The sequence below is a fragment of the Perognathus longimembris genome, chromosome 1 (assembly GCF_023159225.1).
Source record: "Perognathus longimembris pacificus isolate PPM17 chromosome 1, ASM2315922v1, whole genome shotgun sequence".
Classification (NCBI taxonomy): Eukaryota; Metazoa; Chordata; class Mammalia; order Rodentia; family Heteromyidae; genus Perognathus; species Perognathus longimembris.
Window position 1 is genome coordinate 70,459,754 of NC_063161.1, and position 71,864 is coordinate 70,531,617.

A 71,864-nucleotide genomic window follows, 5' to 3' on the forward strand; every position below is an offset into this window, starting at 1 on the left:
AGATGAGGCCTTTGTCCGTTGAATGGCCGGTAAAGATCATCTCCCAGTCTGTGGGCTTTCTGTTTATCTTGCGAGCTATGTCCTTTGCCGTGCAGAAGCTCTGCAGTTTGATGCAGTCCCATTTGTCCAACCTTTCTTTGATTTGTAGCCTTTCTGGGTCTTTGTTAAGAAAGTTCCGTCCTGCGCCAAGGAGCCCAAGTATTTCTCCTACTCCTTCCTTTAGTGTTTTCAGGGTGTCTGTTTTGATTTTGAGGTCTTTAATCCACTAAATGGAGTCATTTTAACTCAGCTTTCAAAATTAATCAGAGCCAGGGATCAAGAGAAATAGCTGCTTGCCTATCTAATGTCCATACCTGTCTACCTTCCAACTGGACAGGTACTTACATTCTTGCCTTTGTTTTATATATATATTTACATATAATATATATGTTTTATATACACACATATATACATATATACACATATATACACTATATATATATATATGTACAGTAGCCTCTGACTGGTTACTACCAACCAGTCCACTACCCAGTTGCCAAAAACCCTACATACTCCCTTCCTGCCCCCAGTCCTGCTAGTCCTCCTTCCTTGTAATGGGCCACAACCAGGTTTATGCCCCAAATGGAACTTTTCTACCTTGTGGGCAGGGTATGTTCTCCCATTGTCATTCATGTTAAGTGTTCCTGTCACTCTGTTGGCCATTTGCCTGACCTTTTCAAATGTTTCTATTTAACAGGATAACAGCCCTCACCCAGGACACCACCTGGGAGCATCCTGTTCAAGACCATCCTGTCACTACAGGTGACTGGAGGCTTCACTTACACTGCCCTGTCCAGTACAGATCTGGACCCTGAACACCCCAGCTCCAGTGACTCCTTGATGTGCCAAAGCCAGCAGAAAGTACCCAGAAGAGACCATGACATCCATTACCTCTGGTACCTTTAAATATTTCTGCTACCTCCTCCTCAGGTTCCTGTGATCCTAAGGTAAATCTGGAAAAGTCTTCCTCCTCCTCCCCTCAAGGATATGGGGAGTCAGGTTCCATGCTATTTCTCCAATCCAAGATGGAAAAGGCAATCTCAAGTTTTTGACAGCCCTTTCTAGGAATCAATCCCTCCCTGTTTGTTCCTCTCCTGGGCCCCCTAGCAACAACTTTTGCCTTTTACTAATTATGGCTTGCATTTTAGATAACTATTCTCATAGAAAAGATGAAGACCTTTACCAACCAAACTCAATAAATACTTCGTGGACGGTACTCGGTCCAATGACAAATCATGGACCCTTGACTACGTCGCCCCTTACACCAGAAAGAAGCTTACAGAAGAAAAAACCCTTCACCCATACACCTGACTGGTACCCCTAGTTAATATTATTAAACAAAAAAAGGGGAGAATGTTAGGATTTCCCCTACCTTTGGTACTCAGCCCCTCCCAGTACCCCCAACCCTACCCACACCTGGACTGCTCCCCACCCTACAGCTCCCACCAGGATATTGGGCACTCCTAATCTCCTCCTAGACCTACCTGCCTCTCCTCTAGCCCCATAGTTACAAGCAACCACCTGGATTAGGTACAGATGCCATATTGTTCTCTCTCCCATTGGAGATATGGCCCCACTAATAAGCCTTCTTATAAACCTTCTTCTCCTGTCCTCGACTGTCTCTGCATGATCCCCTGGGATGTCTGGGACAGATTCTTTCAGGGACAAATTCAGGTCTGGATGGAGGAAATTCCACTCATGCAGCTCATACCTACAAGCTTCCTGGGGAAAGGAAGGGGGAAGGGCTGAGAGCCTGATATGGAGAAAATAATAACAGGGTAAGTTCATGAAGTCATCAATAGCAACCATTAATGTAGTATTCCATTGTTGGAAGTATGGTAGCATAAGTCATCAGTAAGGTTTTTCATAGTCTACTCCTCTACTGTGGAAGGTGGAGATGGATGTCTTACATGCCAGTACCCTTTCTATTCATACAATTTAGATTCTCTATTCTTCCTGCTGTGAGTAAATGGTATCCTTCACTCTGAGAAACACATAGGAACTTTAGGAACATCCTACGGTGGAGGATCAGAATTTCAACTCAAGATGCAGCTAAAGACCTAAACCCACTATTTCTTCTACTGACATCCATTGAGGAATAACATCTACCAAACACTGGTATAATTGAGCAATTTACAATCTCCTTTCTTTATTAACTTCACAGACAACATTGCATCATCATCACTAGACAGCTTTCCACAAATCTCTTGGCATCACTGTTCCTTGGTTTCTACAAGTATAAGTGGGTATGCTAGCATGAGCTCTAGTTGACAGTGCCCAAAGAAGTGAATGCAAAATGGCAGGAATGTACTAGAATTTACTGGACTTTCAAACCTACTGTTCCTAGATAGCAGCTCCAGGTCTGAACTCTTGTTGATATCAGACTCACTGCCATTCTCTCCTTTGACTACCATTGTATAGGACTCCACTAATCCTCAAAATTCCACAGGTGTGACACACACATACGTCTTTAGCCAACACATTATGGCTATTTCTCACTCGGCTGCTGTGGAGAAATGGGGCTGTGTGCCATCTGCTCCATCCCTGGCACTGTTACCAGGGCATTCATTCCCTTGGCCCTGAATTAAGTATGAATAAAAAGCCCTGGGCTGAGTGGCTCACTTCTGTCAGCCCAGCTATTCTGGAGGCTGAGATCTGAGGACCACAGGTCAGCAGAAAAGTCCAGGAGCCTTTTCTCTCTAATGTACCATCAAAAAGCCAGAAGTGGAGCTGTGGCTCAAATGGTAGAGCACCAGCCTTGAGAAAGGGAAAAGGAGGATTCATGTTCTCCATCTGGCACTTCCTGGAGAATCCCCACAAAAGGTGACTGCCTGTCACCATAGAGACTTCAGGCTGTTGCACAAGCTCCCAGGGAAAGAAACTGAACCTGAGACCTGGTAGAGAATTGACACATTTTACCAAGTTACTTAATAACTATCCATTGCTGTGAAAAAAAAACAACACAGAGATAAACAATGTAGTAAAGGAAGAGATATTTTATTTGGAGCGAATCCATTCCCATAGCCTGAGGCAAGACTGAAACCTCATGGCAGGGACTGCTAGGTGGAACAGAGTGTTCAATTCATGGTGGTTGAGAAGGAAGGGGAAAAGAGACAGAGACACAGAGACAGACATAGGAGAGAGGTGAGAAATGAGAGAGACAGAGAGATGAAAGAGACCTGGGAAAGAGGGAGAGAGAAGGGAGAAAGATGACATACACCAGGAGAGATAGACATGTGAGAGGAGAGAGAAGGAAAGAGATGAGAAAAGAAGAAAGAGACAGAGAGAGAGAGAGAAGAACAGAGATGAGAGACAGAGGGAGTTAGGAATGTGGTGTTCTTGCAATGCTGCCCAGTGATTCTCTTCGCCCACACAGGCCCCATCTCCAGAACCCCATTCAGAGGAAACCTCACCACCGTTTGGGAGTCCCCACAATCAAGCCTTTCAGCAACCAGTGATGAAAACCAACCTTTTCATAACTTTTTGGGGAGCAACCTCACATCTAATCAGTAATTTCTGGGCAGTCTAGAAATGTCTAGGCTAAGAGATTCTAAAGGGCGAGTACCAGTTTCTGCCTAAGGGCAGACAATGAAAGGAAACAAGGAAATACATAAGTGTGTGTGTGTGTGTGTGTGTGTGCCAGTGTGTGTGTGGTATGTGTGTATGAGTGTGTGTGTGCCTGGATGAAATGTTTTCTATTTATTTTGAGTTTTAGGAATGTTGAAGTCTATCTGTCACTCTGTCACTCGACACTCGACCCTTCAATTAAGGTCATAGCCAATATAATTCATACACAACTCGTTGTGACATCCCTCCCATAAGTAACCTGCAGAGCAGAAATGAGTCACAAGTAATGATTGCTTATTCTAGCCTTTTCCTTTTTTTTTTTCCCCCCCAGTCCTGGGCCTTGGACCCAGTTGAGCCACAGCGCCACTTCAGGCTTTTTCTATATATGTGGAGCTGGGGAGTTGAACCCAGGGCTTCATGAATATGAGGCAAGCACTCTTGCCACTAGGCCATACTCCCAGCCCCCCATTCCTTTTCTGTCTGAGACCAAGACTCTAACTTAGTTTCTGACCCTTTTGTTCATTGGCTCACACTCTACCACCTGAGCCATGCATCTAAACCCAGCTCCTGGGGCTTGCTCTCAAGCCATGGAGAAATTACCCATTCTTGAAAGAGCAAGCTGTGTCAACAGAAGAAACAGCATCCATAAACACCTGTGGATATTCTTTATTTGGGTGCAGTTTCAAGTATTTTGGAATGAAAGCCATGTTGTAGATAAAAGCTTAGAGGAACCAATGGCTACACTTGACTTTTTGTGAGGCAATCTGTAACCTTTAGCTCTAATGATGACAGTGCTTGCATTTGTTTATTGGTATTTTTATAATGTGTGATTTCAAAGTTCAAACTACACACATCCACGATTTCTTGTCCACCACCAAAAGTTGGACAGGACTCACCTGTGAGGTGGGTGGACACAGGTAAGTTTTCTACTGGCTGAGCTATCAGCCCCACCCCCTCTCCCAGCCCATAAACTGCAGGAGCCTCATCTCCCTCATCAGAGCCGAGCACTGGGGGAGCTCAGCAGCCTCAGCTCTTCAGCCAGCACAACCCAGAGCTGAGGGGGAAAGTCAGAGGGTGGAGTTTTTGGACGAGAGTGACCATGGACTTGATCCCAAACTTTTCCATGGAAACCTGGGTCCTCCTGGCTACCAGCCTGGTGCTCCTCTACCTGTGAGTAATTGTCTAGACTCTGCTGGCCCCTCCCCATAACCTAGGATTCAGGATCACTGTGGTCTTTCAATTGGGAAGAACGAAGAGAAAAATGAGTGGGAAATAGCTCAAGAATCAGAATTGAGGGGCTGGGAGTATGACCTAGTGGCAAGAGTGCTTGCCTCACATTCATGAAGCCCTGGGTTCGATTCCCCAGCACCACATATATAGAAAATGGCCAGAAGTGGCACTGTAGCTCAAGTGGCAGAGTGTTAGTCTTGAGCAAAAAGAAGCCAGGGATAGTGCTCAGGCCCTGAGTTCAAGGCCCAGGACTGGCAAAAAAAAAAAAATCAGAATTGATTAAGAGGTTATTATTTACCCTGTAGAGATCCAAGAAGAGTTAATAAATGTTCCTCTTTCATGGACCTCTCAAAGTCTGTGGAGAACAGAGGGTCCTGGCATCATTTGGAAATGATCTCTGAGTTTATATTTTGGCATAAATCAATGCCTCAAATTCAGCAGAAGCAAAATATTAGCAACTTATTACCCTTGGAGTAATCTCAGGATACTTGGGGTGGGAGGTCTTTATGGTTTGCTTGTTCATTTGTTTATTTTGGTGCCATACCTGGGACTTGCACTTAGAGCCTGGGTGCTGTCCAAGAGCTAAAGACTAGCACTCTGCCAGTTGACCCAGCACTCCACTTCTGGATTTTTTGGTGCTTAATGGGATAGAAGAGTCACAGCCAGGCACTGGTGGCTCATGCTTGTAATGGTAGCTAGTCTGCAGGCTGAAATTTGAGCACATGGTTCAAAGCCAGCCTGGACAGGAAAGGCCAAGACACTTACCTCCAATTTACCACCAGAAAATTGGAAATGGCACTTTGGCTCAAAGTAGTAAGACATCAGCTTTGAGTAAAAGGAGATCAGGGACAATGCCCAGGCCCCGAGTTCAAGCATCTCATCAAAAAAGAAAAACAAAGAAGGAAAGAAAGAGAGAGAGAGGGAGAGAGGAAGAGAGAGAGAGAAGGAAAAAGTCTTATGAACTTTCCTGCCCAGGCTGGCTTGCAAGCACAATCTTCAGCTCTCAGCCTCCTGAGTAGCTAGGATTACTTCAAGAGACACTGGGTATCCAACTACATATATATTTTAAAACTAATCTGGGGCTGGGGATATAGCCTAGTGGCAAGAGTGCCTGCCTCGGATACACGAGGCCCTAGGTTCGATTCCCCAGCACCACATATACAGAAAACGGCCAGAAGCGGCGCTGTGGCTCAAGTGGCAGAGTGCTAGCCTTGAGCGGGAAGAAGCCAGGGACAGTGCTCAGGCCCTGAGTCCAAGGCCCAGGACTGGCCAAAAAAAAAAAAAAACTAATCTGATGAGCATATTGTTTTAATTCACTGGTTGTTTAAATTTACTTTTTTTTTGAATGAACATACATTAGTAATATATTTTTTTTCGTGATATTTTCATTCATGTAAGCAATAAACTGTGAACACATTCACTTCCTCCACCCTATCTTCCCTCTTCTCCCCACCCCTCTATCTTTTTAAACAGTGGTTAGTGTGTTATCTTTATAGAACATACACACACACGTGTAACACATTTTTTCAAAATTCTTCACTCTTCAGTATCCTTTACTTTCTTCCCTCTCTATTCCACAAATCCCCCTAGACAATCCTCCTTTTAGTTATGTGCTATTAATACCACTATCATCTTCATTATTATCAAGTTCATCACCACCACCACCATCATCATCACCTTCATCATTGTCATCATCGTCATCATCATCATCATCATCATCATCATCCCACAGAAGACTGAGAGCATGCAATATTTGACTTTTAGAACTCTAAATAGCTCACTCAATGGGATGTTTTCTGATTCTATTTTTGTACAACTATATCATCTCCACTTAGCACAGTATTATCCCATAGTGCCAATGGGTTTATGATTATCTATTTGATGGTTATTGTGCACTTGGCTGATTCTACAAGCTGGCTATTGTAAGTAGAGCTGCAATAAGCATGAGTAGGCAGGAATCTCCCTTGTATATTGATATTCTGCTCCAGGAAATTATCTTAATTGTCCTGTGGAGGTGAGAAGGAAGAAGGTAAGCCGATAATGAAATCCACAGCACCCAAATGGGAGTTAGGAGGAAGCAGGAGAAAATTACTCTCTTTTAAGGTCAGAGATCCTGGAGACATGTATGAGCCTGGCTGTTCGCATCAAATGGCACGTGTACATGAAATGACATGGAATTTCTGTTTTGAATCTCACAAGAGCACTCAAATCAAGGTTGTAGACTTTAATCAACTATCCACTCTAGGTTGGGGAGCCTAAACACTTCACCTACAATTACTCCATTTTTGTGACTTTTGGAGTTCTCTCAGAGGCTGTACAAAAGGAACTGAAGAGCAAGGGTCAGCATTGCCGTTTGAGTTTCTCGCATTATGATTGCCTTCATGTTACCATCCCAGTTTGACTGTCCTACTTCTTGAGTTAGTAACTGGCAAGCCTCCATATGTATACGAGGGTGTGTGTGTGTGTGTGTGTGTGTGTGTGTGTGTGTGTGTGTGTCTGTGATCTGGATTTTTTTTTAATATTTCTAGATATGGGACCTATCCACATACAGTTTTTCAGAAGTTGGGAATTCCTTGCCCGAAATCTCTGCCATTCATTGGAACTCTTCTTTGTTATCATAAGGTGAGTGTGGTCTGAGCTCTACATTTTGCTTTTTATGGGTGTAAAGTCCGGCTTCCTTCCATCGCTAAGCAATACTTGTTGGTGCAGAGAAGGGCTGACTTTCAGAAGCTGTGCATGGGCTCCCCCTGGAGCGTTACCACATGCACTGCAGGAGTCTGTGCCCAGTGGTCCAGACTATCCTTTGGGCATCAGTGGATCTGCTCCGATTTCCAGCCTCTTGGCACTCATGTTGAGGACTTGATAGACTGTGAGCATCAAAGATTTTTCCCTACCAGGGGCAATTCCAGGAAGGGGCACTCATAGCTCCAGGGACTTTGCTTTGCACAGTTTTTTTCAAAATTGAGAATTCCCACCAGCAAGCTTTCTTTTTGTTTTTTCCCTTTGCTTTTTTTGTTACCTTCAGAAATAGAAGGAAATAAAGATATAGGAGAATAAGGCAATAAAGGAAGTATGAGGAAGTGTTTAATTTGTGGTGTCCTATGGGTAGTGGTGGGATCACTCTTATCTTTTCATATTGAGCAAGTTCACTTTGCCTTGATGCTCCCTCTGATTTCTGCTGGAGGCTTATATTAATATTCTATGCCAAAAGAGATGAATTGAACATCCCAATTCCAAGAACCTCATTTAGTAAACAAGAAATTAGTTGTATGAGGAGATAAAAGATAAAAGATTGGACATTTCAGGTGGGTACTATGGCTCAAATGACCTGGGAACTGCAATTTGAAGACAGCCCCAGGTTGCAACCTCCAAAAACTGCTCATGATGATCTCTTTGAAAAGCCGTTTTGTCTTTAGGCATCTCTACTGTGCCACATTCACCCTCATTTTGTGGCCCTCTGTGGCGTCTATGCTCAGAATCCCTAGCTTGGACTAATATTGCTATGTGTTGAGGAGCTTGGGGTGTGATCATGGGCACAGAGCCTGGCTGGTTAGAGTTTCCACTCAGCTGTGTTTGGCACACACAGGTTGTACGATGGCCGGCGGCCAGTGCTGATGATTACAGATCGTGACATGATCAAAACAGTGCTGGTGAAAGAATGCTACACCATCTTCACAAACCGCAGGGTAGGCATGCCATTTGAAAACACACACACGCACATCCGAATATTTATCAACCATATTCACTTTTGAAGTTTTAATCATGAAATAATTGTAAGCTCTGGGGAACCTCGGAGGGACCGGAGGAGAATGATGAAAGGGGTGCTATTGATCAAGACACGTTGTACTAATGAATGCACATGTTGAATTGAAACTCTTTTGCTTATAAATTAATTATAAATAAGATAATTAATATATAAGATGATCACTATATAATGTAATGAATAAATCAATTTGTTGAAAGGGACATAAATAAATAAATAGGTCTAGAATATGAAATCCTGAAATCACATGAGGTGGCTGGGTGCCTCCTTTAGTCTCCCAAGGAACCAGGCATTTGGTATACATACTTATTGAGTTTCTTACAGAGGGCCAACTCTTCCTGTAGACAGTAGATTGTCAACTAAATGCTGCCAATTCACCAATTTTAAACAACTGTGCAAAATCTTCAAACAGCCAGGAAGACAAATTTGTTTTTCTTTGGACTCCAGGCTATGGGCCCAATGGGACTTATGAAAAAATCTGTTGCTATGTCTGAGAATGAAGACTGGAAGAGAATAAGAACGTTGCTTTCCCCTACCTTCACCAGTGGGAAACTGAAGGAGGTAATCAAACCTGAGAATATAGGGCTGGAAAATTACAGAATGAATCCGGGAACAAGCAGAGAGTCAGATCAGAGTCCATTTCCAAGAAGATGTCCTCTAAGGTTGAACTTCCAGAAAATATTGTTTGTCCTTATGTCCTACAAATCCATGGTTTCTCATAAATGAGATGTCCTGTTTCATCTTTTGGGGAGAGGCAGGTCCTGGCCTCTGGGGTTTAAATCTTCTCTTTTAACATCTCTTGTTTTGTGCATAGATGTTCCCTATCATTCATGAGTTTTGTGACAGGTTGTTGGAAATCCTGAGACCACAAACAGAGAAAAGCAAGCCTGTGGTGTTGAAAGAGTGAGTACTTGCTGGGCACTGGTAGTGCACACCTATAATCCTAGCTGCTCGGGAGACTGAGATCTGAAGACCGTGTCTTGATGCCAGTCTAAGAAAAAAAAACTCTTATCTCCAATGCCTACCCCAAGAAAAGTCAGAAGATCTGTGATTCAAATAATAGAGTGTTAGGCTTGAACAAAAGAAACTCATGAACAGTGACCAGTCCCTGAGTTCAAGCTCCAGGACATTGGCCAAAAAACAGACAGAGACAGAGACAGAGACCAAATTAATAACTCCCCTCTTTCCCTGCTGAAATCCCAATCTATTACAATCCATCACTGTTTACCAAAATCTATTTTCATCCACATAGTATTAGTACTGCTGTGATTTGTTGGCGGGGGGGGGGCAGTGTTTTCTGAGACTGAGTTTTTGGAATTCCCAGAGGAGGCTGACCCACTCAATTGTCCTGCCAACCTTAGTGCAATGGTTGTGGAACCATTAGTGCCTGGTAAAGACCATGGGCTGAGACTGGTTGGGGGTGTGGAGAAGGGTGAGGCTAGACAATTCTGATGACTCCTCAAGCACTTCTAACAGAGAACAGCTTGTGACTGTCCTGTCTTGACAGAGGAATTTGCTCCCACTTCTTGTTTATTTGTTTTGTTTTTGTTGCCAGTCCTGAGGTGTGGACTCAGGGCCTGAGCACTGTCCCTGGCTTCTTTTTGCTCAAGGCTAGCACTCTACCACTTGAGCCACAGCGCCACTTCCGGCTTTTTTCTATATATGTGGTGCTGAGGAATCGAACCCAGGGCTTCATGTATACGAGGCAAGAACTTTTACCACTAGGCCACTTTTTGCTGCCCATGTAGCAGAAAGGAGAGAGAGGGTAAAAAAGAAATGTGAGTTTTTGTTGTCTGTCTTTGTCTACTTCAGCATCTTTGGAGCCTACAGCATGGATGTGATCACTGGAACATCATTTGGGGTGAACATCAATTCTCTCAATAACCCACAGGACCCCTTTGTGCAAAAAGTCAAGAGGCTCATAAAATTTTATTTCTTTGACCCACTGGTTCTCTCAGTACGTTTGTGACTCTCTCTCTCTCTCTCTCTCTCTCTCTCTCTCTCTCTCTCTCTCTCTCTCTCTCCACATCTCTCTTCCTTTGTTAAAAAAAAAACAGGTCACTGAGATACAATCCATTCATACAAATAATTATCTCACTTAAACTGTATAACTCAATGGTTTTCCCCTACATTTGAAGATGTGAGTGGTCATATTCACTGTCAACCTCAAAGTGCTTTGTCCTGTACTTTAGTTGGGGACCATTAACTCATGCCTCTGATACCAGCTACTCATGAGTCTGAGATCTGAGAATCATGATTTGAAGCCATGCCAGAGCAGAAAAATCTTTGAGACTCTGATTTCCAAATGTAGCTATAGCTCAAGTGGTAGGGCACCCGCATTGAGAAAAAAACACAGCTAAAAGGGAATTCCCAGGCCCTGAACACAAGCCCCAATCCTTGCAAACGGAAGGAAGAATGGAAGGAAGGAAGGGGGAAGTAAGGGAGGAGGGAAAGAAGGAAGGAAGGGGGAAGAAAGGGAGGAGGGAAAGAAGGAAGGGAGGGAGGGAGGGAGGGAGGGAGGAAGGAAGGAAGGAAGGAAGGAAGGAAGGAAGGAAGGAAGGAAGGAAGGAAGGAAGGAAGGAAGGAAGGAAGGAAGGAAGGAACCGGGAGAAAGGGAGAGGGAGAAAGGGAGAGGGAGGGAAGATGGTAGAAAGGAGAGAAGGAAAGAAGAATGGATGGAAGGAAACAAAGGAGGGAGAGGGGAAAGAACAGTAGGAGGGAAAGAGGGAAGATGGGATTGAGGAAGGAAGGAACCCTGTACCTTTTAGACATCTACTCTTCTACTTCTCTCAGGCCTCAGTGATCACCTATGTTTTCTCACTGCCTATTTTGTATATATTCTATAAATGTGTTTAGCTTCTGAATGATGCTTTCAAGTTTTGTCCATCTTAAGGCTAAATAAAATTTTATGATGTAGACTGAACATTTTGTATTTTCTCCATGTTTTTATTTCTTCTTGGTTTCTCCTGTAGTACTCTTTCCATTCCTTACACCTGTGTTTGAGGCATCAAATATCAGCATGTTTCCAAAGGATGTTACAGATTTCTTAAGAACTTCTGTACAAAGGATGAAAGAAAGTCACCTAGAAGACAAAACAAAGGTAAAAGTTGGTTACTTAAAGTATGGTTACTTAAGGATGTTCCCAGTTCAAAGCTTAAGTGGCTCTAGATATGTGTTTTATTAACTCTCTGTCCTTTTGTAAAGATAGATTTAAAAATTCTATGTTGAGGTCATGAATTCTTAGATTCAAAAAAGAATGAAGAATTGAAATATATCAGAAAGAAGAAATTCAAAATTAAATGATAAATGCAAGACACCAGTGGCTCTTGCCTGTAGTGCTTTCTACTCAGGAGGCTGAGATCAGACTTAAAGATGGAAATTCCAAGCCAGCCTGGGCAGAAAAATCTGTGAGACTCTCCTCTCCAATTAGCCAGAACTGGCTCAACTGGTACAGTGCCAGCCTTGACCAAACAAGGAACAGAAACCAGATCCTGAATTCAACTGCTAGGACACACACAGAGAGAGACAGAGACAGAGAGAGAGACAGAGACAGACAGAGACAGAGAGACAGAGAGAGAGAATTATTTTACTTCCAAGCTTCATGTTGGCAACCTCTGGCCATCTATTGTAGTGTGTCTGATTTAAATTTGAAGCCCTAAGGCCTGTCTGAATATCTGACTCACACAGCTTAGACCTCAGAACAAGGATGTCTGCAGGGCAAGAAGACAGTACTGGTTTCCTCCAGGTGTCATCAAAAAATTTGTAACATTCCAGAATGGTGATCCATCTCCAGACACTTACTCTAAACCCATCTATTACATGTGGGGAATGGCAAGAGTGACCTCCTGCCTTTGAAATCTGTATGTCTTTTTTACAGCACCGGGTGGATTTACTTCAGCTAATGATTAACTCCCAGAATTCCAAAAACATGGAGTCCCACAAAGGTAATGGGAGTCTTTTGGGGTCTACTCACGAAAGAAATGTGAAGTTCTTTTTCCCGATAGTGGCACATTTCTGCAGAATTTCAGAAAAGTGTTCTATATGGCAGCCAATGGGAATTGCACTCTCATCACCATGATCTTATAGGTTATATTTATAGCCAGGGACCACTGGCTCAAGCCTGTCACCCTACATACTAAAGAAGGTGAGGTCTGATGATCACTGTTCAAAGCCTGTAACCATAACAACTACTCATGAAGCTGAGATCACATCTGAGGATCATGGTTCAAAGGAAGCCTGGATAGAAAAGACAGTGAGACTCATTTCAAATGAACCACCAGAAAACCAGAAGTGGTGCCATGGCTCAGAGTTGCAGAATGACAGCCTTGAGAAAAAAAAATGATAGGAGACCAGGCCAAAGAACAGAGATTTGTGGGCACCAGGCAACCGAAAGCAATTCCTGCTGTCAGATCCTGAATGTCATTAATAATTGCTTTTTTTTAAAGTTTAGTTCTGGGGGAGGGGAGAGAAGATACATTCAAAGTCTATGGTTACAATCATTAACATGAGACATAGTTTACATACAAGTCCATCATTGACTTCCTTATCTTAGGAAGCAGAGTGAAGCAATAAACATTTCAATATTAGCACAAAGTCTTATCATATTGCAAACAGCTCTAACTCTTTACCTCTGTCTGCCTCAACTGACATTTCCTCAGCGCAGCTCCCAGCCTTCCAAATGCTGTCAGAAATGGCATTCCAAACTCATAACCCTTTCCAGGTCTTGTAGTTCAGCTCCAGGGATTCTCACAGAATACTGTCTCTTAAATGACCCAGCTCTAAGTGGCAAACATGGAGAACTCAGACAAGATGGGCAATGGTAGTGTAAACCTATGGGAAACTGGATTAAACTTACTTTGTCCCTTTGGCTCCTGTCAGGCATGATGCTTTCATGCTTTTCTAGGTCTTATCCCTAGGTATTGGTGATGATTTAAACCATTATTGTGGTGTTCTATACTGACTTATTTACCTAATATATATGTTTCTCTCCCTGTAGGTCTCACCGACCTGGAGATAGCAGCCCAATCAATTAACTTTATCTTTGGTGGCTATTAGACCACCAGCACCACTCTTTGTTTCATTATGTATCTACTGGCCCTTCACCCTGATGTCCAAAAGAAGCTGCAAGAGGAAGTTGACAGGACTTTTCCCAATAAGGTGAGGGCATGGCAGCTGAGAAGGGCAGGAACTGATGAGGCATCAAAAGAGTGTCTCCTAATCACTTCCCGTGAGGAGTTCTGTACAAAGTTGTAAGCACAAAAGATTTCCTCAATTCTGTCTAGGAAGAATCTGAAGAGAGAAATTAAAGGGATGAGGGAAACTGAGGTATTAAATGCTACTCAAAAAAATATAGTATCTTTGTGAAAAGCTCAATTTGCCAATTGAATCCACGGTCTGTTATTAAATAACATGGCAAAGGCAGGCACTGTTGACTCACAGTGATCCTACTTACTTAGGAGGCTGAGATGTGAGGATCACAGTTCAAGGAAAGCCTGAAAAGGAAATTCAATGAGACTCTTATCTCCACTTAACCACAAGAAGCCAGAAGTTGAGCTGTGGCTCAAGTGAAAGAGCACCAGCCTTGGGCAAAAGAAGCTCAGGCCTAGCTCCCAGGCCTAGAGTTTAAGCACCAGGACTGCCAAACAAAGTCAAAAATCTCAGTGGCACAGAAGTGTAAGCACATATGAACTAAGTATTTAGGTGCTGATAGGTGCTAGCCGTGTTGTGCCTGAGCCAGGATGGACTTGGCTAGGCCGCACAGGGGGACTCTAGACTCAGTCTCCTGGGGCAGAGCTGGAGTTGAGGAAGCTAAGCTGTGACCCAGGGCATCTAGCATCTAAGCTGATCTTCTTTAGAGCACTGAGTGACATACACACATTGTCACCATGTGTTCACATCTCTGACCACACTGAGATGCTGTGGGCAGCTGGACTGGCAGTCAGGAGGGCACACGGCCACTTCTTCCCAGCCCACAGCCAAGCTCTAAAGGAACAACCCACAGAATGTTCCAGCAACTAAGGATGGCGCTGAGTCTGTGCTTTTCATCCTCTTTAGAACTTTTAGTAGAACTGAAAGGATGTGTCCTGATGGTGTCCTTGTTGTTGTTTTTTTCAACTGTATCATTATTTTTAAATCATATAAAGGACTAGTTTCTCTCTTCATTACTTATGGAGTTGTATATAAAACATGATTTTATATGTATATGTGTGTATGTGTATATATGCACTATAATGGATCCATGTGTCTGATATAATCATTAAAGTGGCTAGGTAGGCTATTTCAAGTAAATAGAGCCGGAATTCTCCTCTATAAATACCATAACCTCTGTTCTTTCTCTCTCTGATGAGATGGAGCACTGACTTAAGTGTATTTTCCTGGAGGGTCCTTGTCTTCCTCTATTGGTCACATTCCCTCACAGGAGGAAGAAAAGCAGTATACAATAACAACAATGAGCTCACACCTCATGGGGTAGAGTGGCATAGCCATCTCTCCTATTTCTGGTTTTCTGCATGCCATTAAGCAGGTCCTAGGAGTTGATCATTGTTTAAACACCTTGTGTAATGACGGAGTGAGAAAATCCATGGAGGCATGGTTAAAAGGGAAAAAGGAGGTTTCTTTCATGGGCCTGTGACTACCTTGTCCTGAGCTAACTACCCAGAACCCATAACCAGATCATTTTCAAGCTCCAAACCTCCAAGGGAACGAGCTTCTTTCTATTCCTCCTTCCTTCTTCCCACCTCTCCCCAGATCTCAGGTATCAGGCCTCTCCACAGGCCTCTCAGCAGTCCCAGGCACCTCTTGCCTCAGACACCTCTTGCAGCTTCCCTCTCTTCTCTCATGCCCCCCACAGCACCCCTCAGAACACAAAGCTTATATCTAGGACGCCCCATCCTGGCTCTAAACACCTCACCTGCCCCGACCCCTCCAGTGGCCTACCCCGTGTGACAGTGATGTCAGCAGGGGCCGGGACTTCTGGCTCCACTGGTTATCACATTCTCCATTGTTGGTTTTTTTCAATTGAGTTTGTTACTACATGTATTTCACAGAACACATTTTAACCTTAACAATGATAAAAATCATGATTCTACTCTACAAAGCTTATGAACTCCATGAACTTTAACAATAAAACCATTTCTTCCCATTCTGGTGATATGTATATTTCTTTCCTTTTGTTTCCTCTTTCCCTGTCATTCCACCTTCCCATCACCACCCATGAGTTGCTTAGTTCACTTTCATCAATGTCCAATATAGCTGATGGGCCCCTCTGCTCTATTATTTTTTCTCACCCACTTTCTACTCATTCTGTGCCCTCCTCCCAAGTTCCCTTGGATGTGCTCATGTATATCCCATATATGTGGTAGGGAATACAGAGTCATCTAAAAATAATGAGTCCATGGTTTCCTTATCTTTGGGGTTCTAAGAGGTACTTGGGTTTTGCTATTTGGTGCTTTTCGCCCATGGCCATCCTCTTTTGTTTTTTCTGTATTTTGGTATCTTGAGTCCTGTTTACTTTGTTATATTTCATTGTGGTTTGTTTTTTTTTTTTTGCCAGTCCTGGGGCTTGAACTCAGGGCCTGAGCACTGTCCCAGGCTTCTTTTTGCTCAAAGCTAGCACTCTACCACTTGAGCCACAGCGCCCACTTCTGGCTTTTTCTATATATGTGGTGCTGAGGAATCGAACCCAGGGCTTCATGTATATGAGGCGAGCACTGTTGCCACTAGGCCATATTCCCAGCCCTTCATTGTGTTTTAAATCTAACACCTACATGTCAGGAAGACCATATGCTATTTGTCTCTCTGTTCTTGGCTTATTCCTTTGTGTATAGGTACCACATTTTTTCAATCTGTTCACTTGAAGTGGGGCATCTGAGTTGTTTTTATATCTTGGCCATTGTGAACAGTGCAACAATGAACATGGAGGTACCGGTATCCTTGTCCTATCCCGGTTCCTATCACTTAGGGTATGTGCCTTGGAGTGGTATGGCTGGGTTGTAGGGTATATCTATGTTTAGTTTTTTGAGGAACCTCCAGACTGCTTTTCAGAGTGATTGTACTAATTTAAATTCCCACCAGCAGTGCAGTAGGGTTCCTCTTTCTCCTCATCCTCGCCGGCATTTGTTGTTGTCGTCTAAATTCAGAATATAAGCCATTCTGACAGGGATAAGGTGGTATCTCAGTGTTGTTTTATTTGCATTTCCTTTATGTCCAGGGAGGGTGAGCATTGCCTCATGTGTTTCTTTGCCATTTTTACTACTTCATCTGAGAAGTGTCCTTGCCAACTTAGTGATTGGTTTATTAGATTTGGAAGGGATTTGTTTCCTGAGCTCTCTGTAGATGGTGGATATTAGGCCTTTGTCTGTTGCATTGCTGGTGAAGATCTTTTCCCAGTTGGTTGACTATCTTTCTAGCTTATTAGCAATATCTCTAGCTGTGGAGAGTCTTTTTACTCTAATATAGTCCCATTTGTCGAGTCTTTCTCCTATCCATTGTGCTCCTGGGACTCTGTTCAGGAAGTTCCTGCCTGTGCCTATAAGGAAAGCAACAAAAATGACAGGAAATTGGGGCAGCGACCCAACAGTATGTAACTAAAACCAAACAATTACTCAACACATAAAGGTCAAAAATTGACCTCTCTGTGGAATACAATAGCTCAAAATCTATGTATGTACGTTCATATAAGACTACTGTCAACATATTACCAAATATCGACATTGCATTTAAAGCCCTAGGCGAATTTTCTTGGGCACGGCCACCTGGCTACTGTATATGTTCTTGATACATTGTATATTGTATATATGTCTACCTGACCTAGAGAAGGGAAAGAAAAACAGGGCATAAGATATCACAAGAAATGTACACACTGCCCTACTATGTAACTGTACCCTTTTTGCACAACACCCTTTCCAAAAAATTTGTGTTCAATTAATAAATAAATTAAATTTTAAAAAAAATAACAGGAAACACAGCACATCTCTCTATACTATTAATGGACTAAATTCTCCAATCAAAAAAAAAACAAATACTGCAGAGTGGATCAGAAAACAAAATTCATCCATTTGTTTTCAAGAGACCCATCCCACTGCCAAAGACAAAAACAAAATCTGAGTAAAGGGATGGATAAATATCTTTTATACTAATGCACCCAGCAAGTAGGCAGGGGTGGCCATTTTGATTTCTGAAAAAATAGACCTCTCATTAAAATCAGTTCAAAAAGAAAAAGAGAGTCATTACATACTAATGCAGGGAAAAGTACAGGAAGGGAATATCATTGTCATCAATTTGTACTCACCAAATAATGGAGCACCTAAATATGTAAAACAAAAACTCTCAGACCTTCAGAGCAAGATAGACCCAAATACAATAGTAATGGGAGACTTCAAACTCCACTCTCCTCAAAGAACAGGCCAACCAAACAGAGGATAAGCAAAGAATCCCTGGACCTAAATGATACCATCTCCCAAATGGAACTAAAACATATATAAAGAGTTTTCTACCCAACAATGACCCAATACATATTCTTCTCAGCAGCCTATGGCACATTCTCGAAAGTAGACCATGACAGCTGTTCATGTTGCCGCTAGAACTCTACAATGAGGATCTGCCACTGGATCTGCTGCTTCTGCATTAAACTTTGTGTCTGTTTTGCAGATTGTTTGGCCTTTTCCTCTAGTAGCTTTCCTTTCTTGTTCTTTACTTCAATGTATTTTTGTGATAGATCTTTCATGTATTTGTTTATCTCTTCTGTTTTTCTTCCTTTCCGTTTTCCAAGCACTCTTTTTTTTTAAGTTTTTATTATAAAACTGATGTACAGAGAGGTTACAGTTTCATACTTTAGGCATTGGATACATTTCTTGTACTGTTTGTTACCTTGTCCCTCATACCCCCTCCCCCCTGCCCCTTTCCCCCCCTGAGGTGTTCAGTTCACTTACACCAAACAGTTTGGCAAGTATTGCTTTTGTTGTTGTTTCTCTTATTTTACCCTTTGTCTCTCAATTTTCATATTCCCTTTGAATTTCCTAATTCTAATACCAGTACACACTGTTTCCCATACACTCAGATAAGATTACAGAGATAGTGTAGATACAATCACAAGAAGGTGATACACGAACATCATCAATAGTAGAAACTACAGATACACATGGGATGTTGAAAGTAGTTACAACTCTGATATAAAAATCATTTTCATAAAATGGAGTTCATTTCACTTAGCATCATCTTATGTGATCATAAGGGTATAGCTATTGGGCTCTTGTTATCATCTGTTTTGACTTGCCTAAACCTGTGCTAATTATTCCCAATAAGGGAGACCATAGAGTCCATGTTTCTTTGGGTCTGGCTCACTTCACTTAGTATAATTTTTTCCAAGTCCTTCCATTTCCTTACAAATGGGGCAATGTCATTCTTTCTGATAGAGGCATAAAATTCCATTGTGTATATGTACCACATTTTCCTGATCCATTCGTCTACTGAGGGGCATCTGGGTTGGTTCCAGATTCTCGCTATGACAAATTGTGCTGCAATGAACATTGTTGTGCTGGTGGCTTTACTGTGATTTTGTTTGTAGTTTTTTGGATAAATACCCAAAAGTGGGGTTGCTGGGTCATAGGGGAGTTCTACATTTAGACTTCAGAGGAATCTCCATACTGCTTGCCAGAGTGGCTGAACCAGTTTACATTCCCACCAACAATGAAGTAGGGTTCCCTTTTGGCCACATCCCCTCCAACAACTGTTGTTGTTAGGTTTCTTGATATATGACATTCTTACTGGGGTGAGATGGAATCTCAATGTTGTTTTGATTTGCATTTCCTTTATGGCCAGTGAAGTAGAGCACTTTTTCATATGTCTCTTGGCCATTCTCATTTCCTCATCAGAGAAGTCTCTTTGTAGGTCTTTAGCCCACTTGATGAGTGGGCTATTAGTTCTTTGCGGTTTTGTTTTGGAGGGAGGTAATTTTTTTAGTTCTGCATATATTTTAGATATGAGGCCTTTGTCTGTGGAACGTCCGGTAAAGATCTTCTCCCAGTCTGTGGGCTTTCTGCTTATCTTGCAAGCTATGTCCTTTGCCGTGCAGAAGCTCTGCAGTTTGATGCAGTCCCATTTGTCCAACCTTTCTTTGATTTGTAGCCTTTCTGGGTCTTTGTTCAGGAAGTTCCGTCCTGCGCCAAGGAGCCCAAGTGTTTCTCCTACTTCTTCCTTTAGTGTTTTCAGGGTGTCTGTTTTGATTTCGAAGTCTTTAATCCATTTGGAATTGATTTTGGTGCAGGGTGATATATAAGGATCTAGTTTTAGTTTGTTGCATGTGTTGAGCCAGTTTTTCCAGCACAATTTGTTAAAGAGGCTATCTTTCTTCCAAACTAATGTCTTAGCCCCTTTATCAAAGATTAAGTAGGCGTAGTTCTGTGGGTTCATTCCCGGGTCTTCAATTCTGTTCCATTGGTCTTCAGGCCTGTTCCGGTGCCAATACCAAGCTGTTTTTATTACTATAGCTTTATAATACAGCTTGAAGTTGGGTATTGTAATTCCTCCAGCACTGTTCTTTCTGCTTAGGATTGTTTTTGCTATTCTAGGTCTTTTATTATTCCATATGAATTTCCCGATTGCTTCCTCTATTTCATCAAAAAATGGTGTTGGGATATTAATGGTATTGCATTGAATTTGTAGATAGCCTTTGGCAATATTGCCATTTTGATTATATTAATCCTCCCAATCCAGGAGCATGGGAGGTTTTTCCATTTCCTTAGTTCTGACTTAATTTCGTTTTTCAAGGTTTTAAAGTTCTCCTCAAAGAGGTCTTTCACTTCTTTGGTTAAGGTTATTCCTAGGTATTTTATGTTTTTGGAGGCTATTGCAAAGGGGGTTGCTTTCCTGATATCAGCCTTCGGGTCGTTAGCATACAGAAAGGCCATTGATCTTTGAAGGTTTATTTTATATCCTGCAACTTTGCCAAAGTTTTGGATCAGCTCTAGTAGCTTGGGGGTAGAGTCTATGGGATTCTTTAGGTATAGGATCATGTCATCTGCTAAGAGAGAGAGTTTAACTTCATCTTTACCTACTTGGATCCCCTTTATATTTTCTTCTTGCCTGATTGCTCTGGCTAGGAATTCTAGTACTATGTTGAAGAGCAGGGGAGAGAGTGGACATCCCTGCCTTGTTCCTGATTTTAAAGGGAATGGCTTTAGTTTTTCACCATTTAGAGTTATGGTTGCTGTTGGTTTGTCATAAACTGCCTTGATTATATTCAGGAATGTTCCCTGGAATCCCAGTTTATCCAGGGCTTTTAGTATAAATGGGTGCTGGATTTTATCAAACGCTTTTTCCGCATCCAGAGATAAAACCATGTGGTTCTTTAGCTTGCTCCGGTTGATGTGGTGGATTACATTAATTGACTTGCGTATATTAAACCAGCTTTGCATCCCTGGGATGAATCCAGTTTGATCGTGGTGTATGATTTTTTTTTTGATGACCTGTTGAAGTCGATTGGCCAGAATTTTGTTGAGAATTTTTGCGTCTATGTTCATCAGGGAGATCGGTCTATAGTCCTCTTTCCGTGATGAGTCCCTGCCTGGTTTTGGGATGAGGGTTATACTGGCTTCATAGAATGAGTCTGGAAGTGAACCTTCTCTTTCAATTTCATTGAAGAGTTTGAGAAATATTGGTGTGAGTTCTGTTTTGAAGGCCTTGTAGAATTCTGCAGTGAATCCGTCTGGACCTGGGCTTTTCTTGGATGGGAGATCATTTATTGCCATTTCTATTTCAATACTGGATATGGGTCTGTTTAGGAGGTTTAAATCTTCATGGTTCAGTTTGGGGATATGAATTTTTTCTAGGAAATCATCCATTTCTTCCAAGTTCTCGAATTTGTTGGCATAAAGATTTGCAAAATAGTCCCTTATTATTTTCTGAATTTCAGTTATTTCTGTGGTGATGTTACCTGTTTTATCTCTTATCTTGTTTATTTGAGCGTGCTGCCTTTGTTTTTTGGTCAGGTTTGCCAGGGGTCTGTCTATCTTGTTGATTTTTTCAAAGAACCAACTCTTTGTTTTGTTGATTCTTTCGATGGTTTTTTTTCGTCTCTAATTGATTTATTTCTGATTTGATTTTAATTATTTGCTTCCGTCTATTGATTTGGGGTTTGGCTTGTTGTTCTCTCTCAAGGAAATTAAGGTGCTTCCTTAAATTATTGAGTTGCTGTTTCTCCAGTTTGTTGATGTATCCACTCAGAGATACAAATTTTCCTCTGAGTACTGCCTTTGCTGTGTCCCAAAGGAGCTGGTACTTTGTGTCCTCAACTTGGTTGAATTCCATAAACATTTGAATTTCCATTTTAATTTCTTCAGTGACCCTCTGATGGTTCAGCAGTGTGTTGTTTAGTCTCCATGAATGGTAGCTATTTCTGTGGTGGCTGGTTGAGTTGAGCTCTAATTTTATTCCGTTGTGGTCTGAGAGAATGCAGGGAATGGTTTTGATACTTCTGAATTTGTACAGATTTTCTTTGTGCCCTAAGATGTGATCTATTTTGGAGAATGTTCCATGTGCTGCTGAAAAGAATGTGTATTCTGTTGTTGCTGGGTGGAATATTCTGTAGATGTCGATTAAGTCTAGTTGGTCTATGCAATTGTTTAGTTCTGTGGTTTCTTTGTTCAGTTTTTGGCATGTTGATCTGTCCAGAGGTGATAGTGGAGTGTTAAAGTCCCCAACTATCAATGTGTTTGGGTCTATGAGTGATTTTAGAGCTAGTAGTGTTTGTCTGATGAAGTTGGGTGCTCCTGCATTTGGTGTGTAGATATTTAGAATGGTTATTTCTTCCTGTAGGAGAGATCCTTTTACTAGTATGTAGTAACCTTCTTTGTCTCTTATTACCTTTTTAAATTTGAAGTCAATTTTGTCTGATACTAGGATTGCAACTCCAGCCTGCTTATGGGGGCCATTTGCTTGATAGATTTGTTTCCAGCCTTTCACTTTTAGAAGATGTTTACTTTTGTTAGATAGATGTGTCTCTTGGAGGCAGCGGAAAGATGGATCATGATTTTTGATCCAACTTATGAGCCTATGTCGTTTGATTGGAGAATTAAGTCCATTAATGTTTACAGTTAGGATTGAGAGATGATCGTTTGTTCCTTTCATTATCACTATCTTGTTTAAAGCTGTGTCTTCTCATTTCTTGATCTGATGTTTACTAATTAGAGTTCATTTCTCTGTCTGTATTGGGATCTCGATTATTTTCCCTGTATAGTACATCTTTAAGGATTTTGTGTAAAGCTGGTTTGGTGGAGATATATTGTTTCAGTTTTTCCTTATTGTGGAAGACTTTTATTTGACCTTCGGCTATGAAGGAGAGTTTGGCTGGGTACAGAATTCTTGGTTGGTAGTTATTTTTATTTAGAGTTTGGTATACTTCATTCCAGGCTCTCCTTGCTTTCATGGTCTCTGCTGAGAAGTCTGGGGTAATTCTGATTGCTTTTCCTTTATATGTGATTGTTTTCTTTGCCCTAACAGCTTTGAGTATTTTTTCCTTGCACTCTGCTGAAGCTGTTTTGATCACAATGTGTCGGTGGGATGTCCTATTCTGGTCTGGTCGATTTGGGGTTCTAAATGCTTCTTGTATCTGTATAGGCCTTTCCTTCTGGATATTTGGGAAGTTCTCAGCTAATATTCTGTTAAATAGGTTGCCTATCCCATTAACCTCTTTCTCCAAGTTTTCCTCAATACCTATCATCCTTAAATTGGGCTTCCTGGTCGTGTCTTGAATCTCCTGTAGCGATCTGTTTTGTTGATTGGACTGGATTTGTATTGATTTTTGATCTTTCTCCATAGAATCTAAGGAATCTTCAGCTCCCAAAATTCGATCCTCTGCTTCAGTTAGTCGGGACTGTAGGCTAGTTACTTGATTTCGAATCTCTTTTGCTTCTGACTGGTCTTTCCTGATAATTTCCATGTCATTTCTTAGGTCTTGTATGGACTTCTTTACTTCATTAACTTCATTACTTTGGTTTTGAGAGTTGTCTCTCAAATCTTTAAGCTGGTTAACTATCTTTTCATTTGACTCTTGAAGTTCATTTATCTTTCTATTTGTGGATGCCATGAAATTCTCCATTAATTTTTGCTTTGCCTCCTCACGCTCTAGAATAATTGACTGAAGAGATTCGAACTTTTCATTTATCATGTTCATCAGTAGACTTTGTAGAGCATTTTGAGGGTTCTCTTCTATGTCTTTGATTGGCTTCTCTGCTTCCTGCTTGTTTTGAGTGGGAGATAAGACTTCATTGTTTGCCATCTTTCTTGTGTTTCTTCTGCCCATTTGAATTGGGGATGCCAGTCTACCAGCACCTGTGAGCACCGTTTAAGACCCAACGCAGCCCTTACCAAGCACTGTTGTGTAAATCTTACAAGTTCACAATTATGTACAGATACCCTGTATACCTGTCTATAAAATTAGATTTGGTGTTCCTAAAGAATACAATCTCAATATAACAACTGATCCTGCGCCCTGTATTCAGTAGTTACTTATTTACTGTTACAACCCTATACGCAATACTTGTTTTTATATTAAGATCTTTTAGGACTGGCTTTCTCTATGAACCCCTTTGATTCACTCGTATTAAGCTGGGATACCCTCTATCCAATAACCAGGAGTCATTGGAGACTGGAGGTCCAGGCAGTAAGTCAGGAGGGTAAGTTGGAGGTAGTAAAGAGAATAGAGTAAAATGTATTGGGGAGGGGAGGTGGTGATTTTGGTTTAGTTTCAGTGACGTGGAAGTGTCGAGAAGAGTAGAATCAGTAGAGAGAATAAGGCTGCAATGATAGATAATGGAGAGTTAGCAGAAAAGAGTGGAGGTGTTCTTCATAGGAAAGTAAGTTTTAAAGAAAGAGAATGCAGAGAGAGAAATAAAGTAAAAGTAGTGGGAGACAGATGCACACAACAGAGAATAATTATTTTAAAAAGGAAAAAAAAAATTAAAAAATCAGCAAAGGAACAACCCAAACAAACAGAAAAGAAAAAAAACTTGATAAAACAAACTGGTAAAAATAGAAAACATGGGGGGAAAAAAAAGACGATATTTCCGAATTGGAAAAAAAAATTTTTTTTTTTTTAAAGTTTAAGAAATGTTGAAAAGATAAAGAAAAAAAATGGAGTCTTCTTTGTTTGGGTCGTCTTTCCCCAGTCTCTGGTTTCCTTATGATGGTCTGCAGTCTATATTCCTGATTTTCTGGGTTTGGCAGAATTCAGCTTGCTACTCTGTTTGCTGCAGGGCCGTGGCCTTTACAGACTGCCTTTGAATAGGTTGTGAACTCAGCAGGGAGGGGCACCTCTGGCCTGTTTTACCCAGCTGAGAGGTGCTTGCCTGTGCAAGGCTTCTGCCTCCTGCACCTGGCAGCCTCTTTCGCGGAGGTGGCTTTGGAAAGCAGCTAGACTTTGCCTATAGCAAGCTACAAACACTCCTACAAAGAGGAGGACTGCATATAGCCAGTGACAAGGTTCAGAAAGTATACCCCTTTAAACTAGACTCTGTGTGCCCCCTTAAGCCCCAGTTATCCTTCGTCATCTTACACTCTGGTGGAGATGCAAAGACTGTTAGGTGAGATTAACTGGCTAAGACCCTGGCTTCACCTGCCTACAGAGGAGCTGCTTCCGCTCCATGACTCTTTAAAGGGCAAAGCGCCCACTGATGTTATTACAATAACTCCATCACTTCAAACAGCCTTCCAGAAAATCCAATTGGCCATAACTATGGCACAGCTGGCACGTTACAAGCCTGAGTGCCCACTTTGCCTTTGGATCCTCCCCGGGTCTGAGCTTTCCTCAGCCGCTATTACCCAGTCAGGTGAGCCTCTTCACTGGATGAATGCCTCAGTGGGAGGAGCTCCCAGAGTTTATTCCCAGCTAGACCAGCTAGCTGACTTGGTAATTAAGGGCAGGGATACTTCCCTGAGACATTATGGGAGAGATCCCAATGTGCTAACCATTCCCTACTGGTTGTCAGATTTTGAATGGGTCAGAAGGAATAATGCACATGTGTCCAGTGCCCTGGAAGGCTTTATGGGAAAGGTAGATTGCCACTATGGCACCTCGAGGTGGGTCACCTCATTCTCCAGGCTACAATGGACACCTCCTGTACTTTTCTCTACCAGGCCTCTTGTCAAGGCTGCCAATGTGTTTACAGATGGGGGAAGAGCAGGGGCTGCCTTCGTGGTATGCTCCTCCTCGCCCCCTGCCAGTGGGAAAGAAAACACCCATTACTTTGAAGCAATCACTGGATCTGCGCAGTTTAAGGAACTGTACGCAGTCGCCCTGGCACTGACCCATGTCAAACAGCCAATGAACTTGTTTTCTGATAGTCTGTATGTGGTTAATTTGCTACCGAACCTGGTATTCTCATACATTAAATTAGAGGAAAACCCAATCACCCCTCTGCTGATCCAAGTCAGGTCTCTGTTAAAAGAGCGGGGTGAGCCTATATTTTTACAGCACCTTCGTGGACACCAAGGATTGCCTGGGGACCTGGCACAAGGTAATCGTATGGCTGACCAGCTGGCCACTAATGGAACCATTATAGCTCTGGCCATTGTACAACCTCAAAACCTTCAAATGGCCCAAGGACTCCATGAGCGTACTCACTTAAATTGGAGAGGGTTACATCAGAGATTTCCTTCAATTCCTATAAAAGAATTAAAAAAAGATTATAAGGACTTGCAAATCATGTATGCCTTTCCTGCAAGTCCCTCCCCTGCAATCTCCTGGGGTTAACCCCAGAGGCCTAAAGCCCAATGTTATCTGGCAGACTGATGTAACCCACTATGCTCCTTTTGGAAGGCTAAAATATATATTTATGTCTATTGACACATGTTCTGGCACCTACTGGGACTCTCTGCATGCAGGGGAGAGAGCACGGCATGCTGAAAGCCACTTCTTAAAATGTTTTGCTATCCTAGGGCTTACTTTACAGGTATAGACAGATAATGGACCTTGCTTCACCAGTAAGCCTTTACAGGCCTTTTTCCAAATGTGGAATATTAAACATACCACTGGAATACCATATAACCCAAAGGGTCAGGCCATAATTGAGAGGCATAATAAGACCCTAAAGGATCCATTATTAAAACCAAAAAGTGGGGAAGCCCCCATGACCAGCTAAGGACAGCGATGTTTACATTGAATATTTTAAATTTCTCTAAGGACCAACCTCTGTCGGCTTTCCAGAGACACTGGTCAAGCCAAACACCCTACTTAAAGGTGGAAGTCCGTTGGAAGGACCTCCTCACAGGGGCATGGCGAGGCCCAGACCCACTTATCAGTGCGGGAAGGGGCTTCGCATGCATTTTCCCAACTGGGGAACCGAATCCAATCTGGATACCAGCTAGAGACTTAAAATATTGTTCACCAGAATGACCACCCAAGGGCACTTGCCCTTGAGGGATGTCTCTCCTTGTTTCCTCTCAGGAAAGCAAAGACCGTGGTGGATTTTTCTACAGAGAAACGGGAAAGCCTGCCTGTACCGGTGATGGACCCAGTGTCAGCCCTGTTTCTTCCCTGTGCTCCCCAGTCTTGCGAGCTTTCCCCCTGGGGTGGTGCTAAGCAAGTGACGTTAGCTCATGAGGGGGTCCTATGACAAGTTCGGGAAACAGGAAAGCCCGCCTGTACCGGCGATGGACCCAGTGTCAGCCCTGTTTCTTCCCACGTGCTCCCCAGTCTTGCGGGCTTTCCCCCTGGGGTGGTGCTAAGCAAGTGACGTTAGCTCATGAGGGGGTCCTATGACAAGCTTGCCAGCCTATCGCCAGCTCTCTGGTCGATGACCCCTTCTCTCATCGCCCTCTACTATATCAGCTGCTAGCCCCTCCCTTATTAAATCAGATTTGCTCTTGAAGGGTCTCCGAGATCCGCGTAAGCCTGGCTTTCTTCAGGGGTAAGGAGGGAGGTAAAGCGTTCTCGTATGGCCGCATGCACCTGAGGTCTTTCCTGAGCCCCCCACTCCACCCTGGCATTACCTGTGGGTCGGATGACCAGGGAGAGGGTGAGAAAGGGAGCAATTAGAGTGAAGTAGAACCTGACCCCCGGGCCAGGGGAGGCGACCCAAGCCCGGCACTAGCAATGGTCCTTGATGGACTGGTTTTATGAAGAATACAGTCTCCAACAATGAGATGAGCCTCTGGGATTTTTCAGAAAAGGGTCAATTTTGTTGTTTCCAGTTACACAGGTCAGTAGTGGTAAAGGGAACATATACTAGAAAGGGGGCTTGCCCACAGCCTCCCCCATGGGTTGACACCAGTCTCAGGCATAGTAAGGGGGCTGTACCACCTGTTAACCCCTCAGGCTGGTGCAAAGAACCACTTCTGCTATGGGGAGGGCTTATCATTGGAGGAGCTGATGTCACAAAATAAGGGGGAGAATGCACCAGTGGGTCCATTTCATGGTGATTCTGCAACACTGGGGAAGAAGATTTTTCAGTTACAGTTTTGCTTACAAGAACCTTAGGTCATTGTTTTTCCATCCTGGAAAAAAGAAGTAAGTGGAGGTGACTACATGACATAGAATTAGTAACAAACAAACACAGGCAAGTGGCCACAGACACTTAACCCACATGTCCTGCAGGTCCCAAATCAAGGGCATCCCAGATGACCTCTCAATGAGGTCCCAGAAGGCATGGTTGACATGTCTCCCAGCCTTATAGTTGGGAAGTAGTGCTGTGCCTAGACTTCCATTGAATCTCCCCAGATGTAGGCCTACACTACTGCCCAGACTCACCCCTGAGGGTTTCCAAATGACTCCTGTCCACATTGGTCCTCAGGACACAGATGCTGAAGGGAGGCTCCCTCTCTCCTGGGGACCAAGGCACTCACCTACGAGGGGGCCTCCCAGGGCCAAGGCCCAATACAATCCAGATGGATTATCTCTCCAAGGACCATGTAAGGACCATGGAGTGAGAAAATCAACCAAGACAACTCTACAGGTGGAAAAAGAGTTTCATTTACTGGCCTGTAGCAACCTTGTCCTGAGCTAACTACCCAGAACTCAAAACCACAGCAGCCTGAACTTCCAAACCTACAAGGGAGCAAGCTTCTTTCTATTCTTCTTTCTTCCATCCTACCTCTCTCTAGGCCTCAGACATCTCTACAGGCATCAAGGCCTCTCAGCAGGTCACAGGCCTCTCCACAGGCCTCTTAGCAGGCTCCAGTTGCACCGGCTACTTCATTCTCTACTCTCTGAGCCCCCCACACTACTCCTAAGAACACACAGCCTACATATAAGGTGACCTGCCCCCACCCCCTGCTCCAGCAAGATCCACCGCTTCTTGACACCCTGACCCCTCCAGCAGCCCAGTGCCTGAAGCAGAGTCTTTAGCACAGGCAGGGACTTCCCACCCCGCTGGTTATCACACTGGTAAAGTTAAGATTCTTTAACAACAGGAGTTATTCTTCAAAGCTCCTAACAGCACCAACAGAATTTCATTGACTGAGTTCAGACTGTGTCCCAAAAGTGCAATGATAGAAACCTGTTCCTCCCTCGCCAGGCTCCTGCCACCTACGGCGCCCTGATAGAGATGGAGTATGTGGACATGGTGGTGAGTGAGGTTCTCAGGCTCTACCCCATTGCTATCTGAGTTGAGAGGGTCTGCAAGAAAGATGTGGAAATCAATGGAGTGCTTATTCCCAAAAACACCGTGGTGATAGTACCAACCTACCCTCTTCACCGGGATGCCAAGTACTGGTCTGAACCTGAGGAGTTCCGTCCTGAGAGGTATGAGGCACAGAGGAAAGGCTCCTTTCCAGGCAGGGTCACTTTGCCAAAGAAGGCATAGTGTTCTTGTTCAGTGTTTCCCACAAACATCTTTATCTTTAGAAATTTTTGATGTTACAAGTTTGGACAAAATTGTAAATGTAGACCAGAAACAGAAACAAAATCTCAACTTGAGGAATAATCATTTTTGACAATGTGACGAGATGGGGAGAGAGAGACAGAGAGAAAGAGGGGGAAAATAGATAGAGATAGAGATGCATCCCCAGGAGCATATTTCTACGTGTGAAATTCTACTGGAACTTTTTTTTGTTTTTTGTTTTTGTTGTTGTCAGTCACAGAGCAACAAATGATTATCTGGGCACTGTCCCTGAGGTATTTTGCACTCAAGACTAGCACTCGAACACTTTGAGCCACAAGGCCACTTTGCATTTTCTGGTAGTTAATTGGAGATAAGCCCATGATCCTCCTATCTCAGACACCTGAGTAGGTAGGATGACAGGCATGAGACTCCAGGGCCCACAACTAAATTTTACTTTTAAAGAACTGCTTACTTAGTAAACTGTAAAGCCTTCACTATCCCATGTTAATATTATCTGTATCTATATCTATATATGCAAATATATAGACAGAGAGCTAGATGGAGGAACTGAGGACTGACATTGATTTACCCCTCTGTAATTACAAAGGGTTATGATTTACACCAGTATTTCAGCCACTTGTGGCTCAAAACCCTTTGAAAATAGGAAATAGAATTGAATATATACAGCAGTATTGAATATATATTCATATTACATGAGTAACTATAAGAAATATAGAGATGATTTGAAGGATATACTTAAGTCTTTTGCAAATGTTCTGCCATTTGTTATTGTGAACTTGTGCATCTGTGGTTATGTTTTGTTTGGATGTAGACATTGTAAAGGGTGTGTGTGTGTGTGTGTGTGTGTGTGTGTGCACAGATTTAGAGTGACTGTGTGCATCTACCATCATTTATTCTATGATCTCTGCATTTAGGTATTGAGGTATTTTATTCCCTATGTTTTCTGTACCATTCCCTTTACCTGTCTAAATTTATGACCCACCCTCCCTGATCCCCATCCTCCAGGGTGATCTTGGAAGTGCAGGCTGAGGACTTGAGATGTCCTTGGCCTGATGGTTCAGGCAGCCTCGCTGAGGCCAGAGAAGAGCATGAGTCCTCATGGCCCTTCCTCAGAGGTATTGAGCAAGCTCTTCTGGAAATATGGAGCCAAGGGCAGCCTTTGCGCACAGTTCATACTCTAGAAAAAGTTTCATTGTTGCATTGGAAAACACAACAAATGCAACTTTACAGTCAAAAGATGTGGAATTTTGACCTCAATTGTCCCAGAACTGGGCTCTTCCTGGTGGCAGAGGCCTTGTCTGGGCCGTGCTCTCCCTGAGCCAGCAGGAAGTGTGGACCTAGCTCTGGTTGAAGGGGGGAGAAGAAATCAAAGTGTAGATCAGAGAATGCTCTGCTCCCCGTGCTGCAGGAACTACAGGGTTGCCTGTGAACCTATCACTTCTCCTTCCCCAAACACCTGAACCAGACTGAAAACTCTTCTAGGGTGAGGGAACAGGAAATTATCCATAGATTACAATTCTTTTTATTGTTGGTTAGAAATTTTTAGTATAATTTGATTGTTGTTCCTAAAATGTTGTGCAGCACAGTTGCCACTTCCTAAGTCAGATGATGAGTACATTTCTGTTGGTGTTCAAGGTGGTGGTGGTATTTGTTTTTGCGTTGGCTTTTCTCTGGTTTTTTATTTTTAGAGGCAGTGCAGAAAGGGAGGGAGGAAAGATGAACTAATGCAATCATGCTATTCAGTGTACACCATACTTACAGTTCTCACAGCAAAACCACAGCAGGAGCCGGATGCTGGTGGTTCACGTATACAATCCTAGCTACTCAGGAGGCTGAGATATGAAAGTCAAGGTTCAAGGCCAGCCCAGGAAAAAAAGTCCCCAAGAGATTCTTTCTTTTTTCTTTTTTTTTTTTTCTTTTTTTTTTGCCAGTCCTGGGCCTTGGACTCAGGGCCTGGGCACTGTCCCTGGCTTCTTTTTGCTCAAGGCTAGCACTCTGCCACTTGAGCCACAGCGCCACTTCTGGCCATTTTCTATATATGTGGTGCTGGGGAATCGAACCCTGGGCTTCATGTATACAAGGCAAAGCACTCTTGCCACTAGGCCATATTCCCAGCCCCCCAAGAGATTCTTATCTCCAATGAATCGCCAGAAACCCAGAAATGGAGCTGTGGTTCAAAGTGGTAGAACTCTAGCCTAGAGCTGGAGAGTTCTGGGATAGCACCCAGGTCTTGTCTTCAAGCTGCACAACTGATGAAAAAATAAAAATTAACCTTAGCAAGATTTCATTGAGCAGTCCTGTCTAGTATGGTGAGGGAAGTGTGAAGTTCAGTCATAAACACCTGTGTTCTCTAGGTGTTCATGTTTTCCCCACTTTTGTTGCCTCAGGTTCATCAAGAAGAACAAGGAAAGCATCAATCCTTACATCTACCTGACCTTTGGAGCTGGGCCCAGAAACTGCATCGGCATGAGATTTGCTCTCATGAACATCAAACTTGCTCTGGTCAGACTCATGCAGAATTTCTCCTTCCAACCTTGTGACGAAAGCCAGGTCAGTATGCTTCCTAAATAAACAGTATTTTATGGCAGTTGTTTGGGCTGAATTCCATGGGGCTTGAACTCAAGACCTCACACTGCTGGTTTGTTGCTCAAGGCTGGTCCTCTACCACTTGAGCTACTCCTCTACTCTCCAGCTTTTTGGTGGATAACTGGAGAAAAGGGTCTTAAGGAGTTTTTGTATGCCACACTTATTTTAAACTGTGCTTTCATCCTACTGAGTATCTGGAATTTTAGGCATGAGCTACTAGGCCTTGGCTTTATGGGAGATTTGTTTTTTGCTTTTTTGATTTTTAAATTGAAAAACCTATTGTCAGCCAAGCATATACTTGTTCATCTCTTAATATTTGGTGAGCCAAAGAATCTTTGCTATTCGTCTTCTTCTTGTTCTTGTCCCCTTTCTTGGATTTCACAATTTGGGAACCAGATCTTTTGCTTGATACAATCAAAGTAGGGAGCTTGTGTCCACTCAGAACAGATTAGCATGATGTGGATCTTCTGAGGGTCTTGGACCTGAGCACATTTGAACTTCCTGTCACCTAGAGTTAAGGTACACGGTGCAGGGTCCTGCTGTATAATTGTCCCATCATCATATTTGAGAGTGTTCTCCTCTTCCAAAGCTTACAGTGGCTTCTTGAAGGATAGACACTTATTTCCAAGGCTCACAGAGTTAAAATTCTGCTCTTCCTTGGCATTGGTATGCATTCCTAGGAGATCAGACAGAGAGGAAGAGGAGAGAGAAAGAAAGAGAGAGAATAGACATAGCTCTCAGAGAGATTCATAGATACAAAGATGGATGTGTGGATGGGTAGATAGATAGATGGATGGATGGATGGATAGATAGTTTCTTCCTCGTGCCTTTAGAGAACCTGTGTCATTTTCCTATTGCAATCAAGGAACTTAACCATAAGAAAAAGGGGGGTATCATCATACTTGAGATGGTATAGATGCTCTACAGGTACACAGAGAATATGTTTTCCAGTCTGGAGAGTGTTCCTCTTCATAACAACTTGCTCATATTCCCTGTTCTGGGATAGGCAGACAGGCCTTCCACCACTAAAAGACCTACTCATTATATGAAGTATTTAGTGCAGCACTCAGAAATTCCCTATTTCCCACTACCCTGGGAAGTTAAAAGAAGATGTTACAAAAGTAAAAAGAAAGGGAAGGAGGAAGGAAAGAAGCCAGATTCCAGTTGCTCATTCCTGGAGTCCTAGTTACTGAAGAATCTGTGATCTGAGTAGCATAGTTCAAAGCCAGCCCAGGCAGGAGAACTCATGGGACTCTTATCTTCAATTATTTATTTTACAGCTTGAAGTTGAGCTATGGCTAAAGTGGTAGAGCACTAGCCTTGGACAAAAAGTTGAGGGACAGTACCCAAGCCCTCAGTTCAACCCTCACAACCCAAACACAAAAAAAAAATGTAGGAAGTAAAGAAGAGAAGGGAAGAAAGAAAAAAAGAAAGAAAGAGAGAGAGAGAGAGAGAAAAGAAGAGAGAGGGGGAGAGGGAGGGAGGGAGAGGGACAGAGAGAGAAAAAGAAAGAAAGAAAGAAAGAAAGAAAGAAAGAAAGAAAGAAAGAGAGAGAGAGAAAGAGAGAAAGAGAGAAAGAAAGAAAGAAAAAGGGGGAGGAAAGAAAGAAAGAAGGAAGGAAAGTGTTTGTTTTGTTTTTTTGCCAGTCCTGGGCCTTGGACTCAAGGCCTGAGCACTGTCCCTGACTTCCTTTTGCTCAAGGCCAGCACTCTGCCACATGAGCCACAGCACCACTTCTGGCCATTTTCTGTATATGTGGTGCTGGGGAATCGAACCCAGGTCTTCATGTATATGAGGCAAGTGCTCTTGCCACTAGGCCATATCCCCAGTTCCAAGAAGGAAAGAAGGAAAAAATGAATGAACGAAAGAAAGTTGTTCTTTAAATCTCTCCCATCCTTAAACTGAATTGGCTCAAATGGAATAAGTGACTGGATTACTTAGAATTTGAAGAATGTTTATGTAATTGAAATTATAATACATTCTCAGGGTCATATTGACAGATCTTATAAATCCCACAAGTGAAACTTTTTATGAGTTTTCAAAAGTATTTTCCTTTATGGCTAAGAACCAGGCTTAAATTTTGTGTGTTTGTGTGCCAGTCTAGTACTTGATCTCAGGGCCTGGGTGCTATCCCTGAGTTCTTTCCCTCAAGGCTAGTGCACTACCACTTCTGCCACAGATCCACATCCGGCTTTAGGCTTGTTAATCGAAGATAAGAGCCTCATGAACTTTCCTGCCAGGGCTGGCTTTAAACTGTGAACCTCAGATCTCAGCCTCTTGAGCAGCTAGTGTCACAGGTATGCACCAGTAATGCCAAGTAAAAAAAAAAAAAAACTCATCTTTTTTCCTAAAATTATATCAGTAAGGTATCATAACATAGATACACGTTTTTCTCCAATAAACAATGGAGGAATGTCTTTAGTACCCAATCTTGGCAGAGCTTAACAAATGAGCATAAAAAATTGAAGACATGTGATATCAAAACTAGTTGTCAGTCATTATGACCTTTAATGTATCTTTCTTCTTTGCTTCTGTGGTTGGAGGTGCATGGCCCATTGCTTTCTCATTGCGCTTCTTTAACTGTTACAGATTCCTATGAAATTAAGCAAGCAAGGAATTGTTCGACCAGAAAAACCAATTGTCCTAAAGATTGTGTCAAGAGATGGGACCTTAAGTGGAGCATGACTCTCTACAAAGACTTTTCTGCTGTGTTTTTCAAGGATGTTGTGTCCTAGAGCACTAGAAAAATCAATTGATTGGAGTGGGAGAGGGGAAAAAACCCTCAGAAATGAAGTCAGGCTTAGTCTTCTGTGGTGAGTTCATGATCATCAACTCTGGATCTACTAGGTGGCATAAAGGAAGTGATTTTCGGTTCTCACAGGAGTAACTCTCCCTACTGTAATTATCGCCATTCTTGGAGCTCTGATCAGCGTGTAGACATTGATCGATAATCTGGTCAACAATTAATTAGTCAGTATAAGGAGTGCTCTTGTGGTGATGCTAGTAGCAAAAATTTATCTCCAATGTTTTGTTTGCATAATTCTACAATGAGTATAGTGTTAAGAAAGTTGATACCCTTAGCCAGGAACCAGTGATTCATCCTAACTACTCAAGAGGCAGAGATCTGAGGATTGAGGTTCCAAGCCAGACTGGGCAGGAAAGTCCATGAGATTCTTATCTCCAATGAACCACCAGAAAAACAGAAGTGACACTGTGCTCAAAGAGTTAGAGTGCTACCTTTGAGCTAAAAAAGCTCAGAGACAGTGCACAGGCCCTGAGTTCAAACTCTAAAACTAACCAAAACCAAAACAAAACAAGAATATGATTATAAAGCCTTCTATCCACATGAGGGGCTGGCTGGATGAAGATCTTCCATTTTTGTCACCAGAATCAGTGATTGTATGAAGTCTGTTTCATGTCTCCAGTTTGATGATTTATCATTCACAGAGTTAATCTGCCCTGTCCTTTATCATTGAAGATGTATTGCTGTGTAATACTACCATTTTGAATTTCATATTCTTGTACCACTCTTCTGAGATATATTATATTGATTATGATGTAATGTTTCTACCTCAACTCTACCCAATATTCCTTTGTAATCTATTTTCATCTCCCCACCATGTTAATCCAAATAAACACTGAATAGAAACAGTTTCTTGGTCAATTGACTTGACAGCAATGTTAAAAGCACTCGCTTATTTCAAATAGTATTCTTTCTTCCTCTTCCCTTCCATTGCTTTCTTTCTGTGCTTTCTCTTCTCTGCTCTTCCTCTTTCCTCATAATTTAGTCTTGAAGCTTCTAGAACACACCAAGGTGATGGGTAAACCTTGCAATGGAGAAGGGAGTCATGATGGCTTCAAGTCAGGGATCAAGTAGAACCGGGAACTCCTCCACATGAAGCAGGGAGCCTGGCCTGGATGTGGGAACCAAGCAAGGTGAAATGGGGCTATGCAGATGGGTGGCCTGGTATAGCCATGGCCTCAAGGGGGTGGGCAAAACTCAGGGGAAGGAGGAGGCCACAGAGGAATGGAAGTTGGCCACATAATGGGAGATGTATCTAATAAGATAGCATACCATAGATAACAGAGGCAGCATTTGCCACTGCTAATGAGGCAGGTCACCTTTTCAGAGAGATGAAACAAGAGAATGGAGTAGAGTGTGGCAGTGTACATTTATGCTTTTCAAGATAAATAGGTAGACAGACAGACAGATACACAAAGAGGGATGATAGATGATAGAAAGATAGATAGATAGATAGATAGATAGATAGATAGATAGATAGATAGATAGATGACAGGTCTATAATCCTCAGATCTCAGCCTCCTGAGTAGCTAGGATTGCAGGTGTGAGCAACCTGCACCCAGCCCCTGAGACTCGTATCTCCAATTTAGCACTCAAAAAATCCAGAAGTGGAGCTGTGACTCAGGAGCACTAGCCTTGAGCAAAAAAAGCTTAAGGACAATGCCCAGGCCCTGAGTTCAAATTCCACAACAGGCATATTGTGATGAGAAAAAAAAAAAAAACCTGTAATGGGAAGCTTACTAGAACAAAGAGCCTTACTCCACAAGCCTGTATCCTCCCCTCTTATGGGGTCCAGAAATTGACAGGCATTGAGACACTCAGACTAGAAAAATTTTTTAAAGATTCTGTTGAGCGAGAAGTGTGCTGATGTCAGGACCACTCCTGGGATCTCAGGGAACTGCCTGGGTGCCACTTAGCATGTGCAGCAAGGCTCTTTGTTCTAGCCAATGACTGTTCCAGAAGTCACTTTTAAATTGAAGCTTCCCACCACAAGTTTTTTTCTCAAAAATCAAATAGTAAGAACTTTGTCGGGGATGGAATCCATCAAGCTTGGTATATCTGATGGAACACAAGAAGAACACACCTCCATTTGGGGGTTCTTCCTACCAAGAAGGCAACTCTAATTAAAAATCACCAGAAACTTCCAGGCACCAGTGGCTCATGGCTGTAATCCTAGCTACTCAGGAGGCTGAAATCTGAGGATCACGGTTCAAAGCCAGCCTGGACAGGTAAGTCCTCGTCTCCAGTAAACCACAAGAAAACTGGAAGCAGCGCTGTGCCTCAAGTGGTAGAGTGCTAGCCTTGAGCTGAAGAGCTCAGAAACAGTGCCCAGGCCATGAGTTCAAGCCCCGAACCCCACTCCCACCCTCCCAACCCCCTCCACCCACACACATACACACCTTATTGTGACACACTGGGAGATGGTGACTGAGATCGGCACACCAGGTGGCAGTGCTGTGTCAGTGTTCATGTCCTGATTTTGAAGTTTGTGGCTTAGTCACATAGGAAAATATTGCCATTAATAAGAAAAATATTGCCATTAAGAAGAAAAATCCAGGCGCTGGTGGCTCACACCTGTAATCCCAGCTACTAAGGAGGTTAAGATCTGAGGATCTAAGTTCAAAGTCAGCCTGGGCAGAAAAGTCTATGAGACTCTTATCTCCAATGAACTACCAGAAAGCTGGAAGTGGAGCTGTGGCTCAAAGTGGTAGAGCACTAGCCTTGAGCAAAAAAGCTCAGAGACAGCTCCTAGGCCCTGAGTTGAAGCCTCACGACCACCTTCTCCTCATCCTCCTTCTTCTTTGTGACAGTAGTTGGTGCTTGAACTTAGAGCCTGGGCATTGTCCCTCAACCACTTGAGTCACACCTCCACTTCTGGCTTTGTTTTTTGTTAGTTTGTCTCGGATCATTCAAGATAAGAGTTTCCATGCCTTTCTTACCCAGTCTGGCTGCAAACCATGATCCTCAGATCTCAGCCTCCTGATGCGAGAAAAAGTATTCTGTTCTGTCAAACCAGAGTGTGTTTGGTATTGTGTATTGATATTTCCTGGAATAATTTGCTTTATTTACTTCAACTGTAACTGTTATGTGTAGTGCTTGTTACCAGATAGCCATGTTAGGAAGATAAATCTTGTATTGAAGAAGTTAAAGTAATAAACTACAATTGCTAAATTGGGGGGGGGGCGGGGAATAAACTTTTGATAGGATTTAAGGAATGGTCCCCTTTCTTACCGTGTTAGTCAATTATACTTAGTCTGTGAGCCTAACTCCTTGACAAGAAGGAGAGACAGTTTGGATTGTAATAAAAACCTAGCAAACTACCCATACAAGTTCCTGTGGAAAGAATGGAGGGTAGATTGCCTCATAATTGCATAGTAAACAAGAGAATTGACACAGAAAAAAAAATACCAATCTATTTACTTCTATTTGGTCACAGTTTGAGGGGTGTCACATAAACTCTACTTTCATAAGTTTTAGTTTATTTTATTGTAGCATTTTCCATACATACGTGCCATATTTTGATCATATTTACCTCTATTACCATATTTTTATCATATTCATCTTACTACCATAGTTTTCCACAACTCCTTTTGGCTCTCCCTCAGATAATCCACGTCTTATCATGTCCTTTTACTTATTGATTTACCTATTTGTTTGTTCATTTAGGCAGAACTCAGGAAGGACATTGTTCATACCAGACAGGTGCTCTACCACTTGAGCCACACTCCCATTCCTTTTTGTGTTAGCTATTTTTTTCAAATAGAGTCTCATGATTCTCCAGAGAATACCTAGGCCAGGTTCCTCCTAGTCACATTTCCCATGTAGCTGAGAGGTAGCAGAGGCATCACCCCACCAGCTATTGTTTGAGTCAGATTCTCAGAGGATCTGAGATTTCAGGTGTGAGTCATTGTGCCTGGCTTCATTTTTGAAATCTGTTTTGTACATGAAAGGAAGCATGTGTTTTCTTTATTTGAAGGAGTCTGTTGTGTTTCCCACCCATTTTCCTGGAAAAAAAAAACACATCATTTTGTTCTTCACAGCACCAGAGCACTCTGTTGTGTGTATACACTGTAAGTTCTTAACACTATCTTTGGAGAGGCTGTCTTTCTCCTACATATGCATCCACTGCTTTGTTGAGAATCATGGCTGCAGCTGTGTGAATCTGTTCCATATTCCATTGGGTTTACATGTCTATGTTCATGCCCATACCTTGCTGCTTTGGTTATTATAGCTCTGTGATATAATTTGAAGGGAAGCAGAGTAGTGCCTTTAGCACTTCTGGTTTGCCCCAGGTTGCTTTAGCCATTCAGGGACTTTTGTGCCTCTATACCAATTTATTTTATCAGTCATGGAGCTTGAACTCAGACACTGGACTCTGTCCCTTAGCTCTTTTGCTTAAGGCTAGTACCCTACTACTTTAAACCACAGCTCCACTTCCAGTTTTTTGAGTGGCTATTAAGAGATTAGAGTTTCATAGGGACTTTTCTGCCTGGACTGGCTTTGAACCATGATCCTCAGATCTCAGGTTCTTGAGGAGCTAAGATTACAGGCATGAGCCACCGGCACCTGGCTCTTCTGTTCTAATTTTAAGATGGCTTCTCTTTCCCTATTTGTATGAAGAAGTCATTAAGATTTTGATTGGTGATTGCATTGACTCTGTAGATTGCTTTCAGTAATATAGTTATTCTCTCAGTATTAGTTCATCTGAATTTTGGAGGTCTTTCCATGGCTTAGGGTTTTCTTCAATATCTTTACTCAGTATTACAGTTTTTGTTGTAGAAGTCTTTCACTTTCTTAGGTAAGTTTATTTCTAGTTACTTTTTGCTGTTATTGTTGGTTGTGGGGCTTGAACTTAGGGCCTGAGTGCTGTCACTGAACTCTTTTGCTCAAGACTAGAACTCTACCACTTGAGCTACAGCTTCACTTCTGGTTTTCTGATTGTTACATGGAAATAAGAGTCTCACAGACTCTCCTGCCCACACTGGCTTTGAACCGTGACTCTCAGATCTCAGCCTCCTGAGTAGTTAGAATTACAGGTGTGAACTACCAGCACCCTGCTCCTAGTTGTTTTAATGGTGCTTTGTGTGTGTGTGTGTGTGTCTGTCTGTCTGTCTGTCTGTATGTGTGCGCACGTGTGTGTGCGTGTGCGCGCGTGTGTGCACACACATGCATACACATGCATGCACCATTTCTGGGGTGTGAACTCAGAACCTGAGCTTTTTTTGGCTCAAGTTTAGCGCTCTACCACTTGAGCCACAGTTCTACATTCTCTGGTTAATTGCAGACAAGAGTTTCAGAAACTTTCCTTCCCAGGCTGGCTTTGGACCATGATCCTCAGATCTCAGACTCCTGAGTACCTATAATTACAGAAATGAGACACCAGTGCCTGGCTTCTCTGACTTGTTAAAGTACTCACTTGTAACTATAAACATCTTTTTTAAAACTGACTTTTCTTTAACTCATAACGTTTTGTATTCTATATTTTGATTTGCATTTGATTCTAGAGATTTCTGGATTTCTTCTCTGACTTCTTCAATGTCCCAGTGATGATTGATGAGCATATTGTTCAATCTCCATATGCTTCTATAGTTTTGTAGTTTCTCTTGATACTGATATCTAATTTTATCCCACTGTCATTCAATAAGACACAAGACATTCATTTTTGTGTGTGATGATTTGCTTTGTGGACCAACGTGTGATCTGTTTCTTTTTTAATTCATAGACTTCTGAGAATAATGTATATTACATGTGTATTGGGTAGAATAGGCTATAGAAGTATTGAGTCTATTCATTTGGTGGTGAATTTTAACTCTGATATTTCTTTGTCAACGTTTTGCCTGAATTATCAATCTATTAATGCAAATGGGGTATTGAAGACTCTTCTGTGTAATATTGATTCCTAATCTGTTCCTTTGTCTAGTAGTGTTTTATGAAATTGGATTGCTAGGCATGGTGGCTCACATCTATCATCCCAGCTTCTCTGGACATGGAAACTGGAAAAGTCACAATCCAAGGCCATCTTAGGCAAAAAAGAAAAAAATTTAATGTAACCCATCTCAATCAATAACTGGGTGTGGTCATATATGCCTGTCATCCCACCTATGTGGAAAACATAAATATTAGGATCACAGTCCAGGCACCAACCCAGAGGGGGAGAAAAAGCATAAGACACTATTCAGCTCTTGATCATGTCCCAAAGTTACTGAATACTTAGGTCATGCTTGTTTATTTTTCCCTAGGATGGCCCGGAGTTCACATCACAAGAGAAATTAAGAAACAACCGAAAGGACATTAATAATCATTTACTAAATGTCAAAGTAGACACTTTGCTTGCCTGAGTTCTTCAACTGTAATAGGCATGGGGGAGGCCCTTCTACTGGTTGCAGCTCTGGCCCCACCTACTTCCTAGCAAATAAAATTCCAGCCCAGATTATCAAATCATCACTGGACAAGGAAGCGAACCTTGGCAGGCTCATCTGTGAATGGAAGCAAGCACTCAGCTGAAAGGAGATCTCAGAGGAGAATCATAGAGGAACCCTGGCAATGGGCCTGACCCCAAACTTTTCCATGGAAATGTGGGTGCTCCTGTCCATCACCCTGCTGCTCCTCTATCTGTGAGTAACTATCTGCCCTCTGTAATCTAGGCATTGGGAAGTTGATCAGACTCCTCTTCACTATCTCTTTACTTCATCCATGGGGAAATATGGAGAGGAAATTGATTAAGCAATGAAGTATGTCAAACCCCTAAGTGACTAACATTGTTCTGGGGCAAACTCCCTGAAGAAAAATAAAGCACTCTCTTTTGCCAATAACAAACATCCATGTATTTGTCCCCAAGTTTTTACTGAGAGTATTTGGTCCTAGCAATTATCTTCCAATTCTGCTTAATCAATCAGAATTCACCAGAAGCAAATTTTAAACACCTCCCCTCCCCGGCTGCCACCCAGGTACAAATGCCACACAAAAGTTCTGGGGCCCAGAGTAGAAGGAGATGACTTAGACTTGCATTTCACTAGGTGCCACAAGGCAGGCATGTGGGTGTTTCAAATACTTGAAGCTGAAGTAGAGACACCACCTAAGTCACTCTTGGTGCAGTCCATCTGGCAATGCAGGTGTGATGAAAGTTTCTAGCAGCTGGGCAAAGCACACTGCATACTCTTAAGACAAATGGCGCAGCCCAGGGCTCTCCACACTGTCTGTTTGAAGAAATGCCAGTATTTATGCCAACATAATGTGAATGCAATGAAAATGATGAGCATCTTCATTTCTGTGAAAAGTTGCTAGCAGAGCCAGGCACCAGTGGCTCATGCCTATAATCCTAGCTACTCATGAGACTCAGATCTGAGGATCATGGTTCAAAGCCAGCTGGAGCAGGAAAGTCCCTGTAAGACACTTATCTCCAATTAACCACTCAAAAACTGGAAGTGGCTCTGTAGCTCAAAGTAGTAGAACACTAGCCTTGAGCACAAAGAGGCTCAGGGACAATGCCCAGGCCCTGAGTTCAAGCCCCACAACCAACAAAAGAAAAAACAAGTTGCTAGCAGAGTGCCAGTGGCTCACACCTGTAATCCTAGCTACTCAGGGGGCTGAAAACTGAGGGTTGTAGTTCAAGGCCAGCCCAGACAGAAAAGGCTGTGAGAATCTTGTCTCTAATTAACCACCAGAAAATGGAGCTGTGCTTTAAATGATGGAGCACTAGCTTTACACAGGGAACAGGGACAGGGCCAAAGCCCTGAGATCATGCCCCAAGACACACACATAAGTTGCATCACCTCCAAGAAAAGATAGGAGCTGGAAAGAAACTGAAGCATTCCCCCTACCTGCCCTCTGCCTTTATACGGTACCATGTGACATTAGATATTTGACAAGACCTTTCATTGCAGCCAACGTTGGTCCGACATTAACTCCATTACTTGTCCTCATGCAAGAGTTCATGGAAATAGGAACATTCAGAGAAAGAGAAGCCCCAATCTAATCCCAAAGGTCTGGGGCTGGGAGTCACTGAGGCCACCGAGGCTTTCATAATGGGTACCTCAGCTCCTACAAACTATTCTTACAGAAAGAAGTCAGAGCTCACATAAGTACTTTTGGCAGGTCCTTCCAACATACATCTCTCCATGCCGTCCATTTTATTTTACCACATTACTAAGATGGGTTGGTTATTTGTACAGAATATGTGGAATGTCTACTGCCTTAAAGGTAAAACTTGAAGGAAGATAATTGACTTGGGTCAAACATTTAGGACCTTTTTTGTGCCTCCTTGTTTGATGCTGCATAATGTTCCTGCTGCTTTCAAAAGAAAGGAACAACTGTAACCCTGTAAGCTTACAGAGGCCACCACAGACTCTTTTCTTCTTTCCCCTGTCTGCCATGACTCAGTCATGCTGAAGTGAAAATTTTAGCAATATCCACAACAATCCACCTGTGAAAACCCAGATTTGACACATGGGAGATGTGCAAAAACCCTACCCAAGAAGTGGAGATTTTGTACAGAGACAGGGGACTTGCTAAGGCAATAAATCAACTACTTTGTGTCTCGCCATTTGATAAATAAGGGAATGCCAGGCCCTATTCTTCCCAAGTGACTGTCACCAATCAAATAATTAAATTCCATGACTGAAAGTTATTTCATTAGCAGTTCATTGTTTTGTATATGACTAGCTTGAGAATCTCCACATTGTGCAAGGATCACCTAACTAGATAGTCAGAGGAGCATAACTAAAATACTCCGAAAGGGATCCAGGCACTGGTGCTCATGCTTGTAATCCCAGCCACTCAGGATTACTGGACTGAGATCTGAGGATCACCTTTAAGAGAGAGAAAAACAGCCAGGTCCAAAAGGTCTGTGAGACTCTTATCTCCAATGAATTATCAATAAAGGCGAAAGCAGAGCAGTGGCTCAAGTGGTAGAGTGCTAACCTTTAGCAAAAACAAAAGCTCAGGGACAGCACCCAGACCTTGAGTTCAAGCCCCAGGATGGGCACAAAAAGAATTCCACGGGAGAATGCCACTGTCAGTCTCCCAGAAGAGCTCCAATTGGGGACATTTATTGGGTGTTCACTACAGGACTGCAAACACAAGTGTTAGCTCTTCTAGTCAATCTTTGTGCCTTTGGGAGACCTGTAGTAATGGTGGAAGAGAAATGAATGAACGTAATGATTGCTTTTGGCAGCTTCTTTGCTCTGTGGCGGTTCCACGTTCCCTTCCTCACTGTCTGCTCCGCCGTAGTCAGTGACCTTCTTCCCATTTTGTATGAAGTCACACTGTTGTCACCTGTTCTTTTATTCCTCTCAATAGATACGGAGTCTATTCAAATGGAGTATTTAAGAAGCTTAGAATTCCTGGCCCCACACCTCTACCTTTCTTAGGAACACTCCTGAACTACCGCAAGGTGAGGGGGCTTTGCTTTCATCTGATGGGTATTAGGGTCACTCAAGCTTCAGGATTGGGATCCAAAGTGAGACTGAGGCAGTCGCAGGCCCTGCCATGCCCAAGGCCCGGGGCCCAGCACCAGGGAGGCTCACAGCTCCAGCCCTCCAGAGCCTGAGGGCCCTCTCTCCCAACAGCAGCCAGGGTTGTTACATCTTCTGTTCCCACAATATCTGAGACCCTGGGTTCTTTTTAAAAAATGTATTTTATTATTAAGTAGCTATACAAAGAGGCTATACAATTCCATAAGTCAGGTTATGAGTATAATGAATCCTGATCAATGTCACCAACCCTTGTTTTTTTGTTTTGTTTTGCACCAGTGTCAGGACTTGAACTCAAAGCCTAGGTGCTGTCCCTGATTTTTGTTCAAGGCTGGCACTCTAGCACTTGAGCCATGATTCCACATCCAGCTATAAGAGATAAGTCTCTTGGACTTTCCAGCCTGACCTGGCTTTGAACTGTGATCCTCAGGTCTCAGCCTCCTGAATTGCTAGGATGACAGATGTGAGCCACTAACACCCAACCAAGCCTTGCTTCCTAAGGTGTGGGACCTCCCTGGGATTTTTTCAGAAGCCAGGATCTACAGGGTGCTCTTCACAGACTTCTGCCTCCCTGCAGCCTTAACACTATCCTCTGTCAGACTCTAACTCTGCTTCCCCATTACTGCCAGCCATTCAAGAGATCAAAGTGACAGAGTGCCAATGACACGTGGGCTGTGACTTTTGGAAAAGTAAAACAGTTTTTCCTTCTCTTTCTCTCTCTATCCCCAGGGTGTGTGGAACTTTGACTCAATGTGTTACAAGAAGTACGGGAAAGTATGGGGGTGAGTATTCAGCAAACTTTCCTTGCCTTGTGAGCATACAGCAACCCTCTGCAAGGAGGACCCCACCAGCCCAGACCCTCCACACACAGGGACATATGGCAAGGATTTGGACCCTCAACTCCCCAGGGTCCTGAGGGTTGCCAGGGGTGAAGGTCAAGGGTCAGAAGCAGGTGGAGGATGTTTATAGATTATGACGTGTCAAAATATTGATGGACCAAGAATTTCTGGATTCACTAGAAAGTATCTTCTTATTCCTCTCTTTTCCATTTTTCTTTTCCTTCCTAGGTCCCTTTTCCTTGCATAAGATGCATTAATTATGTATTGTGTGTCAATTAGGTATTATGTATCAGTTGTGTGTTGTGTTGGGTGCCTGTGGCTCATGCCTGTAATCCTAGCTACTCAGGAGGCTGAGGTCTGAGGATGATGGTTCAAAGCCAGCTAGCAGAAAAGTCCGTGAGACTCATCTCCAATTAACCACCAGAAAACCATAAGTGATGCAGAGAACTAGCCTTGAGCTGAAGAGCTCAGGGACAGTGCCCGGGCCACACAACCGACAGAAAAATAAACAAATAAATATATGCAGGACATGATGCCCTTCTGTTATAGGATCACTTTTCATTACATTTGAAAAATCCTTCTTAGACATTTTAGAGCATTTCTATGCTTTTGGAAGAAGGGCTGGGAGACAGAAGTCAATAGCTGGAGTAGGGGGAAGCAGAGCTGGGAATGTGGCTTAGTGGTAGAGTGTTTGCTTATCATGCATGCAGCCCTGGGTTCGATTCCTCAGCACCACATAAACAGAAAAAGCCAGAAGTGGCGCTGTGTCCCAAGTGGCAGAGTGCTAGCCTTGAGCAAAAAGAAGCCAGGGACAGTGCCCAGGCCCTGAGTTCAAGCCCCAGGACTGGCAAAAAAAAAAAAAAAAAGGTCAATAGCTCGGGAAAGAACACATTCCTCTGTCTGCAAGAAGAGGTTTGACAGTGACTTTCATTCATTCATTTGCTTCTTGTCTTCCACAAAGACTCTTCAGAGAAAGTTCTACAAGAATCTCTTTGTTAACTTTGAAGAGGAGATTTGGCATTCTTTTTTGTTTGTTTCTTAGTGTATGTTAATTGTGCAAAGCCAGAATCTTCGTGGTGATCTTTCTATAAACGCACGAATGTGCCACCATCACATTAACGCAGTCTGCCATTTGTTTAACTTTCTTATTAGCTTTTTATTTTATTACTCTTTATTCATTTTATTTTTATTGATTTATTTATTTTTGTGCCAATATTAGAGCTTGAATTCAGGGCCTCACCCTCTCACTTGGTTTTCTTTTTGGTTTTATTTTTTTTTTTTTTTGCTCAAAGCTGGTGCTCTACCACTTCCAACATCGGGCTTTTTGCTGGTTAATGGAGAATAAGAGCCTCAGGGACTTTCTATGTGGGCTGGCTTTGAACCTTGATCCTCAGATCTCCTGAGTAGCTAGCATGTCAGGCATGAGCCACCAGCACCTAGCAATGTATGAACTTTTTAATGTGCCACTGAATTCAGTTTGCAGGTATTTATTTGAGGATTTTTGTACTTGTGTTCCTCAAAGTAATTGTTTTGTGTCTTTTTTTTTCATTTTTTTGCCAGTCCTGGGGCTTGAACTCAGGGCCTAGGTACTGTCCCTGAGCTTTTTGTGCTCAAGGCTAGCACTCTCCCACTTGAGCATAGCACCACTTCTAGCTTTTTCTGAGTAGTTTATTGGCAATAAGAATCTCACAGACTTTCTACCAGGGAGGTCTTTGAACCATAATCCTTAGATCTCAGCCTCCTGAGTAGCTAGGATTACAGGTGTGAGCCACCAGCACTCAGATTTGTCTCTGTTGTTATTGATGCATTTTTCTCTTGTTTTGCATTTAGTTTAATTGAAGTTTTTTTCAATATTTTCTTTCAGAGAACCAACGTTTCATTAATGCTCTGTATTGTGTCAGCTCATGTTTTATGAACTTCACTTTTGATCTTTCTTATTTGTTTCCTTCCACTAATTTCAAGATTGTCATTTTCTTGCTGTTATTTGAATACACTAAGGTGCATCATTAGGCTGCTGATTTGAAATGTCACTACTTTTAATGTAATCATTGATACTTACAAACTTCATCTTATTGCCACTTTCATTGGTTCTTGCAAATTCTGTTATGTTGTATTTATTTTATGAAACTCCAGTGGCCTCGGTTATTAGGAACTTGCTGTATATCAGACTTTAACTTGATTTTTGGAGCTTGTGTTACTATATATTGCATATGGAATAATTTTAACATCCAATTCTGAATTCCTGAGAATACTTCTAAGTAGAGAATCTACTTGTGAGGTTTAACCAGATGTTTTTCCTTTCCCTTTTTTTTTTTTGGGGGGTTGAAGTGGGAACCTAAACTCGGTACCTGATGCTTTCACTCATTGGCTGGTGCTCTACCAACTGAGCCACATCTCCAACCCCTCTGTTTTCCCAGTACAGGTTGTACGATGGTCCACAGCCTGTGCTGGCGGTCACAGATCCAGACATGATCAAAACAGTGCTGGTGAAAGAATGCTACACCACCTTCACAAACCGCAGGGCAAGCATCCATTTTTTTAACTGCAAATACTATATGTATATACCATATATATACATATGGTATATATATAGTATATATATGTAGTTGGCTTAACTTTATGGTCGCTTTATAATTGTGGTTAACATACAGTTGGAAATGTGTTTGTTTAATTGTTAGGATTTTCCTATTTGGGTTATGTTACCAGTTCTTTGCATTTACTTGTATATTCTGGCTTTCCTTCTTACCAGAATAAGTAACATTTGTCACACAACTATTATTTTGCTTTTTCAGATATATATATATATATATCTTCTTTAAACAAGATTTCAAAATGTGTCCTTTACAGACCCAATTGTTTTCAAACACAAATATATAGTGAAAAAAATGTTCTTTGTTTTTTGAGACTATCCCAAATGTAATCACCAATTACATCTAATTTGTAAATTTAAAGTTAAAAAAAAAGACTGCTCTGGCGGCTCATACCTATCATCTTAGCTACTCAAGAGGCTAAGATCTGAGGATCATAATTCAAAGTCAGCCTGGGCAGAAAAGTCCGTGAGACACTGCAATTAACCAACATAAAACCAGAAGTAGAAAAAGAAAGAAAAAAAGCTCAGGAACAGTGCCCAGGTCCTGAGTTCAAGCCCCATGACCAACAAAAAGAAGGAAGGAAGGAAGGAAGGAAGGAAGGAAGGAAGGAAGGAAGGAAGGAAGGAAGGAAGGAAGGAAGGAAGGAAGGAAGGAAGGAAGGAAGGAAGGAATCATACCTGTTTAACAAAAACTCAACAACTCCGAAGCCTAAATTATCTAAAAAATGCTTTTTGCTTTGCAGTCATTGGGACCACTGGGACTCATGAAAAGGGCTGTCTTCATAGCTGAGGATGACGAATGGAAAAGAATACGAGCCATGCTAACTCCAGCGTTCTCCACCGGAAAACTCAAAGAGGTAACAGACTAAGATATTTAATTTGAAACTTACAAAATGATGGTCTGTGATGTAGTTCACTGATAAGATTATTTGTGTAAGATGCATGAAGCCCTGTTTATGACACCCAGCACTTCATAATGGCAAGGGGGGGGGGGAATATATATATGTGTATATATATATTAATATATATATTAAGGAAGCTGAGGACAGTAGCTCACACCTGTAATCATAATTACTCAAGAGGATCATGGTTCAAGACCAGCTGTTCTAAGACCCCTTTTCAACCCACAGCTGGGCCTGTCATTTCAGCTGCAAGGGAGGCTGAGATCTGGAGGATGGTCATGGTTCTAGGCCAGGCTGAACCAAAACTTTTACAAGACTAATTCAACAGAAGCTGAGCACGGTGATACACACCTGCTATCTCAGCTATGATGGGAAGTGATAAAAAGGAAGATGGGGCAGGGGGAAGAAGGCTGAAGGTTTATTTCAGTGGTTAGAGCCACCTGCCTAGACTGAGCTCAAACTCTTTATCATAAACTTTTTTAAAACTTAATGGGCTGGGGATACAGCCTAGTGGCAAGAGTGCCTAATTCATATACATGAGGCCCTGGGTTCGATTCCCCAGCACCACATATACAGAAAATGGCCAGAAGTGGCGCTGTGGCCCAAGTGGCAGAGTGCTAGCCTTTAGCAAAAAAGAAGCCAGGGACAGTGCTCAGGCCCTGAGTCTAAGCCCCAGGACTGGCAAAAAAAAAAAAAAAAAACTTAAGAAAAATTAAATTAAATAAGCAAAAAACTTAAGGATTTAGGAAATGCCTAGAGCAAGAAATAATAGTTGAAAGAAATATAATATTATTTGAGTCTTCAACTCCTCAGAATGATTCTTCATCTCTAGATGCTATGACAGATAATCTGTATTTCATTACTTCATCCTTGGGAAATGTGAATGCTCTCTGGGTCTGAGTCCCCACCCCCAAGCCTTATTTTGTGTTTAGATGTTCCCCATCATTGAGCAGTATGGAGACATGATGGTGATGAACCTGAGACAAGAGGCAGAGAAAGGCAAGCCTGTCAATATGAAAGAGTGAGTAGCCTCATATGTATTGGGGTTCTGAGTTCAAGGACCACATGCCCTCGGTTTCCAGTGAACAGCTCAAGACTCTCCAACTTGGGCTGGGAGTGTGGCTTACTGGTAGAGTGCTTGCCTAGCATGTATGAAGCCCTGGGTTCGATCCTCAGCACCACATAAATAGAAAAAGTGGGTGGAGTGCTAGTTTTGTGCAAAAGAAGCTCAGGGACAGTGCCTACACTCTGAGTTCAAGCCCCAGGAGTGACACACACACACACACACACACACACACACACACACACACACACACACACCTCCAGCTGTTTTTGAGGAAGCAATAACTCCCACTGATGGGGGAAATTCCTCCACTGAGCAGGCTTAAGGACAGATGTGGCATCTCAAGTGAGATGGACAACCAAGCAGGGGCTGCTCCCAGAAGCATGCAGGGCAGCTAGGAGAGAGTCTCACCGACCTTATCTAGGCATGAGAACTGCCTTGCCTTCGTGCACACAAATGGAAGACACAAAAGTGTTTGGGAGAGATGGAACCGTTCGCTTCCCATGTCTTTTTTCTCCACTCAGCATCTTCGGGGCCTACAGCATGGATGTGATTGTTGGCACATCCTTCGGCGTGAATATTGATTCCCTCAACAACCCACACAACCCTTTCGTAAGAAAAGTCAAAGTCATCTCACAATTGAACCTCTTGGATCCCTTCGCTCTCATGATAAGTATGTGCACCACTATTTATTTCTGTCTCTCTTTTCAAATTACCATCCAGTGAGGATGTGTCTTTCACCTGCTTTAAGATTTAAAATTTATAGTTTTTGGTACATTGAAAGATAATGTGTGTAACTCAGTGTGCCTGGTGGCTCCCTCCTGTCATCCTAGCTAGGCAGGAAGCTGGGATCTAAGGATCGGGATGTGAAGCCAGCCCAGGCTATGAAACTCTGTTCTCAACCACCAAAAAGCCAAAAGCAGGGGTGTGGTTGAAGTAGTAGAGTACCAGCCTTGAGAAAATAAAAAGCCAATGAGAGCTCAAGGCCCTGATTTCATGCCCAGTACTGGCACACGCGCATGCGCGCACACGCACCCACACATACACATAAAAGTAGATATAGGTGGCATCAGTATTTTCAATGTGATGATTTTACCAAAATTCAGAAAGCTTATATTTTTTAACCTCTAGTCTCCCAATGTATACCACGATTCAGTTACTCACCCATCAGGTAATAGACATCTCCTTTAATTTCAGCTTTGACTATTGTGAAAGGAGTTTTGCTATAAACATTTCTTCACAAGTTCCTCTGGACACAGCTGGGTTATTAGTAATTCTATTCTTATTAAGGAAGTAAGAAACTCAATAATAATTGTTGTGCCATTGCATTCTCAACAAATACACAAGTGCCAGCTATTTTTCATTATTTCTACAATTTGATATGTTCACGTCTGTTGTTATAGCCATCACAGTGAACATGTCCTGGCATTTCATTTCAGTTTTGATTTGCAGTGTGTGTGTGTGTGTGTGTGTGTGTGTGTGTGTGTGTGTGTGTGTGTGCGCACGTGCGCTCACGTGCCAGTCCTGGGGCTTGATCTTGGGGCCTGGGTGCTGTTCCTGAGCTTTTTCACTCAAGGAAATGGAGTTGTGGCTCAAGTGGTAGAGCACCAGCCTGAGTGAAAAAGCTAAGAGATAATGCCCAGGTCTGGAGTGCACAGTACCAGCCCAGTAATAGTCCAAAAAACAGGATAAAGTGGGTCAGGGAATTTAGTCGTGTTCTACTCACTGCTAATGCCAAGGGCACACTGACCTCACTGTTTTGGCTCTCTGAGTGGTTTGCCTGCCTCCGCCATTGTCCTCAAGGCTGAGTGAGCAAGGGCTACAGCAGAAATGACTCCTATATGAGAACCTGATGATTCTTCTGGTATTTTCTTTTAGAAAATGACTGTTTCTTACAAACATTTAGTACTTTTCACCACCATCTCCTTGTTTTTCTTTCCTATTTAGCACTCTTCCCATTCCTTACCCCAATTTTTGAAGCGTTAAATATATGCAGATTTCCAAAACAGGAGATCGATTTTTTTATGAAGTCTATAAACAAGATGAAAGAAAACCATCTCCACGAGAAACAAAAGGTAAACCAGTGTGGCAAAAAGGAAGACATACGGGCTGGGGATATAGCCTAGTGGCAAGAGTGCCTGCCTCGGATACACGAGGCCCTAGGTTCGATTCCCCAGCACCACATATACAGAAAACGGCCAGAAGCGGCGCTGTGGCTCAAGTGGCAGAGTGCTAGCCTTGAGCGGGAAGAAGCCAGGGACAGTGCTTAGGCCCTGAGTCCAAGGCCCACGACTGGCCAAAAAAAAAAAAAAGGAAGACATACACTTCCTGATTCTTCTCTCTGTTTTAAGGTACAGGATGTAGAGCAAGAACCGTTTTGCATCTTGCAGTGAGTGGAGAAGGTTAAGTTTGAGAACAGCCATTGAGAATGAATCAGAGAGAGGACATTGAACATTGTGTAACCCACATGATAAATGCTATGTCTTGGCATAAATAATGCTGATGCTAAAGCTTTACTACTTCTCTTATTTCAACAAATTGTCAAGGGAAAAAAAATCCTCTTTCACAATTACTTCCTGTTGCTATAAATTCCCTCTGATCTTAGTCTGAGAACAACAAATAGTTACAATCCTAAACCTCATAGCCCTTAACTGACAAGATTGCTCAATGGATGATCATCTCATGTAGCTGGTGAATTTGGAGTTCTGTCTCTCTCCCTTTAGTGGGCAAGTATTCTCTGAGCATTGAGGTTAATGCAGTTTGCCACCATGTTGCCTGGAGGATACTGAAATTTTGCAGGTCTGGGAGGCAAGACTAGGGACCCCAAAGTGTCAGTGAAAATTAGATAAAATCCCCAAAAGCATAGGAATATTTGAATGTGCTCAAACAAACCATTTGGTAGGATTTTCTAGAAACGTCAGGAGATTACTGCATTTGGCCACCAGATGCTATTGGATAAGATCACTGAATTTCTCTCTGGCAAATGATCTGGTCCCAAATATTCATAGATGTCTTGTTCATTAATGCATCTTGCAACACCAGCTAGAATTCTTAAAAAATTTTTAAAGTGGTGGCTCTGGTGGCTCAGGCCTGTCATCAGCAACTCAGGAGTCTGAGATCTGAAGATCACCATTCAAAGCCAGCCAGGTCAAGAAAGTCCATGAGACTCTTATCTCCAAATAACCACCAGAAAACCAGAAGTATCCCTGAGTCCAAGCCTCACAAATGACCTAAATAAAAATAAATAAATAAATAATGTCATATTCTCAGATGTGAGACTCAGCAATACATTCTTGATTGACTCTGTAATTGAATTTCCCTTCCTGGTTCCAGAACCGAATGGATTTTCTTCGGCTAATGATTAACTCACAGAATCCCAAAGATACAGAGTTCCATAAAGGTAACTGAAGGTAACATCATGGTCTACAAATGGGAAATCAATGAGGGAAGAGATTTGGAGAGTGTACAAAAGGTTTCCCAGAAAAAGCAATTTAGAAACACAGCTATTTGCATAGTACAGCTGGTAGCCAGATGTACTTTCTAAATGTCACAAAGGTCAAAGTTCCAAGGGCAACTATAAATAAGCATTTCCTGCTATGGAAGTCAAAAAAAAATCCACAGATGCAAAGCCTCTGGCAAATTTTCATCTAAACATCTGGACAGGAAACACAGTGTTCCATATTAATAATATTTCTTGGAAATACTGGTGAACATGTGCCCATTGATTCAATCTATTGTAAAGTTTGGCTTTTCCTTTTTAATTAAATAGTAGCTGGAAGGGGGGACAAATCTCAGAGAAAGTGTACATATCCTGCTCCTTCTCATACTTTCAGTTACCATGTTTGTAATCCATAAAAAATTATGTTTTTTAACTCAGCAATTAATATATTAATGACTTTTGACAGAAATCATTATTACTAAGATGACTAGAAATGAAGACTTTCTTATTTCACCAATTATTCATATATTTATGTTTGGTACTAGATTGCACGGGAGATTGTTCCATGCTTCTTATTTATTTCAGTGGGATGTTACATTATTATTTTTTGTAGCATGCCTTTTTCGTAAAATTTTATCATCAAAATATCTCAGGGAGTCCATCTCCTCCCTTCCCCCTACCGCTTCCTTTATTCTTCCTTTTCCTTATTTTTATTATTAAAATGGACTACCTAGGTGCTGGGACTCATGTCTGTAATCCTAGCTACTCAGGAAGTTGAGATCTGAGGATCATGGTTCAAAGCCAGCCTGAGCAGAAAATATATGAGACTCTTATCTCCAACTAAGCACCAAAAAATAAAATAAAATAGAAGTAGGGCTGTAGCTCAAGTGGTAGAGTGCCATTCTTGAGGACAAAAGCTCTGGGACAGAGCCCAGGTCCTGAGTTCAAACCCCAGGATTGGCACAAAATGATTAACAATAGTAGTAGTAGTAAATAATTTTCTTTTCCTAGTTTTATTAGATACATATCAGAGTGACAATCAGTTCTGGTGCAGCTCTGAATTGCACATCATTTTTCATGGAGAAAATTGAGAGATTTGTTTGTGTTTGTCTTTGTTATGTTCTACCTTGACCTGCTTTCCTTGTGATGTCTTTTTCACCTTAGCTCTATCTGATCGGGATCTCATAGCCCAGGCCATTACTTTTATTATGGCTGGCTATGAAACCACTAGCAATGCTCTTTCCTTCGTTATGTATGCATTGGCCACCCACCCAAATGTTCAAAAGAAGCTACAGGAAGAGATAGATAGCGCTCTGCCCAATAAGGTAAGTGGATGACACCTGAAGAGGGGGAAGAGGCAAAGCCTTAATTAACGTGAATACCTTTTCATTTTCAAATGGAGTAAGTGTTGCTTCTTTTACTAGGACTATGTAGAAAGTATTTAAAAAAGAGAGATCAACAAAAAGAGAAGCATAAGTAATGGATGCTAACTCAAAGAAATATAAAATCTTTGGGGAGGCACTGGTGGTGGCTCACACCCCTAATCCTAGCTACTCAGGAGGCTGACTCAAAGACAAACTGGTCAGGAAAGTCTGTGAGACCCTTATCTCCAATTAACCACCAAAAGAGCCAAAAGTGGATATATGACTCAAGTGATAGGGTGCCAAACTTGAGAAGAAAAAAAAAAGCTACCCATAGGAAGAGGAAGAGATCCTGAGTTCAAGTCCCAGAACTGGAAAGAAAGAAAAGAAAAAAAGAGAAAGGAAGGGGAGAGAGAGAGAAAGAGAGAGGGGGGAAGGAAGGAAGGAAGGAAGGAAGGAAGGAAGGAAGGAAGGAAGGAAGGAAGGAAGGAAGGAAGGAAGGAAGGAAGGGATACATTTGCAAAGGTATTTTAGCAATATGAGTTATGGGGTTTTTTGTCTAATACAGGAGGAACTCAAATTCTATTTATTATGCTTTAACTCATTGGGCAGGCGCCCTAACACCTGATATATAGTTGTTTGAACTTCTGAGCAAAGTGAAGTACTGCACAGATTGACTTGAAACTGTTCACAAACCTTAATTTAGGAGACATCCCTTCCTTTCCTGTTTTATTTTCAACCTTATTTATTTTCATGAGTTAAATATTAATTGTCCAAAAAGGGTTTCATTGTATCTTCTCCATACATGTATATAATGTAGTTTGAGCCTATTCAAAACCTCTATTGCTGCTTAAAAATATATATAACTATATAGTATATAATATATTATATGGCATATATAATAATATATGATTATTCTTTCTTCCCAGGCACCTGCCACCTATGATATACTGATAGAGATGGAGTATCTGGATATGGTAGTGAATGAGACATTCAGATTATTTCCAGTTAGTAGTAGACTTGAGAGGGTATGTAAGAAGGATATTAAAGTCAATGAGATATTCATTCCCAAGGGAATAGTGGTGACAATTCCAGCCTATGCTCTTCACCACGACCCAAGGTGCTGGGAAGACCCTGAGGAGTTCCATCCAGAAAGGTACGACGGCCATTGGAAAGGATTCTACTCCTCCAACAAGCCACCTCACACAGATTCCCATGATCCTTAGTGTAAAAAAGAGATGTAATTCAGCAATTTTCTTGTCCCTTCCAGATGCTCCTTCATTACAAGTGTTCATTTGGAAACTCCATATACTAGGATAAAACAAATGATTGTTATCCATAGACTGGAAGCTTAAAATAAGCATATTATTAATATGTTGTGTGTCCTTATGGACATTTCTCTAACCTTCTCTCCTTTCATACAACACTTATGGACATTTTTCTATTAAAAAAGAATCAAGTAGGTTGTTATTGCCAGGTGCCAGTGGCTCATGTCTATAATCCTGAGATCTGAGGATCATGGAGAGAGGAGAAAAAGAAATCATTGCAAAAGAAATAGGAGAATGAGAAAGAAAATGAGAATGAATAAGAGAAGAAAAAAAAAGAAGTGGGACACCAGTTGCTTACACCTGTAATCCTAGCTACTCAGGAGGCTGAGATCTGAGGATCCTGGTTCAAAGCCAATTGGGAGAGGAAAGTCTGTGAGGCTCTTCTCTCCAATTAACCACCGGAAAACTGGAAGTAGAGCTGTGGGTCAAAGTGGTAGAGCTCTAGCTTTGAGCAAAAGATCTCAGGGACAGCACCCAGGCCCCATGTTCAAGCACTACAACAAATAACAAAAAAAAAGTAGACTAAAGAGGAAAGAATAAAAGGGAAGGAAAAACTCAACATACATACAAGCATTTCCTCCCGTGCTGGTTTTTTTTTTTTAATGAAAAATTTCCAACACACGTGTAGAGACTGGAATCTACTTTTTCTTTGATCAGTTTCATTTCTGTGAAAACCTATCACCCTGCATCCATTTTAGTTTTTACGGTTACATTTATTTATTTATTTTCCTGAAATTCAAAAGGCTACACAGGGATTACAATTCACCGTGTCTATGTAAGTGTCTATGTAACTTGATTCTTGTTCAAGATTCACTCTATCCATCATTCTTCCCCATCCCACCTGATCCCTCCCCTAGACTCATTTCTACTTCCCACTTCCTTTATTACACATGGACATTGGGTAGTCTTGCTTTATGCATGTCCTGTTCCTGTTTTCATTCATCCATCCCTTCTCTCACTCCCCTCTAATTATGATCTCATGTCAGCTTCCAGGTATTCATTTTGCACAACTGTCTGTTAATAGTTCAGAAGGTTTGCTCCATGGAGTTTCACTCCTGTGTATATGTACTACACCATGCAGAGAAGCGTATGTGTCTATGTGTGGAGCTTGTATTTCAAGTCTAAGAGCCACAGAGGAGAGGAAACAAGGTCCCCATGTCTTTCTGGGCCTGGTTTACTTTGCTACTTAGGATATTTCCTAGAAGCATCCATTTCCCTGAAAATGACATGATTTCATTCTTCCTGATGGCTGCATAAAATTCCATTTTACATACATAGAGTGATTATATATAGATAAGTATCTATACATTATTATAGATATCAGTAAATATATATATATAATCTTTTCATTCATTGTGATACATCTGGGTTATTTCAATAAGTTATGGGAAAAAATCCCATTCAGATACAAGAGGCTTTTAGAATATGGAACAGACCCAACCAAAATTGAAGCTCTCCATGACATGTTATAACTCAAAACAATGACATAATTGCTTACATTTTTTAAACAGCATTTGTCTTATGTGATCTCAACAAGACCCAAAGCTCTCATAAGTGAAAAGCTCTAGGAAGGATATTTTTCTTGCAATTCTCATAATTAAATAATCACAATAGAATTCCAATAATTAGATCACAAAAAATTCTCTATATGACTTGTTTTGGAGGGGTGCTGATTCTGGGGCTTGAACTCAGAGCCTGGGAGCTGTCCCTGAGCTTTTCTTCTCAAGGTTGAGCACTCTACCACTTGAGCCCCAGCTCTACTTCCAGCTTTTTGGTGATTCCTTGGAAATAAGAGTCTCATGGACTTTCCTGCCCTGGATGGCTTTGAACCACAGTCCTCAGATCTTAGATCTCCTGAGTAGTTAGGATTACAGGTATGCGCCAGTGGCATCTGGCTTCTATATGACTTTTTGAGCGGTTCAGATAAGAACCTCAGACATGTAGCTCTTGGGATTTCTGTTTTCCTAACTTATTTTCATCTACTAGGTTCAGCAAGAAGAACAAGGACAACATTGACTCTTGCATGTACTTGCCCTTTGGAGCTGGACCCAGAAACTGCATTGGAATGAGGTTTGCTCTTGTGACCATGAAACTTGCTATTGTTAGAGTCCTGCAGAACTTCTCCTTTAAAGCCTGTGAAGAAACACAGGTAAAACAGTACATTTTCAGCCTAAAAGATGCTCTTTGCCCAGAGTTGCTTTGGTTCTATTTATCATAATACTGTGGTTATTCATATGTTAGTAATTTTATATTGGTCAATGTGCTGCCTGTTAAAAACTTAAAAGCATTCTTTCTTTCTAGGGTTTCTCCATTTGTGACCTTAGATAGATAAAATAGATAAGATCATGGTTATACAGTACACAGTCCAATAAAGACTTGCAGAACGAGATTAAGTGGAGTCTCAGGCAGCTTGCCCACATCTTGGAGCTGCCTTTCCTGCTAACTGAGGAGTGGTTTGTGGAAAATCTTGAAGGGCAACAATTACTTCATTATATTTAGTGGTTTAACACCACAATCGTGAATGCTCTCTCTTGTGATGCTATTTCTCAACCACTGACAATCTATTTTAATAGATCATCATGAGAAATCATGATGGTTGGGTTTTCCCAGAAAATCTAAAATAATCCACAGAGTGCAGCTTTAAAATAATTCCTCTGGTTATCCTGTGTGACCATGTTAAGAAACACTGCTATAAAATGTTTCTGACAAATACCAAGGAAAGGGGCTGGGAATGTGGCTTAGCAGTACAGTGCTTGCCTAGCATGAATGAAGCCCTGGGTTTGATTCCTCAGCACCACATAGACAGAAAAGGCTGGAAGTGGTGCTGTGACTCAAGAGGTAGAGTGCTAGCCTTGAGCAAAAAGAAGCCAAGGACAGTGCCCAGGCCCTGAGTTCAAGCCCAAGGACTGGCAAAAAACAAAATTACCCAGGAGACTTTTATCAAGAATAAACTACACCAAAAAGCTGGAAGTAGGCTAGTGTTATGCAAAAAGAAGATTAGGTATGGCACCCAGGCCTTAACTTCAAGCCCCAGGACTGGCACACAAAAAAAAGTAAACAATAAAAAAAGCGCCTAATGGCAATTCAAAAGCAATGCCCAGCCAGGCGCTGGTGGCTCATGCCTGTAGTCCTAGCTACTCAGGTGGCTGAGAACTGAGGACCTCAGTTCAAAGCCAGCCTGGGCAGGAAAGTCTGTGAGACTCTTATCTCCAATTAACCACCAGAACACCAGAAGTGGTGGTGTGGCTCAAGTGGTAGAGTGTTAGCCTTAAGCTCAGGGACAGCGCCCATGCCCAGAGTTCAAGCCCATGACCAACAAAAAAAAAAGTAATGCTTAATAGTCTTCCTTTCATTTTACTTTTAATATTGAGCTCTTTTTACACAAAATTTACATTTCAAAAGTCAAAAACCAATGTGATTTTGTATCAGACCATTGTAGAAGGGGTGTTCCATAAACATTTTGTTCAAGCAATAGATGGATGATTGTTTTTACTATCTAATCTTGATATCCTTTATGAAATACATTGAGATGATTCCCATTGTATAATGCTAGAAGTCATTTTTATATGTTTCATAAGACATGAGCATCTGAAATGTATCTTTTCTACTTTGCTCCTATTCATGATGATGTTTCACCAACCTATTTCTCCATATGCTTTTGTTTGACTATTACAGGTCCCCTTGAAGTTAGACAGACAATCCCTTCTTAAACCACAAAAGCCCATTGTTTTAAGTGTTATATCAAGAGACTGCAAGTGAAGACTGAAGGATTTTTTTTCCTTGAAGGACTGGTATCTTATTCTTCAAGAAATCTGTGTCCCAAAATGCAGAAACTCAACTCTCTCTGTGAGAAGATGGGCTAAATGGAGGACACATGAGGAATGAGGAATGTGAATGATGGATTCCTCGTGCCCCTGTCAAATGTCATATAACGGAATGTCATATAAAGGAATGAATGAGCCAGTGTCACTTTGACTGCTCCTCTCTTTTATTCTAGGCATATCTCCACCCACTCCCACTTAGCAGCCCCAACACCTCTTCTGACAGAAGAATAAGCATTTCCCAACAAAACATTTTTTGCCAGACCTGGGGCTTGAACTCAGGGCCTGGGCTGCTGTCCCTTAGCTTTTTTTTTTTTTTTTTTTGTCAAGGCTAGCACTCTACTACTTTGAGCCACAGCTCCATTTCCGGTTTGGGCGTGGCTAATTGGAGAGTAAGAGTCTCACAGACTTTCCTGCCCCAGCTGGCTTTGAGCCTTCATCCTCAGATCTCAGACTTCTGAGTTTAGCTGGGATTTCATGTGTAAGCCACCAGCACCTAAGCTTTGGTTATCATATGAAAGTAATAAACTATCTTTCCTCAAAACGAACATGCGCCCACCACTTTGGTCTGCACTGGCCCAGAGTCTCCAGAAACATGTTGCTATTGAAACTCGGGGAGGTGGTTTATGGGAAAGAAGAGTATCATAGAATTTTTTGCTGAGGCTGGCTTTGAAACAATCCTCAGATATCAGCCTTCTGAGAAGGTGGAGCCTATAAGAATGAGCTCTAGACTAGTCAGCAAGATGCTTGACGCTGGATACGGCCCTTGGATAACTCACTAGTCTCTGTAGGATCATAGGGACATCTCTTGTCTTTGTTGCCATATTTTCTGATCGCTTCAAATACAATATAAAAGCTAGGGCCCAGTGGCTCACAACTATCATCCTACTTACTCAGAAGACTGAGATCTGAGGATCAAGGTTCAGCCCTAGCAGGAAAGTCCATGACATTCTTATCTCCATTTAACCACCAAAAAGCTGGAAGTGCAAGTGGAGCTATGGCTCAATCAGCAGAGTACTATCCTGGAGTGAAAAAGCTAAGGGACAGGGCTCAGGGCCTGCGTTCCAGCCTCAGTACTGGCACAAATATGTGTGTGTATTCATATGTATTCATATATATATATATATATGAAAATAAAACACATACTGTAAGGGAATTAGTCAACAAGATTTAGCACACTGAGACATTCTACAGTCACTGCCTTGATCTAGCTCCAGAACATATTTACCACTCAAAAAATAAATTCCAGTAGACACTAAGCAAAAATTTCTTCCAATATCTTATTGTTCACATTTGGTCAAGATAAAAAGTAAATATTGCTTGCAGTACAGGACTCTTTTTTTTTCAAGAATACTTTTTGTATATATCTTTGGTGATTTACTCATTTGGTGATTTATCTTTGGTGATGTATTCATATTATATATACAAAATTTATCATCATCTGTTAGTGTTGATTTTTACCAGTTCTAGTAGAGTATGGAATCCCTACCTCTTTACATCCCCACTTTACAATAAAAATAGACAGCATAAAATAGTTGCTTTAAATATTTTCTATACATACATTTAGAACCCTATTAGAATTCTTGTTTCTCTGTCAAATGTAATTCATAAAGCCAAAAGGAAGAAGGAGAACACATTTTATTTACCCATAATTTTACTCTCTATATTGTTCTAAAATTCACTTTCCTATGATTTGCTTTCTCTTTAAAGAACTTCGTTTAGCCTTTTTTTGGGGGGAGGGAGGGTTGCCAAATCTGGGCTCAGGGCTTAGGCACTGCCCTTTAGCTTTTTGTGCTCAAAGCTAGTGCTCTACCTCTTGAGCTCTACCTCAATTTCAGCTTTTTAGTAGTTAATTAGAGATAAAGAATCTCAGAGTTTTCTGTCCAAGCTGACTTCTAATCATGATCCTCAGATCTCAGCCTCCTAAATAGCTAGGATTACAAGCATGAGCCATGGCCCTTTAGTCACTTTTGTAACATAGATCTTGTGGTGACATTTTTCCTCTCTATAAGAATGTCATCATTTCCTCCATTCCTTGAAGAGTATTTGTATGGGTAATGAGTTCTAAGCTGAGAATTCTTTTAGGACTTGAAAGATACCCACATCCTGATTTCTGATGGAAACTTTACAATCATGGGAACACCTTTACACTACAAGAAAGTACTGTTTTGTTTTTGTAGCTTTCTCAATTTTGTCTTTCTTTTCAGAAGGGTAATGTTTCTTGGTGTGGGTTTCTTTGAGATCTTCCTATCTCTTGAGTTTATAGGAATATACCTTACATTTCGGAAGTGTGTTCTCAGTTCTGCCTTATTCTTGTGCCTTCTGTGTTCTCTAATGACATAAATGTTAGGTATCACAGGTCATGAGAAGGCTTGCTTATTTATGTAAGCCTTCTTTCTGTCTCCAGTACTAAGTCCTATTATTCTAGTCTCAAGCTTGGTGTTTATTTCACCCAGTCTTCTCTATTCTGCTATTGAGCCTATCCATTGAGTTCTTATTGCTCAAAACTTTCTGGGCTGGGAATATGGCCTAGTGGCAAGAGTGCTTGCCTCGTATACATGAAGCCCAGGGTTCAATTCCCCAGCACCACATATATAGAAAACGGCTACAAGTGGTGCTGTGGCCCAAGTGGCAGAGTGCTAGCCTTGAGCAAAAAGAAGCCAGGGACAGTGCTCAGGCTCTGAGTCCAAGGCCCAGAACTGGAAAAAAAAAAAACTTTCAAATATATTTGGAAATTTTGAAAGTTGCATTTGTTTCTCCTTTACATTTTCATTTCTTCAAAAATTGTTTAAGCCTTTGTTTTCTGTGACACCACTCTAGTGAGGCATGGAACTGCCTTGCTTGTGACAGAAAGTTCACACTTCTTATATGGTCTCATACACTCAACTTTCTTGCTCCCAGTTGGTACACTACCACTTAAGCTATGCCTCCTGTCCAATGTTTGACTGGTTAGAGATGGAGCCTCGACTTTCTGCCCAGACTGGCTTTAAACCTCACTCCTCTAGATCTCAGCTTCCTAAGTAGGATTACAGGCATGAGATACAAGCACCTGGTTAGAAATGTCCTAAAGAGAAAAGAAAACATCTCTTGAATAACAAAGATGTATATTGAATAGCTGGTATATGACTCAACATGCAAATCTCCTGCTCACTACCCTCCTTACCCTCACATAAAAACATCTACCACAAATTCCTCAAAATGGTCATTAGTACATGATCTGGCCATTCTCCCCATCACTAACTCACCTCTTGAATATTGGCTTTTCTGTAATGACTGGTCAGACTTAGACTCAATAATAATAGTAATAATAATAATGATGTCACCACTCTGTACCCCTTTAAAAGCCAACAACAATCAGTATGCTAGCAGCATATAGGTATGATCCATATTAGGCTTATCCAAATTTTGGGAGCCCATAACCTGAGTTTGACTTCAAACTTGATATGCTAGGGCAGATTGTCCAGCCAAGTTGTCAAGATACAAAACAAGACAAACAAAAGCAATAGTCCTTTCTGGGATGGGAAAAATCAACAATAATGGTTAATCCTAAAACAAATGTAGATTGGAGCCAAAAACTGAAACCAACATTTCTGCTTGCTCATCTGAATTTGGAAATAGAATGTTTACAGAAGTGGTCGTGTCCTTTTCTTAGCCAGCTTTTCATCAATGTGACCAAATACCTAAGAGGGGGGAAAAATTATTTAAAGGAAGAAAGACTTTGATTGGGGATCATGGTTTCAGAAATTTCACTCCATTTTCCTTGGCTGGGTTCTTTCTGGGCCAATAGTGAGGCAGAGCATTTATGTCAGGGAAAGTATGGTGGAGAAAACCATCCCATCATATGGCAGCCAGAAAGGAGATAGAGAGAGACAGGATGATTTCACTAACAGGCTTTCTCCTTTTCCCCTTTTTTTGCTATCTCTGCCTCTGCCACACACAATTCAGGGTGGCCTTTCCTTCCCTCTATAATCACCTCCCTATACACATCCTCACATCTGCACCCAGAGGCCTACATTATTATTCCCCTGGGCAAGGTAACAACCAAAATTAGTCATCACCCAAACTTAACAATATTTTCCCCTGAAGATGTCCTCTGAGATTTCCTGAGTTGATTATCTAGTAGGGGAGAGAGAAATATAGAAATGTACTGTACCTTTCATTTCAACATTCAGAATAGTAGAACCCAGGAAAACTTCTGTATGGATGAAACCCTAGCCATCTGAGATGAATAAATTTTATCCAATATCTGCTGTGTTGTTATTATTGTCTATTTACCCACATCTGAAGATCATCAGGACTAAGTGAGGTATTAAAATGATCTAGGTTTATGGTTGAAATATGTTTCCTGTGTCTTCTTTGGATCCCCAGGTTGAGATGAATGTCTTTTATTATGTTCTTTCTCTTAGTTATTCATCTTTGGGGTTTGTTAGTCTGCTGGAGTCGGACATGTTTGATCGTTGCTGCATGTTCATGCTTCATCTATTCTTCTCAGGAAGTTTTTTCTTTCCTGAGTTCTCCTTTGTGACCATCTTTCTTCCTCTTTTTTAAAATAATTTTTCCTCTTTTAATTTTATTTCTTTTATTTATTTTTTATTAATTTATTTTATTTATTAATTGAACACAAATTTTTTTGACAAGGTGTTGTGCAAAAAGGGTACAGTTACATAGTAGGGCAGTGTGTACATTTCTTGTGATATCTTACTCCCTGTTTTTCTATCCCTTCTCTAGGTCAGGTAGACATATATACAATATAAAATGTATCAAGAACATATACAGTAGCCACGTGGCCACGCCCAAGAAAGTTCGCCTAGGGATTTAAATGTAATGTCGATATTAGACAATATGTTGACAGAAGTCTTATATGAACGTACATACATAGCTTTTGAGCTATTATATTCCCCTGAGTGGTCAATTTTTGACCTTTATATGTTGAGTAATTGTTTGGTTTTAGTTACATACTGTTGGGTCGCTGCCCCAATCCTGTGGGGAATACTATTTGACAAGCAGTTTTTGGTTTCACAGGCTTGGTCTCTACTGTCTCTCCATCTCCCTTTCTTAACAGTCATATATCAGGGAGATCATGCCCCTTTGTTTTCTGTGTTCTAGGCTTGTCTCGCTCAACATTATTTGTTCGAGTTCTGACCATTTCCCTGCAAATAACAGTATTTCACCATTCCTAATCGCTATGTAGTATTCCATTGTGTATAGGTACCATTTTTTTTAATCCATTTGTCTGTGGAGGGGCATCTGGGTTGTTTCCATATTTTGGCTATTGTGAATTGTGCCGCGATAAGCATGGAAGTACAAATGTCTTTTTGATATCTTGGGGTTTGCTGTTTAGGATAGATGCCTAGGAGTGGTATGGCTGGGTCATAGGGTAGGTCTATATTGAGCTTTTTGAGAAACCTCCATACTGTTTTCCAAAGTGGTTGTACTAATTTGCACTACCACCAACAATGGAGAAGGGTTCCTCTTTCCCCGCACCCCCTCCAGCATTTGTTGTTGCCTGAGTTCAGAGTATAGGCCATTCTAACTGGGGTGAGGTGGTATCTCAGGGTTGTTTTTATTGCATTTCCTATACTACCAGGGATGTTGAACATTTCCTCATGTGTTTCTTTGCCATTTTTATATCTTCTCTTGTGAAGTCTCTCTTTAGCTCCTTTGCCCATTTCCTAATTGGTTTATTGGACTTGGAGGGCTTAGTTTTTTGAGTTCTCTGTAGATGACACATATCAGACCTTTGTCTGTTGCTGTGCTGGTAAATATCCTTTCCCATATCGTTGGCTGTCTTTCTATTTTGGTGGCTATGTCCTTAACTGTGCAGAAACTTTTTAATTTGTAGTAGTCCCATTTGTCGAGTCTTTCCCCTATTTGTTGTGCCCCTGGGACTCTATTCAGGAAATTCCTTCCTGTGCCTGTAAGTTCTAGCGTCTTTCCTACTCTGTCCTTCAGTAGTTTCAAGGATTCAGGTCTGATATTGAGGTCCTTGATCCATCTTGGTGCATGGTGATAGGCTAGGGTCTACTTTGAGTTTTCTGCATATGGCAGCCCAGTTCTCCCAGCACCAGTAGTTGAAGAGGCTATGTTTATTCCATTGTATGTCTTTAGCTCCTTTGTCGAATATCAGCTGACTGTAAGAGTGCAGTTTTATTTCTGGATCTTCAATTCTAATCCATTGGTCTTCCGATCTGTTTTTATACCAATACCAGGCTGTTTTTGTTATGATGGCCCTGTGTGAGCTTGAAGTCTGGTATTGTGATACCTCCTGCACTGCTTTTTTTGCCTAGAATTGCTTTGGCTATTCTAGGTTTTTTGCTGTTCCATATGAATTTATGGATTGCTTTCTCTATTTCAGTGAAGAATGTGGCTGGGATTTTGATAGGGATTGCATTGAATTTATATAACAATTTGGGCAATATGGCCATTTTCACTATATTGATTCTGCCTACCCATGAGCATGGGAGATCTTTCCATCTCCTTGTGTCTTCTTTGATTTCCCTTATTATATTTTTATAGTTTTCATTAAATAGGTCCGTCACGTCCTTGGTTAAGTTGATCCCCAGGTACTTTATTCTTTTTTTGGCTACTGTAAATAGAATTGTTTCCATAATTTCCTTTTCTGTTTGTACATTGCTGGTGTACAGAAAAGCTGCTGACTTTTGTGGATTGATTTTGTATCCTGCTACTTTGCCAAATTGGTTTATTAAGTGTAGGAGTTTGGGTACTGAGTTTTTTGGGTCCTTCAGATATAAGACCATGTCGTCTGCGAATAGGGATAGCTTGATTTCTTCCTTGCCGATGTGGATCCCTTTGATGTCCTCCTCTTGCCTTATTGCTATGGCTAGGGATTCCAGCACTATGTTGAAAAGAAGTGGGGAGAGTGGGCATCCTTGTCTTGTTCCTGAGTTTAGGGGGAATGGTTTAAGTTTCTCTCCATTTAATATGATATTAGCAGTTGTCTGTTGTATATGGCTTTTGTTGTTTTGAGGAATGTTCCATCTATTCCTGTTCTCGCCAAAGCTTTTAATAGGTATGGATGTTGTATTTTGTCAAAGGCTTTTTGGACATCGACGGAGATAACAATGTAATTCTTAATTTTAGATCTGTTTATGTGGTGAATTACGTTGATTGATTTACGGACGATGAACCGTCCTTGTGACTGTGGGATGAAACCTACTTGGTCATGATATGTGATTTTCTTGATCAGTTTCTGGATCCTGTTAGCTAATATTTTATTAAGGAGCTTTGCTTCTGTGTTCATTAGTGATATTGGTCTGTAGTTCTCTTTGCCTGGTTTGGGAATGAGTATGATATTAGCTTCATAGAATGAGTTTGGGATTTCTCCCTCTGTTTCTATTTCGCGGAAGAGTTTGAGGAGTATTGGTATTAGCTCCTCACTAAAGGTTTTGTAGAATTCGTTGGTGAATCCATCTGGGCCTGGGCTTTTCTTTGTTGGGAGGTTCTTGATTACCGCCTGTATTTCACTGTAAGTTATTGGTTTATTTAGTTGATTTATTTCTTCTTGGTTCAGTTTGGGCACTTTGTACTTCTCTAAGAATTGATCCATTTCTGTAAAATTATTGTTTTTTGCTGAGTAGAGGTTTTGGAAATAGCTCCTTATGATTGTTTGAATATCGTATGTACTTGTAATTTTTTCCAGTGGAGTCCTTGATTTTACATATGTGAGTCTCTTCTCTTCTTTTTTTTGTAAGTCTTGCGAGGGGTCTGTCAATTTTATTTATTTTCTCAAAGAACCAGCTTTTAGTCTTATTTATTTGTTGAATGGTCTTTCTATTTTCAATCAGATTTATCTCTTCTTTAATCTTTGTGATCTCTCTTCTCCTAGTCATTTTAGATTCTGTCACTTCTTGTTTCTCCAGTTGTTTTAGTTTCATCGTGAGGTTATTCACCTGCTCTGCTTCCATTTTTTTATGTGAGTGCTGAGGGCAATGATCTTGCCCCTCAGTACTGCCTTAACTGTGTCCCATATGTTTCTTTGTGATGTGTTTTCATTGTCATTGTGGCTTATGAATTCGTTGATTTCATCTTTAATTTGGTCTGTAGCCCAAGTGTTGGATAGCAGTGTGGGGTTTAGCCTCCAAGAGTGTGTATAGCCTCTATGGTATCCTTTGTTATTGAGGGTTACCTTTAATCCACTGTGGTCAGATATAATACATGGGATGACGTCAATACTTTTGTATTTGCTGAGGTTCTTTTTGTGGGCTATGACATGGTCTATTTTGGAGTATGATCCATGGGCTGCTGAGAAGAAGGTGTATTGGGTCTCTGTAGGGTGGAAGATTCTGTATACGTCTGTCAGATCTATTTGGGATATGGTGTTACTTAGGTCCTCAGCTCCCTTGCTGATCCTCTGGGTGTTGGATCTGTCTCTTAGAGAGAGTGGGGTATTAAAGTCTCCCACTATGATTGTGTTTGTGTCTATCTTGTTCTGTAATTCTGTGAGAATTTGCTTGACATATGTAGGGCCTTTTGTTCGGTGCGTATACATTTATCACCGTAATGTCTTGATTCTGGATTTTTCCTTGTATTAATATGTAGTGTCCTTCTTTGTCTTTTTTAGTTGATTTTAATGAAAAGTTCAGCTTGTCTGAAATCAGGATGGCTACACCTGCCGTTTTGGTAGGTGCGTTTGCTTGGTAGATCTTGCTCCATCCTTTCATTCGGAACCTGTTTTTGTCTCTTGCTGTAAGGTGGGTCTCTTGTAGGCAGCAGATGTCAACTTTTTGTTTGAGGATCCATTCTGCCAGTCTGCTCCTCTTTATCGGAGAGTTTAAAACATTTATATTTAAAGAGATCAAGGGGGGCTGGGGATATAGCCTAGTGGCAAGAGTGCCTGCCTTGGATACACGAGGCCCTAGGTTCGATTCCCCAGCACCACATATACAGAAAACGGCCAGAAGCGGCGCTGTGGCTCAAGTGGCAGAGTGCTAGCCTTGAGCGGGAAGAAGCCAGGGACAGTGCTCAGGCCCTGAGTCCAAGGCCCAGGACTGGCCAAAAAAAAAAAATAATAATAATAATAAATAAAGAGATCAAGGATAGGGGTGTTTTTTCTCCTTCCATTTTCTTGTTGGGCTGTTTTTTCCTCTTTTTTTTTTTTCTTGTCTTTAGTGAGCTGTTCTTTCTGTTGGGCTTGGCCATTGTAGTTTCTTTCTGTTTCTGTCTGTGTGTCTTGTGCGATCTCTGTTGGGTGGGGCTCCCCTCTTAGAATTCGCTGTAGGGCTGGTTTTTTATTCACATACTCCTTTAGCTCCTCTTTGGTGTGGAACGATCTGGTTTTCCCTTTGAATGTGAACTCCAATTTCGCTGGATATTTGATCCGAGGTTGCATATTGTTAGCCTGAAGTACTTGGATGGTGTTCTTCCACTCACTTCGTGCTTAGTAAGTTTGTGTGGATAGGTCCACTGTTATTTGAATCCTCTTCCCATTGTAGAAAATTTCTTTCTTCACTTTGGCTGAATTCAGAATTTGCTCTTTAATCTTGAGATCTGAAGTCTTGAATATTATGTGCCTTGGCATGGCTTTTCTGGGGTCTGGCCTGCCAGGTGTCCTATAGGCTTCGGTTACCTGGATGGGGTCCCTTGTGAGATTGGGGAAGTTTTCTGCAATAACTTTATTGAGAACATGATTAAGCCCTCTGCTCTGGTATTCAGCTCCTTCTTCTATTCCAATTATACGCAGATTATATCTCTTGTCTTTGTCCATTAGTTCCTGGATTAGTCTGCCCTGAAGCTTGACCATTTCTTGGTGTGTGGTCATTTTCTGGTTGTTGTCGGCTGCTTCATCCTCCAGGCAAAAGATTCTGGATTCCATATGGTCAATTTTTTGTGCTGTGGATTCAATTGTGGAGTTTATGGATGTCAGAGAGCTATTTATGGTTGTCATATCAGCTCTGATCGTGGAAATTTCTTCCTTTAAAGAGTTGTATTTTAAATCTATTTTTTCATGCATTTCAATTCTCAAGATGTTAAGGTCTTCTTTAAAGGAGGCTTGCATTGTACCCATTTTTGCTTCCATTTCTTTAAAGGAGGCTTGCATTGTATCCATTTTTGTTTCCATTTCTTTCTTGGCTTCCTGGGTGTCCTTCAAGATTTCCGCTCTAAACTCCTGGAATTGTTTTCTGATTTCATTTCTGATGCTTTCCATCATTCCTGTTAACATGGCCTCATTTGCTTTTTTATTCTCCATCTCCTCTTCAGTCATGCTGCTTTTTGGAGCTGGCGAGTTGGCTTGCTCTTTGATGAACTGTGTTATGTTTCTTTGTGATTTGCGCATCTGGAGATCTGTGGATGGCTTCTCAGGTTTGATTTATAGCTCTGCCCTCCCTCCTGTGTAGGCGCGTCTACCAGAGCAGGTGCTGCCGCTGTGGCCCTGCCCACCTGTGCAGGGTACACCTACCAGAACGGGCGCTGTCCCCGGGGTCCCACCCACCTGTGCGCTGTGCGCCCGCTACAACAGGCGCTGGCTCTGTGGCCCCGTCCACTTTAGTGGGGTACACCTCCCAGAGCGAGCCCCGGGTTGTTGGGTTGTGTTTGCGCCCTCCCGTGAGTCTGTTGTGGGGGGTGGTATGTGTGGGGGCCAGTGGGATCAACTGTCCGGGTGCGGGTTTGCGCCCTCAGACTGTGCCTCCGCTGCGAGGAGGGAGGCATGATCAGGCCCAGGTGTCCCTGCTGTGCTGGTATTGCCCACCAGCGCCTGTGATTTTAGTTGTAAGAGTCCACGAGGTCCAGGCGCCTCGGGTGGGGCTTGCACTGCGGGCCCTCCCCCGGCCCCTGTTGGGAAGGGGGCAGGGCCGATTCGGCCAGTTCAGGATCCTGTGCAGCCTTGGGGCTGCTCCACCCTTCCCCTGCTAACCTGACTTCCCAGCGCCTGATGGGAGCTTCCCGCCTGATTTAGGGGTTCTTTATTCCCTCGGGGTGGGGAGGGGGAGGGAGGGAGATCTAGCTTCTTTGTAGGGTTTGGGTCTCTGATAGCTGGTCTCCCATTGGGGGAGGGGGGTAATGGGGGACTCACTGATCCTGGATTGTGTGTGTGTCCCGAGTAGCCATTGGTCCTTCAGGGGGTGGCGAAGTGTTGTGGTGGCGTCCCCGGCTTCCCCCTTCTGCTGCGCTGGGTTCCCCAGCCGCCGTCTGTCCAATCCCGGTGTGGACCCGAACTTCTCATCACCACCGTCGCCGTATGTCTTGGTCTGCACTCTCCCTAGAGTCCGTGGGGTGCCGCTGTCTGGACTCTGCGCTCCCGGCAGCCTGTCTGCCGATCGCCGGGTTCCCCTTTCCCAGCCTGGCCCTGTTCCGGCCAGGGTCGGCTGGTGGGGGGAGGGTGCCCCGGAGATTCTCCGACTCCATGTAGGTTTTCGGCTCTTCTTTTTTACTCCTTTGTGTTTTCCTGCGTATCTCCACTGCTTCTGGCTGCTGGTTTTGCTGGGTTCTTGATGGGGTGTTGGGTGTTGGAGTTCCCTGCTCGCTATTTAGTTGGAGCGAGTCGGGGTGCCTCCCTACTGTGACGGCGCCATCTTTCCTTTTATTTATTTTTTGTAGATGTGGTACTGAGGAATCAAACCCAGGGCCTCATGCATGCTAGGCAAGCACTCTACCACTAAGCCACATTCCCAGTACCATTCTTCCTCTTCTGAATGGGGTCTGAAGCATGTTCTGCCATACTACCTAATGGACATCATGCTTACCTTGGGAGGTCCTTATTCCTCAATCATTATTGGAGATCTATTGTTCTGTGCCTTTTGGGCTGGAGTGTTTCAGCTGAGAGATCTAAGGTGATGCTAATGTTTACTTTTATAAGCAAGTTTGGGGGGGTGTGATTCATTTGTAGGTCCCAATATCTTCTTATTGCTCTCTAGTCTTGGTGTTTGAATATGATGTGGTAGAGGATGTCCTATTCTGGCCATGTCTATTGAGTATGTTGGTTTTGGATTTCCATATCTTCCCAAGGTTTGGGTGATATATGCGATCAATTCATTGAATGGGTTTTCTATACCTTTCATATGTATCTCAGCTCTTTCCATCCCATGAATTCGCCATGCTTGTTCTCGCTGTGTCTCTCTTGTTCTTTTCTTCATTGCTGTCTGAGTATAGAATTTCTGCAATCTTACCTCGATGTTCTCTCTTGTGCTTGTTCTAGTCTACTAATAACACCTTTTACTCTGTGTTGTATTTGTGATTTATAGAGGCTCTCATTTCCAACATTTACATTAGG

General features: G+C 42.0%; 1 protein-coding gene, 1 long non-coding RNA gene and 2 pseudogenes across 2 annotated transcripts; 2 read left to right on the top strand and 2 right to left on the bottom strand.

Annotated features, from left to right (window-relative positions):
- Positions 1–274: 274 nt before the first annotated feature.
- On the bottom strand, positions 275–17,030 carry LOC125367507. Its single transcript, XR_007214099.1, has 4 exons — positions 16,880–17,030; positions 8,502–8,506; positions 5,800–5,803; positions 275–284 (listed from the first exon to the last, which is right to left on the bottom strand). It is a non-coding gene; the product is annotated as an uncharacterized LOC125367507 (long non-coding RNA).
- Positions 4,706–34,704, top strand: LOC125367313 (annotated as a pseudogene).
- A 6,597-nt stretch (positions 34,705–41,301) lies between these two features.
- On the top strand, positions 41,302–59,784 carry LOC125367253 (cytochrome P450 3A9-like). Its single transcript, XM_048367899.1, has 13 exons — positions 41,302–41,436; positions 44,120–44,213; positions 45,022–45,074; positions 47,554–47,653; positions 48,465–48,578; positions 49,556–49,644; positions 50,211–50,359; positions 51,634–51,761; positions 53,020–53,086; positions 54,290–54,450; positions 55,416–55,642; positions 57,801–57,963; positions 59,490–59,784. Exons 1-13 carry the CDS (start codon positions 41,366–41,368, stop codon positions 59,571–59,573), a joined length of 1,500 nt encoding a protein of 499 aa, XP_048223856.1. The 5' UTR covers positions 41,302–41,365; the 3' UTR covers positions 59,574–59,784.
- Positions 55,840–55,913, bottom strand: LOC125341739 (annotated as a pseudogene).
- Positions 59,785–71,864: the final 12,080 nt, after the last annotated feature.

What these genes read in the sequence shown, in the direction of transcription:
- LOC125367253 (XM_048367899.1), top strand. Translation starts at nt 41,366, where the DNA reads ATGGGCCTGACCCCAAACTTTTCCATGGAAATGTGGGTGCTCCTGTCC. An exon ending in ACCCTGCTGCTCCTCTATCT is followed by an intron (nt 41,437 to 44,119) that starts GTGAGTAACTAT and finishes TCCTCTCAATAG; the next exon opens with ATACGGAGTCTATTCAAATG. An exon ending in ATCTCCACGAGAAACAAAAG is followed by an intron (nt 51,762 to 53,019) that starts GTAAACCAGTGT and finishes TCCTGGTTCCAG; the next exon opens with AACCGAATGGATTTTCTTCG.